A 72089-nucleotide genomic window follows, 5' to 3' on the forward strand; every position below is an offset into this window, starting at 1 on the left:
TTGATCGTTTCCTGATCAGTCAGGACATCAAAGGATATGGCGAGAAGGCAGGTGTATGGGGTTGAGTGGGATCCAGCATCAGCCATGATGGAATGGGGAGCGGACTCGATGGGCTGAATGGCCTAATTCTGCCCCTATGCCTTATGGCCTTATGAAAACTTTCAAAGGGAGTTGAATACTTTTTTTAGGCACTGTACATACTTTTGCAGATTTCCCACTATGCCTTATGTAAACAACAAAGAAAACTTAATCAAATAATATATTTACAATATTACTAAAATATCACTGAAATATTAAATACACAACAGATTTTTCGTGCACAACTGTCACACACGAAGCCATGTTGATTCCTCTTAATCAGGTTCAATCCGAAAGTTGGCAGTTCCTGCCCCTCAGAATTCTGTCCAGTGACCTCCCCAACACTGAAGTCAGGTTGAATGGCCTCTCATTCTCTGGCTTCTCCTTGCTACTGTCTTGTCAAAGGGACAATAGCTTGTGGCCAAGCTTTCAGGGTTGTTGCTCTTTGATTTGGCAAGGACTTTGTAATTGAAATGTGCAGGCAGTATCCATGAGAGCAGTGAGGCAATAAATTTTGGAATATTTCCCTAAATTATGCAAAGTTGTGCAATGTGGTTGCAGTGAAATAGAGCTGCTGAGTTGCACCGAGTCTTACCTCAGTAGAGAAACTGCTTCGTTGATGCCTCAACTCGATGACCATCAGGGACCATCAGTGACCAGGTCAGTGAGTGCACAATCCTCCAAAATTCATCCTGACGGTTTAACTCTTGAAATTGTGGAGTTCGAGAGTGTGCCAAACGGTGCTTTCAAACTGCCGATCAGCGGTCATCTCCAAGTACAATAGGCTTAGAAAAGGTGGTCTTTTCCTCAGGGTTGGGTGTTGAATACTGTAGGACATAGGTTCGGGTGACAGGGGACTTGTGGGGGAGCTTTTTCCAGAGAGAAGGTGCTGAGGATGTGGAACAAGTTGCCTTTGATAGTAACCATAATTCAAGAAAGGTGAACATAGGACTGAAGGTGTTATATTTGAATGTGTGCAGTATATAGAATAAGGTAAATTCTGAAATTTGAGGAGCGGCAACAGTCAGATGTGTCAGTATTACAGCGGAGTAAAGAGAATTACAGAGGCATGCGAGAGGAGTTGGCCAGAATTGATTGGAAAAGAACACTGGCAGGGATGATGGCTGAAATTTCTGGAATCGGTTTGGAATGCACAGGATATATTCTCTCAAAGAGGAAGAAGTATTCTAAAGGAAAGATGACACAACCATGGTTAACAAGAGAAGTCAGAGCCAACATAAAAGCACAGAGATGGCATATAATAGAGGAAAAATTAAATCAGATTATTATTTAAATGGTAAAATAAAAATTGCAGCATGCTGCAGTGCAGAGGGACTTGGGAGTGCTTGTGCATGAACCACAAAAGGTTGGTTTGCAGGTGCAGCAGGCTATCAAGAAGACAAATGGAATATTGTCCTTCATTGCCAGAGGGATTGAATTTAAGAGCAGGGATGTCATGCTGCAACTGTACAGGGTACTGGTGAGGCCGCACCTGGAGTACGGCGTGCAGTTCTGGTCTCCTTACTTGAGGAAGGATATACTGGCTTTGGAGGCAGTGCAGAGGAGGTTCACCAGGTTGATTCCAGGGATGAGGGGGTTAGACTAGGAGGACAGATTGAGTCACCTGGGACTGTACTCGCTGGAATTAAGAAGAATGACAGGAGATCTTACAGAAACATATAAAATTATGAAAGGGGTAGATGCAGGAAAGTTGTTTGCACTGGTAGATGAGACCAGGACATAGCCTCAAGATTCGGGGGAGTAGATTTAGGACAGAGGTGAAGAGGAACTGCTTCTCCCAGAGAGTGGTGAATCTGTGGAATTCTCTGCCCTGTGAAGCAGTGGAGGTTTCCTCAGTAAATATATTGAAGATAAGGTTGGATAGATTTTTGCATAGTAGAGGAATTAAGGGTTATGGGGAAAAGGCAGGTAGGTGGAGATGGGTCCATGGCTAGATTAGCCATGATTTTATTGAATGGCGGGGCAGGCTCAACGGGCCAGATGGCCGACTCCTGCTCCTATTTCTTATATTCTTATGGAAAGTTAGAGGTTTGGGAAGCTTTTAAAAACCAACAGAAAGTGACTAAAGAAGGTAAAGATGGAAGCGGTGGGAGCTGAGCACTTCAACTACGTTACTCACAGGTCGGTGAAGCTTGTATGAAAGGGGAGCTTTGAGAGCGTTCAGAGATTCAGGAAGCCTGGTCAGTGGTGGGAACAGAGCACTTCCAGGAGGCTACTCACAGGTCGCTGAAGCTTGTACGAGAGGAGAGCTTTGCGAGTGTTCGGACATTCCAGAGACCCAATCTGCAGCCAGAACAGAGCACAGCAAAGTAAATAAAAGTACAGAAAGGGCAAGGGGGGGCAGCCATTGTTGGGAGCGGGCCAATAGTGAGAGCGGGAGTGTCAAGCTTTGACTCAAGAGGCTTCGACGAGATGAGGCTGAGGCCAAAGAAACAGGTTAGAAAAATTTGGTCTTGGTAGCCCATTGTACAGTGCAGGCGGTTTGGCAGATATGGCAGTGGAATGCTCCTCCTGTAGGATGTGGGAATTCATGGAACCTGATGGTTTCCCTGATGACTACACCTGCGGGACATGCAGCCGATTCCAGCTCATGAAGGACCACATGAAGGAGCTGGGGCTGAAGTTGGATGAACTTAGGATCATCCGAGAGGCAGAACAATTGACAGGTAACACTTTTGAGCAGGTGGATACACCCAGAGTGCAGAATTCGGGGAGCAGATGGGTGAACACTGTGAGAGGTAATGGGAGAGAGAAGTCAGTGCAGCGGCCCCCTGTGGCCAGTCCCCTCAGTAACAGGTATATCCCTGTGGATACTGATGAGTATCCACAGGGGTAAAAGCTTCCCAATTGCACTGTGGTTGGCGCTGAGCTCAGAAGGCAAGGGTGAAGTCTGGTGGAGCAACAGTCATAGGGGACTTGATAGTTGTGGGGACAGATAGAAGATTCTGCGGCAGCAAAAGAGACACCGGGATAACGTGTTGCCTCCCGGGTGCTAGGGTCCAGGATGTCTGAGTAGTTGCAGAATATTCTTGAAGGGGAGGGTGAGCCGCCAGAGGTCGTGGTACATATTGGTACCAATGACATGGGCAGGAGAGGGGTAGAGGCCCTGCGCAGTAAGTTTAGGGAGTTAGGAAGGAGGCTGAAGAGTAGGACCTCCAAGGTGGTAATCTTCAGATTACTCCCAGTGTCATGAGCTGGGGAAGGTCAGAACAGGAAGTCAGCACAGATGAATGAGTGGCTGAGGAGATGGTGCTTGGACAGGGTTTCAAGTTCTTGGATCATTGGAACCTTTTCTGGGGAAGGAGTGACCTGTACAAGTGGGACGGGTTGCACCTGAACTGGAGGGAACCAATATCCTGGGAGTGACATTTGCTAATACTATTGGGGAGGGTTTAAACAAGATTTACAGGGGAGTAGGAACTGAAGTGAAAAAGCAGAGGATGGGGTGGTTGGTGCACCAGTAGAGACAGATTGTAGGGAGCTTATGAGGAAGGATAAGCAGATGATAGAGCAAAGCCACACTCAGCCATATGGTTTGAGATGTGTCTATTTTAATGCAAGGAGCATCATAAACAAGGCGGATGAACTTAGAGCGTGGATCAATACGTGAAACTATGTCATTGTGGCCATTACAGAGACTTGGATGGCTCAGGAGTAGGAATGGCTGCTGAGTGTGCCAGGCTTTAGATGTTTGAAAAAGGACTGGGAGGGAGGCAAAAGAGGTGGAGGGGAGGCGTTGCTGATCAGAGATAGTGTCACGGCTGCAGAAAAGGAAGAAGCCAGGGAGGGACTGTCTACTGAGTCATTGTGGGTGGAAGTTAGGAACAGGAAGGGGGCAATAACTCTACTGGGTGTTTTGATAGACCCCCAATAGTAACAGTGACATTGAAGAGCAGATAGGGAGGCAGATTCTGGAACAGTGAAATAATAATAGGGTTGTTGTGATGGTTGATTTTAACTTTCCTAATATTGACTGGCACCTCCTTAGAACAAGGGGTTTAGATGGGGTGGGGTTTGTTAGGTGTGTACAGGAAGGTTTCCTGACGCAATATGTAGATCAGCGAACTGGAGGAGAGGCTGTACTTGATCTGGTATTGGGAAATGAACCTGGTTCAGGTGTCAGATCTCTCAGTGGGAGAGCATTTTAGAGGTAGCGATCACAACTCTAACTCCTTCACTATAGCGCTGGAGATGTATAGGAGCAGGAAATCATTTAATTGGGGTAGCGGGAAATATAATGCTATTAGGCAGGAACTTGAGAACATCAACTGGGAGCAGATGTTCTCAGGGAAGTGTATGTTTAGGGAACATTTGCATGGACTTCTGCATAGGTATGTTCCATTGACGTAGGGAAAGGCCAGTAGGGTAAAGGAACCATGTGTACAAAGGATGTAGAAAATCTAGTTAAGAATAAGAGAAAAGCTTCTGAAAGGTTCAAGAAACTAGGTACCATTAGAGCTTTAGAAAATTACAAGGGTGCCAGGAAGGATGAAATTAGGAGAGCTAGAAGGGGCCATGAGAAGTTCCTTGGTGAGCAGGATTAAGGAAAACCCCAAGGCATTCTGCAAGTATGTGAAGAGCAAGAGGATAAGCTGTAACACTAGGTTCCCAAGTGGGCGACACAGTACTACAGAGTTTAACCATTTATACCTTCAGTGCCTTTTGTTCGCATTTAACAACTCACCTCTCATCCTCCTGCACTCCAAAGAGAAGATTCTGAGCTGACTCAGTCCATTCTCTATCGGGTAACAAAAATTAACTTCACTCTTGATGTTGTGAGACATATGGTGGTGATGTTAAACCTGATTTTGATTCTAATTCTTTAATCCACCTCCGGGCCTTCACCTGTGGCTTCGCTACAAAGCCGGTCAGAACCATTTCTTGTGACAGACGAAGAGGCAAAGGCGGGTTTCTGGCACTTTAAAACCAGTCGCTTCGGGCAGATATGGCTCACCAGCCGTTGTTGGCAGCTGATTTAGGAGAAGGACAACTCTGATCGCAAACCTCCTCTGCTTGCAGCTAGACCCACTCATGGGAAAGGCTTCAGGAGTAAACCCCAAGGGAAAAATTTGGAGCTGGAGTCCCTAAGGCATCTACATTGAGTTCAACACTGACTGGAAATTTCTGCAATGCTGCTGGTGCCAAACTGCATGGGTTTCTGCCATTCCTTCAGGTTCATCAGCTGCGTGGAGAGGGGGAGCCTGCTACATTGGCAACAGCCTGCTCTCCGTATCGTACTGCCCTGGCTTCCATTTCATGTAGACGGCTGGGAAGCAACATCCATGGTCGAGGCCTCAGATCCTGATAGTGAAATTCCAATTCCAATTCCCATCAGATCTTGTCTTAACCCCTCTTCCTGTGTAATATCTTTAACACCCCCTCCGCACTCTCAGTCCTGATACAGTGTCTTTACCTCAAACACCGACCGTCCTCCATCTGCCCGGGCCGCTGAGTTCCTGTCTTTAGGCTCATTGCCAGCCCTCCAGTGCCAGATTCTCCACACTCCCAGAGGAATCACTTTGAAGCAAGCTTTGGTAAACTTCATTCAGTCCTACCAGCACACAGAAAGTGCCGGAGGTACCCAGTAGCTCTATGGAAACGAATAAACAGTCAATCTTCCCTCGAGCCCCTTCATCAAGACCGGAAAGGAAGAGGGAAGACTCCAGAATTAGAAGGTGGGGAGAGGGGAAGGAGCACAAACTAGAAGGTGTTCGGTGAAGCCAGATGGGTGGAGGAAGCGGGTATGAAGTGAGAAGCTGGGGGATGGTAGATGGAAAAGTTAAAGGGCTGAAGAAGAAGGAAGCTGATAGGAAAGGAGAGTGGGCCATGGAAGGAAGTGAAGGAGGAGGGTCATCTGAAGGAGGGGAGAAGAGATGAGAGGCCAGAGTGGGGAATAGAAGAAGAGTGAAGGGAGAAGGGAATAAATCACCAGAGGGAGAAAGTGACGTTCACGCCATCACGTTGGAGGCCACCAAGGTGAAATTTGCGGTGCTGCTCTTCCACCCTGAGAACGGTAGAAGAGAAGGCCATTAACTGACATGTTGGAACGGGACTGGGGATAGGAATTAAAATAGTTGGCCACCGGGAAATATTGGATGGAATGAAGGTGCTAGACAAATCTGTCCCCAAACCCATGTCGGTATCGTTCAGTCCTACTAAACTGGTTTCTCTTTTCTTTGTTCCAGAATCTAATTTTGGATCAGAGGGGAAAGGAGGTGTTTGTATACCAGTGGACAGCGCTGTAGTGTAATTACCAACAAGATGAAGACTCTGTTTCTTCTCTCTGCCTTGCTCACAGTCGTAAGTCCTCGAACCTATCGGAAGTGTGAGCTGGCCCGTGAGTTAAGAGGCTATGGCCTGGGTGGATATCACGGCTACTCGCTGGAAGACTGAGAGTCTCATCTTCCCTTACTGACGGGTCCATAACCTGGTCTTTAACCTGGCCACTTATTTGGACTGATTGCTTTACACCTCATTGAGTCTGTAGCACTGTCTTTGTGGTCTCAGTAGGTCCAGTTGCCAAGTTCAAGTTTATTGTCATCGGACTGTAGATGTATCAACCAAGTCAAACACCATTCCTATAGACCGCCGTCCACCAACAAAACATACATCACACATGGCACATAAGACAAAATATTACCACAAATAAGTTAATAAAGTATAATTCAAGATGTATGTGAATTACACAGCACAGGTGACCAGTAAGCAGTGAACAGCTCACTGTCCGAGTGACGAAACCTCGGTGGTGACAGGGTATTCATTAGTCTCTCTGCCTGAGAGAAGCTGTTCCCCAGTCCGTCAGTCCTAGTCCTGATGCTTCTGTACCTCCTCCCTGACGTTAGTGGGTCAAAGAGATTGTGGGATGGGTGGGAAGGATCCTCAACAACGCTTCAGGCCCTTCGTCTGCAACACTCCCGGTAAATGTCATAAATAGCGGGGAGTGATCCTCTCGTAAGATTTGCCTATTGAGTTGGAGATTGTAACTGGGGAGAAATGGAAAGAATGAAATGCTAGGGTAGATAAAAATGAGCATCGTAAGCAGGTCTATGCATGGTTCTAGACACCAGAAGTGCTGATGCTGTCATCCAGAGCAACAATCACTCTGCTGGAAGAACTCAGCAGCATCTGTGGGAAGGGAGGGAATTATCAACGTTTCAGTTCAAATCATGGACACGATCTGTCTCAGAATACTGAGATTCAAGATTCTCAGCTCCTGGTTGGAGCTGTTGATCAGCCTTACTGCTCAGGGAACGAAACAGTTTTTGAATCTGGTGCTCCTGGAGTGGATGCTACAGAGCCTCCCCGCTGGTGGGGGTGGGACAAACAGCCATGAACAGGCTGGGTGGGGTCTTTGATGATGCCTCAGGCCCTTTGCCAGCACCTCTCTGGATAAATGCAGAAACCTGCAGAGAATGGAGGGATACGGAGATGATGTGTGCAGAAATGATTTGTTTAATTGGGTTTTCAATAACTAATTGAATTGTTTTAGCTCATTATTCTGGGTCAAAGGCCTTTTCCTGAGCAGTACTGCACCAAGCATATTCTATGTCTTTATCACTGACAAAGATGTCAAATTGGAGGGCATAGAACAGAGAGGCCATGGGTTAAGGGTGAAAGGTGAATTGTTTAAGGGGAATAGGAGTTGTAACTTCTTTACTCAGGGGCTGGTTAGAGTGTCAAACATGCTGCCAGTGTAGGTGGTGGATGTGGGGTCCATTTCAACATTTAAGAGAAGTTTGACAGGTACAGAGAAGGGAGGGGTACGAAGGGTGGGGGCCTGGGTGCAGGTAAATGGGACGAGGCAGATTAGAAGATTAGCTTCGACTAAACTTCTGCGCTGTTGCATTCAATGACACCATGACTGGTTAACTCTTAACTAAAAATTTAAATGAAATGTCTGTTATCTTTGGAATAAGAAGAACAGTACACATTGGCTCAACTGACGACAGACTCCTCCTACCCGCAGTTTCCAATTCCTTACTACTATCTGTGCTTAAACACATGATCAAATATCTCCACCTTTCAGGCATGGCATCCTCTTGCAGCAGCCACTGGGCAGAAGATACAGCAGACTGAAGTGCCCACCATCAGGTGAAAGAACAGCTACGTCCCTTCAATCATTTGGTTCTTCAACCAACCATTGCAACCCTAATCACTCCCCAATTACAGAAACACCGTGACCACTCTGAACCAACCGTCATAACCCCATCACCGTCTCAGTACAGAAACACCGTGACCACTCTGAACCAACCGTCACACCCCTAATAACCATCTCGGTACAGAAACACCGTGACCACCCTGAACCAACCGTCACAAACCCTAATCACCATCTCAGTACAAACACCATGACCACTCTGAACCAACCATCACAACCCTAATCACCATCTCAGTGCAGAAACACTGTGACCACTCTGAACCAACTGTCACAACCCCAATCACCGTCTCAGTACAGAAAGACCGTGACCACTCTGAACCAACAGTCACAACCCCAATCACCGTCTCAGTACAGAAACACCGTGACCACTCTGAACCAACAGTCACAACCCTAATCACCATCTCAGTACAGAAACACCGTGACAACTCTGAACCAACCGTCACAACCCCAATCACCATCTCAGTCAAGACACACGATGACCACTGTGAACAAACTGTCACAACCCTAATCACCATCTCAGTACAGAAACACCGTGACCACTCTGAACCAACCGTCATAACCCCATCACCATCTCAGTACAGAAACACCGTGACCACTGTGAACCATCCATCACAACCCTAATCACCATCTCAGTACAGAAACACCGTGACCACTCTGAACCAACCGTCCCTACCCTAATCACCATCTCAGTACAGAAACACCGTGACCACTCTGAACCAACCATCACAACCCTAATCACCGTCTCAGTAGAGAAACACCGTGACCACTCTGAACCAACCGTCACAACCCTAATCACCATCTCAGTACAGAAACATCGTGACCACTCTGACCAACCATCACAACCCTAATCACCATCTCAGTACAGAAACACCGTGACCACTCTGAACCAACCGTCACAACCCCAGTCACCATCTCAGTAAAGAAACACCGTGACCACTCTGAACCAACCATCACAACCGAAATCACCATCTCAGTACAGAAACACCGTCACCACTCTGAACCCACCGTCACAACCCTAATCATCGTCTCAGTACAGAAGCACCGTGACCACTCTGAACCAAAATTAACAACCCTAATCATCTCAGTACAGAAACACCGTGACCACTCTGAACCAACCGTCACAACCCTAATCACCATCTCAGTACAGAAACACCGTGACCACTCTGAACCAACCGTCACAACCCTAATCACCATCTCAGTACAGAAACATCGTGACCACTCTGAACCAACCATCACAACCCTAATCACCATCTCAGTACAGAAACACCGTGACCACTCTGAACCAACCGTCACAACCCCAGTCACCATCTCAGTAAAGAAACACCGTGACCACTCTGAACCAACCATCACAACCGAAATCACCATCTCAGTACAGAAACACCGTCACCACTCTGAACCCACCGTCACAACCCTAATCATCGTCTCAGTACAGAAGCACCGTGACCACTCTGAACCAAAATTAACAACCCTAATCATCTCAGTACAGAAACACCGTGACCACTCTGAACCAACCGTCACAACCCTAATCACCATCTCAGTACAGAAACACCGTGACCACTCTGAACCAACCATCACAAACCTAATCACCATCTCAGTACAGAAACACCGTGACCACTCTGAACCAACCCTCAAAACCCTGATCACCAACTCAGTACAGAAACACCGTGACCACTCTGAACCAACCGACAAAACCCGAATCACCGTCTCAGTACAGAAACACCGTGACCACTCAGAACCAAAAGTCACAACCCTAATCACTGTCTCAGTACCCTAATCACCATCTCAGTGTAGAAACACAGTGACCAGTCTGAACCAACCGTCACAACACTAATGTCTATCTCAGTACAGACACAGCGTGACCAATCTGAACCAAAGCTAGCAACCCTAATCACCATATCATTATAGAAACACTGACAACTCTGAACGAACCGTCACAACCTTAATCACCATCTCAGTACAGAAACATCGTGACCACTCTGAACCAACCATCACAACCCTAATGACCATCTCAGTACAGACACAGGGTGACCCATCTGAACCAACCATCACAACCCCAATCACCATCTCAGTACAGAAACACCATGACCACTCTGAACCAACCGTCACAACCCCAATCACCATCTCATACAGAAACACCGTGACCACTCTGAACCAACCGTCACAACCCTAATCACCATCTCAGTACAGAAACACCGTGACCACTCTGAACCAACCGTCACAACGCTAATCACAATCTCAGTACAGAAACACCGTGACCACTCTGAACCAAATGTCACAACCAAAATCACCATCTCAGTACAGAAACTCAGTGACCACTCTGAACCAACCGTCACAACGCTAATCACCATCTCAGTACAGAAATACCATGACCACTCTGAACCAACCATCACAACCCTAATGACCATCTCAGTACAGACACAGGGTTACCCATCTGAACCAACCATCACAACCCCAATCACCATCACAGTACAGAAACACCATTACCACTCTGAAACAACCGTCACAACCCCAATCACCATCTCAGTACAGAAACACTGTGACCTCTTTGAACCAACCGTCACAACCCTAATCACCATCTCAGTACTGAAATACCGTGACCACTCTGAACCAACCGTCACAACCCTAATCACCATCTCAGTACAGAAACACCGTGACCACTCTGAACCAACCGTCACAACCCTAATCACCATCTCAGTACAGAAACACCGTCACTACTCTGAACCAACCATCACAACCCTAATCACCATCTCAGTACAGAAACACCGTGACCACTCTGCACCAACCGTCACAACCCTAATCACCATCTCAGTACAGAAACACTCTGGCCTCTTTGAACCAACCGTCACAATCCTAATCACCATCTCAGTACAGAAACACTGTGACCTCTCTGAACCAACCGTCACAACCCCAATCACCATCTCAGTACAGAGACACCGTGACCACTGTGAACCAAACGTCACAACCCTAATCACCCTCTCAGTACAGAAACACGGTGACAACTCTGAACCAATCGTCACAACCCTAATGACCATCTCAGTACAGAAACACGGTGACAACTCTGAACCAATCGTCACAACCCTAATGACCATCTCAGTACAGAAACATCGTGACCACTCTGAACCAACCATCACAACGCCAATCACTATTTCAGTACAGAAACACCGTGACCACTCTGAACCAACCGTCACAACCCTAATCACCATCTCAGTACAGAAACACCGTCACCACTCTGAACCAACCGTCACAATCCTAATCACCATCTCAGTACTGAAACACCGTGACAACTCAGAACCAACCGTCACAACCCTAATCACCATCTCAGTACAGAAACACCGTGACCACTCTGAACCAACTGTCACAACCCTAATGACCATCTCAGTACAGACACAGGGTGACCCATCTGAACCAAAGCTAACAACCCTAATCACCATATCATTACAGAAACACTGTGACAACTCTGAACGAACCATCACAACCCTAATCATCATCTCACTACAGAAACACTGTGACCAATGTGAACCAACCGTCACAACCCTAATCACCCTCTCAGTACAGAAACACCGTGACCACTCTGAACCAACCCTCACAACCCTAATCACCATATTACAGGAACACTGTGATCACTCTGAACGAACCATCAGAACCCCAATCACCATCTCAGTACAGAAACACCGTGACCAATCTGAACCAAATGTCACAACCCTAATCACCATCTCAGTACTGAAATACCGTGACCACTGTGAACCGTCAGAACGCTAATCACAATCTCAGTACTGAAATACCGTGACCACTCTGAACCAACCGTCACAACCCTAATCACCATCTCAGTACAGAAACACCGTGACCACTCTGAACCAACCGTCACAACCCTAATCACCATCTCAGCACAGAAACACCGTCACCACTCTGAACCAACCATCACAACCCTAATCACCATCTCAGTACAGAAACACCTTGACAACTCTGAACCAACCATCACAACCCTAATCACCATCTCAGTACAGAAACACCTTGACAACTCTGAACCAACCGTCACAACCCTAATCACCGTATCAGTACAGAAAAACCGTGACCACTCTGAACCAACCATAACGCTAATGACCGTCTCAGTACAGAAACACCGTGACCACTCTGAACCAACATTCACAACCCTAATCACCATCTCAGTACAGAAACACCATGACCACTGTGAACAAACTGTCACAACCCCAGTCACCATCTCAGTACAGAAACACCGTGACCACTCTGAACCAACCGTCACAACCCTAATCACCATCTCAGTACAGAAAGACCGTGACCACTCTGAACCAACCGTCACAACCCTAATCACCATCTCAGTACAGAAACACCGTGACCACTCTGAACCAACCGTCACAACCCTAATCACCATCTCAGTACAGAAAGACCGTGACCACTCTGAACCAACCGTCACAACCCTAATCACCATCTCAGTACAGAAACACCGTGACCACTCTGAACCAACCGTCACAACCCTAATCACCATCTCAGCACAGAAACACCGTCACCACTCTGAACCAACCATCACAACCCTAATCACCATCTCAGTACAGAAACACCTTGACAACTCTGAACCAACCGTCACAACCCTAATCACCGTATCAGTACAGAAAAACCGTGACCACTCTGAACCAACCATAACGCTAATGACCGTCTCAGTACAGAAACACCGTGACCACTCTGAACCAACATTCACAACCCTAATCACCATCTCAGTACAGAAACACCATGACCACTGTGAACAAACTGTCACAACCCCAGTCACCATCTCAGTACAGAAACACCGTGACCACTCTGAACCAACCGTCACAACCCTAATCACCATCTCAGTACAGAAAGACTGTGACCACTCTGAACCAACCGTCACAACCCTAATCACCATCTCAGTACAGAAACACCGTGACCACTCTGAACCAACCGTCACAACCCTAATCACCATCTCAGTACAGAAAGACCGTGACCACTCTGAACCAACCGTCACAACCCTAATCACCATCTCAGTACAGAAACACCGTGACCACTCTGAACCAACCGTCACAACCCTAATCACCATCTCAGCACAGAAACACCGTCACCACTCTGAACCAACCATCACAACCCTAATCACCATTTCAGTACAGAAACACCTTGACAACTCTGAACCAACCGTCACAACCCTAATCACCGTATCAGTACAGAAAAACCGTGACCACTCTGAACCAACCATAACGCTAATGACCGTCTCAGTACAGAAACACCGTGACCACTCTGAACCAACATTCACAACCCTAATCACCATCTCAGTACAGAAACACCATGACCACTGTGAACAAACTGTCACAACCCCAGTCACCATCTCAGTACAGAAACACCGTGACCACTCTGAACCAACCGTCACAACCCTAATCACCATCTCAGTACAGAAAGACCGTGACCACTCTGAACCAACCGTCACAACCCTAATCACCATCTCAGTACAGAAACACCGTGACCACTCTGAACCAACCGTCACAACCCTAATCACCTTCTCAGTACAGAAAGACCGTGACCACTCTGAACCAACCGTCACAACCCTAATCACCATCTCAGTACAGAAACACCGTGACCACTCTGAATCAACAGTCATAACCCTAATCACTATCTCAGTACAGAAACACCATGGCCACGGTGAACCAACCATCACAACCCCAATCACCATCCCAGTTCAGAAACACCATGAGCACTGTGAACCAACTGTCACAACCCTAATCACCATCTCAGTACAGAAACACCGTCACCACTCTGAACCAACCGTCATAACCCCAATCACCATCTCAGTACAGAAAGACCGTGACCACTCTGAACCAACCGTCACAACCCTAATCACCATCTCAGTACAGAAACACCGTGACCACTCTGAACCAACCGTCACAACCCTAATCACCATCTCAGCACAGAAACACCGTCACCACTCTGAACCAACCATCACAACCCTAATCACCATCTCAGTACAGAAACACCTTGACAACTCTGAACCAACCGTCACAACCCTAATCACCGTATCAGTACAGAAAAACCGTGACCACTCTGAACCAACCATAACGCTAATGACCGTCTCAGTACAGAAACACCGTGACCACTCTGAACCAACATTCACAACCCTAATCACCATCTCAGTACAGAAACACCATGACCACTGTGAACAAACTGTCACAACCCCAGTCACCATCTCAGTACAGAAACACCGTGACCACTCTGAACCAACCGTCACAACCCTAATCACCATCTCAGTACAGAAAGACCGTGACCACTCTGAACCAACCGTCACAACCCTAATCACCATCTCAGTACAGAAACACCGTGACCACTCTGAACCAACCGTCACAACCCTAATCACCATCTCAGTACAGAAAGACCGTGACCACTCTGAACCAACCGTCACAACCCTAATCACCATCTCAGTACAGAAACACCGTGACCACTCTGAATCAACAGTCATAACCCTAATCACTATCTCAGTACAGAAACACCATGGCCACGGTGAACCAACCATCACAACCCCAATCACCATCCCAGTTCAGAAACACCATGAGCACTGTGAACCAACTGTCACAACCCTAATCACCATCTCAGTACAGAAACACCGTCACCACTCTGAACCAACCGTCATAACCCCAATCACCATCTCAGTACAGAAACACCGTGACCACTCTGAACCAACCGTAACAACCCTAATCACCATCTCAGTACAGAAACACCGTCACCACTCTGAACCAACCATCACAACCCTAATCACCATCTCAGTACAGAAACACCATGACAACTCTGAACCAATCGTCACAACCCTAATCACCGTCTCAGTACAGAAACACCGTGACCACTCTGAACCAACCGTCACAACCCTAATCACCATCTCAGTACAGAAACACCGTGACCACTCTGAACCAACCGTAACAACCCTAATCACCATCTCAGTACAGAAACACCGTGACCACTCTGAACCAACCGTCACAACCCTAATCACCATCTCAGTACAGAAACACCGTGACCACTCTGAACCAACCGTCACAACCCTAATCACCATCTCAGTACAGAAACACCGTGACCACTCGGCACTGCGATATACTTTTTTTTCTTTGTTTGAATTGTGTTCTTTCTGATAAAATTTTGGTGCAATTTACTTTCTCTATGTGAGTACTGCTGAGATGAGTGTGTGTTCCTGTCATCCTGCTGCAAAGAGGTTTTCTTTGCATACAGGTACTTCTGTACTGGTGAGACTGGTACAGTGCCCGAGTGGTGAACTTAACACTTTCAGTGCCGGTGACCTGGGTTCAATTCCTGACAGGAATTTTCATGCTTTTCCTGTGACTGCGTGGGTTCTCTGCAGTTGTTCTGGTTTCCTCCCACATTCCAGGGCTGAATGGGTTCGTTGGCTTGTCGTTCACATTGGTGTAGTTGGGCTGCACAGTCTGAAAGGGTTTGTTACCATACCTCCAAATGAAATAACCTACTCTGTATAACAATAAACTCAATGTTATCTCTGAGTATTAACGGATGTTTGCCAGACTTGTAGACTTCTTAAATGCCACTGATCTCTTATTCTCCGCCTTTATTTTAGGGGTGTGCCTGGTTGAAAATGAAAGCAGTTATAGAACCTTCATAGTTAACGCCAATGAGGACAGTGGGACGATTGCTTCCAGGGACTACGGACTTTTCCAGATCAACAGCAAATGGTGGTGTGAGGATGGACAGACTTCAAATTCACACAATGTCTGTAGGATACAGTGTTCTGGTGAGTGATCTAATGGGTCATTTAATCAAGTTTCAGTTGGTCTCCGTTCCTAGGATGCCAGTTATTGCTTGCTCTTAGGTTGCAACCTGGAATATTCTCCCTTCTGCCCAATGGGAGTGCGAAGAATATAGAAAGGACTGAAAGCATGGGGAGGAATGGAGTGGTTACTGGAAGTTAGCAAAATGGATTTTGATGCTGTCAGGAATAGATTGGTCTGGACAGGGCAGGACATCACAGACTAGTGAGATTGGGCATCAATCTGGCTCAATAGAGAAGTGACTATATAAGTGACCTATCTTTGACCAAGTTAGAAGTGACCCTTCTTTGGCCAACGATAGAAGTGACCCACCATTGGTCAACATAGAAGTGACCTATCACTGGCCAACATAGAAGCGATCCCATCTTTCGCCGATATAAAAGTGACCCATCCTTAGCCAACTATAGGAGTGGCCCATCATTGGTCAACATAGAAGCGATCCCATCTTTCGCTGATATTGAAGTGACCCATCCTTGGCCACCTATAGGAGTGGCCCATTGTTTTGGTGAGAACAGAGCCCAGCGAGCTGGAGCTGTCAACATTACAATAGTCATTTCAATCCTGCTCTTTCTCATCGTAGATCTACTTGATGATGACATCAGGGATGATGCTGTGTGTGCAAAACGAGTGGTCAGAAATCCCCGACGAATGAAAGCCTGGTAGGTTTATCTGCTCACTGTTTCAGCTCCAGTTCTGTGCTTGAACGTAAGAAGTATAGAAGATTTTGATAATAAACACAAGAGATTTTACAGGTGCTGGAAATTCATACAGCACACACAAAATGCTGAAGGAACTCATCAGGTCAGGTAGCATCTACGGAAATGATCGACAGTTAAGGTGACAAGCCACGACCCTTCATCAGGGCTGGAAAGGAAGCGGGGAGGAGACAGAATAAGGTGGTGGTGGAGGGGAAGGAGGACAAGTGAAAGGTGATCAGAGAAACCAGGTAGGGGGAGGAGCGTGGATGAAGTAAGAAGCTGGGAGGTGATAGGTGGAAAAGGCAAAAGGCTGGAGAACAAGAAATCAGGTAGGAGAGGAGAGTAGACGGTTGAGAAAGGGAAGGAGGACGGGCACCAGGGGGAAGAGGAAGGCAGGAGAGGAGAGGAGGTAAAGCCCACAGTGGGGAATAGAGAAGGGGGAGGGGGAAACAATTACCAGAACAACGTTCATGCCATCAGACTAAAGCAATCTAAAAGAAATATGAGGTATTGCTCCTCCATCATGAGAGTTTTTGATAATCTACCTTTCCCATCCTTGAACATATTGTAAAGAAACGCCTAGATTGTGTGGACATGGAGAGGATGTTCCACACATTCACAGGAAGGAATGTACAAACTTCTTATAGAGGACATTGCAATGGAACTCCAAACTCTGATGGCCCAAGCTGTCACAATGTTGTGCTAGCCACTATGCTACCATAGCACGCAGAACATCACAGACACACAGAACAGAGGAGCAGCAAGTTCCATTTACTTAGATCTTTGGAGGACAGAAAGTCCACTAAGTCACATTCTGGAACATAAATCACAGAACACAGCACAGTGCAGGCCCTTTAGCCCACGATTTTGTGCCGACCTTTTAACCTAGTCCAAGATCAATCTCACCCTTCCCTCCTACATTTTCCTATCATCCATGTGCCTATCTAAATGTCCCTGAAGTGTCTGCCTCTACCACCACCCCTGACAGCACATTCCACACACCCACACTCACCTCTGAAATCTCCCCCAACACTTTCCTCCAATCACTGTAAAGTTATGCCCTCTCATGATAGCCATTTCACGCTGCAAGAAAAGCAATTACACAATTCATACTCTAGGTGAGACCACACTTGGAGTGGAGTGTACTGTTTTGGTCAGCCTGCTGCAGGAAAGCTGTTGTCAAACTGGAGAGGGAGCAGAAGAGATTTACAAGGATCCTGCTTGGGAGAAGCTAAAATCAGATCTATTAGTATTAGAGTGGAGTAAAGGGAATTACAGAGGCACGAGAGAGGAGCTGACCAAAGATGATTGGAAGGGGACAGTATCAGGGATGATTGCAGGAGTTTCTGGGGGGAATTTGGAAGGCGCAGGATAAGTACATCCCAAAGCAGAAAGGTAATTTATAGGTAAGACAACCATGGCTGACAAGGGAAAGAGAGGTCATATAATATCAAAAATTAGTGGGAAGTTAGAGGATTGAGAAGCTTTTAAAAACTAACAGAAAACAATTAAAAGCCAGAAGTTGAGAAAAGATGAAATATGAAGGTAAGCTAGCCAATAATATCAAAGAGGATACCAAAGGTTTGTCAGATATATAAAGAGTAAAAGAGAGGTGAGAGTGGATATCAGACTGCTGAAAAATAACCCTGGAGAGGTTGTAATGGGAGACAAAGGAATGGCAGAAGAACTTAAATTTTTGCGTCACTCTTCCCTGTGGAAGGCACAAGCAGTATGCCAGGAATCTCAGACTGTCAGAAGTCAGTGTTGCTGCTATTACTAAGGAGAAGGTGCTCAGGAAACTGAAAGATCTGAAGGTAGATAAGTCACCTGGACCAGATGGACTACAGCCCAGGGTTCTGAAAGAGGTGGCTGAAGAGATTGTGGAGGCATTAGTACTGATCTTTCAAGAATCACTAGAGTGCATATGTCACTCCACTCTTTAAGAAGGGAGGGAGGCAGCAGAAAGGAAATTATAGGCCAGTGAGCCTCTCCTCAGTGTTGGGAAGATGATGGAGTCGATTATTAAGGATGAGGTTTCAGGATATTTCAAAGTTCGAAGTAAATTTATTATCAAAGTACATATGTGTCACCATATACAACCCTGAGCTTAATTTTCCTGTGGACATACTCAGTAAATCTAATAATAACCATAATAGAATCAATGAAAGACCGCACCGATTTGGACATTCAACCAGTGTGCAAAAGACAATAAACGGAGCAAATACATAAATAAAAGCAATGATAATAATTAATAAATGAGCAATACATATTGAGATGATGAGATGAAGAGTCTTTGAAGGTGAGTGAATAGGTTGTAAAAACAATTCAGTGATGGGGTGAGTGAAGTTATTCCCTCTGGTTCACGAGCCTTATGAGTGAAGGGTAGTAACTGTGGTGCCTGGTGGTGCGCACCCTGGGGCTCCTGTACCTTCCCCCTGAGGGCAGCAGTGAGAAGAGAGCACATGGTAAAGTAGGCCAAAGTCAGGATGGTTTCCCCAAGGGGAAATCCTGTCTGACAAATCTGTTGGAATTCTTTGAGGAAATAACAGACAGGATAGAAAAAGGTGAGTCAGTGGATATTGTTTACTTGGATTTTCAAAAGGCCTTTGACAAGGCTTTGCACATGAGCTTGCCTAATAAGATAAGAGCCCCTGCTATTCTAGGAAAGATACTAAAATGGATGAATGATTGGCTGACGGGCAGAAGGCAGATTCGGAATAAAGGGAGCTTATTCTTTTGGCTGCCGGTGGCTAGTGGTGCCCTACGGGAGTCAGTGTTGAGACCGCTTCCTTTCATGTTATATGTCATTGATTTGGAGGATAGAATTGATGGCTTTGTGTCACGTTTCAGACGTACAAAGATAGGTGGAAGGGCAGGTGTCGTTGGACAATAAGGCCACGGCAGGAACCGAACCCGGATTACAGGCACTGTAAAGCGTTTCGCTAACCACTACGCTGTGTGTCGCCCCTTTTTGCTGCAGCCCTCCTCTCGCCTCTGACACTCTTGCTCTGTTTCAGGAGGGGCTGGGTGCGTGGTTGCCAGAGAGATCTTCGCAACTTCCTGTCAGAGTGCGATCTGTAACAAGACATGAAGCCCAATCACTGGAGCTGCGTTCTGCAATCAACCCGAGATTCTGCTAATGACCTCGTATTACTGCAAGCCCAGCGAACGGGCGAAGCATTCGCCATTTCCAGCAGCGTTGTTGACATGTTATTTAGTACTTTTCTGAGCATGTGATTGAGATGTGATTGGAGCTTATTGTTGTATGTTTAAAGTTCAAACCAAATTTGTTATTAAAGTGCCTATATGTTATCATACACAGCCCTGAGATTCATTTCCTTGTGGGCCCTCACATCAAATACAAAGAAACACAATAGAATCATTGAAAGATGTGCATAACAATATGGAGAACCATTCTGTAAAAGACAGCAAACTGCCCAAATAAATAAATAAATAAGCAATAGATATTGAGAACATGAGATGAAGAGTCCTTGAAAGTGAGTCCATAGGTTGTGGGAACATTTCAGGGATGGGGTGAGTGAAGTTGAGTAAAGTTATCTTCTTAGGTTCAAGAGCCTGATGGTTGAGGGGTGACAACCATTCCTGAACCTGGTGGTGTGAGTCCTGAGGCTCCTGTGCCTTCTTCCTGAGAACAGAACATGGCCTGGGTGGTGGGGGTGTCTGATAATGGATGCTGCTTTGCTGTGACAGCGCACTGTGTAGATGTAGTCAATGGTGGGGAGGACTTTACCCACGATGGACTGGGTGATATGCACTACTTTTTGTAAGATTTCTCATCCAAGGGCATTGGTGTTTCTATCCCAGGCACTTACTCTCCACCACACGCATCTGTAGAAGGTTGTCAAAGTTTTAGATGCCATGCTTTTTTCATAATCCCAATATCATGCATAGGAGACCATGACTAGGCCACTCGGCCCTTCAAGTTTGCCCTAGTATTTCATCTGATTGTGGCTGATCTATCTTCAGTTTCATCTCCTCCCCTCAATCACCTCCCCATTGTGCACAATAGCATATTGGTCAGCATAATACTTCACATAATACACAGTGGTCAGCATAACACTTCACATAATACAAAGTGGTCAGCATAACACTTTACATAATACACAGTGGTCAGCATAATACTTTACAGGACCAGTGATTGGAATCAGGGTTCCACTCCCCCCACTGACTGTAAGGCACTGGCCCCGCCACAGATGATGCTGAGGGATGTACTGTATAGTAATATGTATTCACAGGGCCAGACATGTGGTGTTCAAAGGTCAGTTTCAAGCATTATGTGCCGACTATAAACGCCTCTGTTGATTCACAAGCAACAGCAATTGATAGATCTAATATAGAAGTGAACTGTGACAGTGTCAACAGCATCGGAGACAACCCGGGCTACACAGAGCATAAACAAACAAACCAACAGAGCATCCGACCCACAGCACACAACGTGAATCACGCACAAATCCCGCAATCAGCGTCAAATGTGTGCTTTTCAACTGAAAAACACAACACTAACCCACAATGTCCACTGCTATTTACATTACATAGACAGAAAATGCCAAAAGATACACCGTTATTAAAGTCAAATAAGGCAAACAACAGATGCAAGGCTTTACCAGGAGTTGGACAAATCATACTCTGACCATGCAATACCTCAATTAATTCGGCTACTGAACTTAAAACAAAAATCAACAGAATCACCGCTTGGAAGTCTAAGCAAACCCAGCAGGCTAATAGCAGTAAATGTAATATTTTAGGATTTGCAGGAGACATAAGGACGATGGGGTATCTACCACAAAATAATAATAATCAGCATTAGTCTTGGCCCAAATTTTAAAAAAATTAACTGCACTCACCATTGATGTTTTCAGAGAAGCACAATCCGTCTGTTGTTGTGATTGGTGGCGAAAGCATCGATGATTTTCTGGATGTCAAGTGCTTTGGTCCTCCGGCTGTTTATGGCCAACAAGGCCAAGTTGCTGTTCCGAGCATCGCCACTGCTATTTCTTAAGTAGTTTTTGAGGCGTCTGAGGCAGGAGAAACTCCGTTCACATGAGGCAGATGTCACAGGCAGAGTCAGTGATATGCAGATTAGTTTGTATAAATCTATAAATGCATCGCGGTAGGGTCTCATTAGAGCAAGAAATTCCACTGTGTCATTCACTGTCTGTCCTTGCTTTTGTTTTGTTTCCAGCAGACGCTGACCTGATGTAGCTCTGCAGCCAGGTTCACTTCAGTCACTCCATGGTACTGGGCCATTGGCCAAAGACAATTCTTGTCTAGGAAGAACTTGTGTTTGGGACTCAGTGCTGAGACTCCAGTCAGAACAACTCCAGTCTCAATTGAGAACAGTCTTTTCATTTCAGTCAGAAGTCTGTCTATAACCGGATAGAAACAGTGCTTGCGAAGGTCATCAGAGGATGTGTCAGGCGTGCGTTTGGTTTGGGCCTCAACAGCAAAATCATGTATGCAGCGGGGTGGCTGGGCCTGTCTCCTTTCATGTGGTCTGCTCTGTATACTGGCCTTGACGCACAGGTCCCTAGCTCTGACAACACGCTGGAGGAACTCAGCGGGTCGGGCGGCATCCGTGGAAACGATCAGTCAATGTTTTGGGCCGGAACCCAAGCTCTTGCCTGAATTTCACTCCATGATTCCTCCCCCGTTTTGTGAGAGTGCATCGATAACAGACTGAGCCAAGTCCACAGCAGATGAAAGCTCCAAACTGGGAGTTGTATCTGGTCTGACATGAACTTGGTGTCTCGGAATAAATCCTCAAACAGAGTGAGAAGTTGTCACAAAGGGGGGTGTTGGGAATGGACCCAAATGCAAGACACAGACACTGAAGTACTAGGAACAGGAACGGACAAAACTAAATGACGGGACTGGACAGGACGCAGACTAGGAGTAGGGACAGGAACACAGACTAGGCTAGGGAAGCAGGACCAGGATGAGGGACTGGGAACAAGGAGCTTGGGCGTGGACTCTGAGCCAGAGACTGGACATGGACCCAGAACCTGGGTGTTGACTTGGGCTCGGACCCCAAAACCAGGCGAAGACGTGGCGAGGCTCGGGTTCCTGGAGGCCCGCGTTCTTCGAGACTAGACGAGGGCATGACGGGGCAAGGGTACTTCGAGGCAACTCCAGGGCAGAACACAGGACTCCTGGGCAGAACACAGGACTCCACCCCACGAAGGCAAGGACAGGGAGGGACAGACCCAACTGCAGGGTAACGGCAATCGGCCTGGCTTACCCGACGGAGGCAAGGGACAGGAAGGGAGCTAGATCCAGGGTGGCTCCAAGACTCGAGGCAGCCGGTAACCTTGGCAAGCTACAGAACAGCCAAATCCATATCACTAGCCTTCCACCAGTGGGTTGCTCCAAGGGGGGGACTGACGAGACAATCCAGCAACCACACTCAATTCCAGGGCCACTTATATTCCCTGCCCCAAGATGAGCATCAGGTGCTTTTGGTTAAGTCTGACCGAAACTAGGGACAGCCGGAAGACCCAGAGTCCGCGGACCGGATTGTGAACCGAAATGCGGACTTCGGGCCAGACCATGACAGAGGTAAAGCAAACTGCTCGTCAATCAGCCCATTTACAGCTCTGGTCTCCATTTTCCTCTGTGGATTTGGTTGACTCATAATATCCTGTAGTCTAGCTAGAATGACAGGGAGTGATTTCCTTCTAGTCCACAAAGCTGTATACTGCCAGGCCCAGTGTGTATCTGACAATTTCTTCAACTCCACGGGCTGTGCAGTGATTCCAGTTCTCTCTGTTTCTTCATGAAAAGATCATGGGCAACAGAATTTGAAAAGAAGTTGTAAAGCAGCTGCACAGTTGCAAAAAAACTCCCCCGCTTGTGGTACATTGCTCACAACATCCACTAAAACAAGGTTCAGTCTGTGAGCATGGAGTGTATATATAATGCCTGCGGGACCTCTTTCCTGAACCTCTCTTGTACCCCGTTATTGCACCCGGACATCACTGTCATAACACTGACCTATGTAGGCGTTCTTATCAATAACACACTGGGCGAGTGTCTCTTCAATGCCTTTAAGAAGCGACTCTGCGTCCAACCTTTCTGCTGGAGTGAAGTGCAAGAATTCTTCAAGCTCTGTTTCGTTATTCAGATACCGCACCACCACTGATATTTGCTCCTTTTTACTCAAGTCTTTACTTTCATCCACCACGATGGCAAAATGTCCTGCCTTCTTGATCTCTGCACTTATTTGACGTCTGACCATATCTGCCATAATACCCATAATTTCATTTTGAATATCGTGATGGGTGTTTTTTGCATTTCCAGGACTGTCCTCTATTTTTTTAGCTACAGTCTTATCAAACTGTCCAATTACACTGAGCAACTCAACATGTTTCCCCTGTTGCCAGATCCATCATCCTCCCGGTGTCCTCACTGGGCAATGCCTTGGCATGCGGTATAGCGTAGAGACACAACCACTGCTCTCATATACCCATGATTTTCTTGGACAATCTTTGCATGTCCTTTGTCAAGCATATTTTCCAATCTTGAATCGTCTTGTTTTCTCGATCTGAATTCGGCCCATGCCTCCATAGCAAACTTATGAGCTGCACTTACACGATGGGTTTTGAAAGCTGTTGTAGCTTTCCACCAGTTGCGGTAACCAGTGACAGTGAAGGTAGACTCAGAATGGAAAACATGTCCTCCACACAGGAAATGCCTGCATGCGAAGCAGAACGTAACCTTTCGTGATTGAATATTCCAGTCAGTCAAAACAGCCACAAATAAAACTCCTTTGCTGATTGCCAAACTGTTGCGAGCAGTGAAGGGTACTTTTTCAATGCTGGCCGACGGGGTCCTTCCTCAGGCTGCTGGCTAACATCGCTAACAGTATTCCCACTAGCACTAAGAGCAGCTTCATCCACGTTCTCTTCTGAATCCCGCTCCATTTCTTCTTCCTCTACTTCGCCCTCACACTCCTTCGATGAACTGCTGTTGTCCTCATCCCCACTTACTTCTTTCTGCATGTCACTTTCAATTAAGACAGGCTCAGGCTGGGACACCACTGATTCCTCTGGATGAGGTCGTTTTCTCACTAAAAATCGATCCATTTTTCACGCCAGCCAAAATAACGCACGTGCCAGGCCCACGCTCGCTTGTAAAAGCACAATGTGTGTGTGTGGCATCTGTTAGTCTCGCGAGACCATGGATCTGCGCCTGGATGTATACTATCAATCCCTCGCGTGAGTGAGAGTGAGTGACATCACCACCTTAAGTGATCTTAGATCAGCTTAGCTGATCTGAGGACGGCAACGGCAAGACATTGACAACAAACGAATAAGCAGAAGTGTAGAGTGGATCTGACCTTAGACCAGCACAGGGTTTATAACTTTATTGCTGCGTGGGTGCTATGGTAATTGGGGGCGCTGTTTCACTCGATCAACTGGAGAAACAAGCTGTATTCAAAACTATACAGAGAAAGCAGCCGCAATTTGTGCATCAAATTTCAACTAATTTCTTGGTGGTGCTATTGTAATTTCTGCTGGTGATATAGCACCAGCAAGCACCACCTCATCACCACTGTTGTCTGTAAGGAGTTTGTATATTTTTCCTGTGACCACGTTGTCTCCTCTGGGTGCTCTGGTTTCCTCCCACAGTCCAGAGGCATATAGCTTAGGGTTAGTGAGTTCTGGCATGCTATGTTGGCGACACGACCCAGTACATCCTCGGACTGTGTGACAAATGAAACAAATCTTTGAAGGCTTTTCAAAAGCCCATCTATTTCTGCCTCAGCTGTCTGTGGAAGCCAGATCACTGAGTATATTTAAAGTGGGGGTTGATGGGCGCTTGCTGAGTCAGTGCATCAAAGGCAGGAAGATAGTGTTGAGAGGGATAGTAAATCAGCCATGATTGAATGGTGGAGCAGACTCGATGGGCCAAATGGCCTAATTTGGCTCCTATATCTTTCAGTCTGAACTACATTCGATGATCCAGGCCCCTGCACCCTTGGGGCAGAGAATTCCAGAGAAACAATATTCTCATCAAAACAGAAAGGGATTTCCTCCCAGTGCTCTGTGAAGAGCAACCTCTTCTGATGTTCCAGGGTCACTGGTTTGGACAGCCTAGCCACTGATCACATTCTCCAGCCCTGATCAGTGTCCAGCCATTACAGTAATTGCTCCTGGCCGGGTCATGACCATCACTTCCGCGTCCTGTCACGTACAACCCTGATGCTCCGAACGGTTTTCCCGCTTGACGTCTGTTCATTGGTGCATAAATCCTACCTCTCCTTGTATTGAGTTGCTCGTTCATTCTCCGTGGAAAGGTAGCGGGGAAGCAGTTGGAGAGAAGGTGGTCCTGATCTTGGATGGAGATGAATTCCCCTGGACAGTGTCCATGGTTCAGACACCTTCAGCTGCTTGGCAAATGATCCATCTTCCATCATGACGTCAGGAGTGGGAACATTCCCTAATGTGTTTATTGCTTTCATTTCGAGATACAGTGTGGAACAAGCTCTTCCCGCCCAATGAGCCTCAGCACCCAGCAGCCCAGCTATTTAACCCTAGCATAATCACAGGACAATTTACAATGACCAACTAACCTACTGCCTGGTACAACATTTTTACTGGGAGTGTTTTATACCAAGGGCCCAAAGCATTGTTGAGGGTCCCTAGTACCCATCACACAAATCTCTTTGACCCAATCCAGTCAGGAAGGAGGTACAGGACTAGGATTGCCAGAATGGGGAACAGCTTCTTCCCTCAGCCTATGAGACTAATGAATACCCTGCCACCACCGAGGTCTCGTCACCGGGACAGCGAGCTGTTTACTGTTTACCTGTGCCGCACACCACATGCCGTGTTGTCAGATTTTTCTTCACTTATTTGTGGTAATATTTCGCTTTACGTGCTGTGTGTGATATAATTTTTGTGGGTGCATGGTGGTCTGGAGTGACGTTGTTTTGTTTGGTTGTACTGTATACATGTACAGTCAGATGACCATACGCCTGAACTTGAACCTGGACTGAGGGAGGGAATCCATATGTCCATGGTGAGGAACACAAAAACTATGACTTAACACTTAACACAAAAACACTTAAAGACTATGAAGAAGAAGGAAGCCCTTAACTCTGAGTGGAATCATCGGGATGCTGTCATGACGGCATGTTTTTAGCAGGCTTTCTTATTTTTACGAAACCAAATTGCTAGCTCGATGCTCAACCCAGCACGGATGGAAAGCGTGCAAGGGAGCCGGCTGGATTTGAACTTGAGAGCCTTCGCTCCGAAGTCCGGCGCTGATGCTACTACGCCACCAGCTGGCCGATACATACTATGTTGGGATTGAACTCTGAACCCCAACGCTCTGGGCTGTAATAGTGCCGTGCTAACCGTTATACTACCATGGTGCCCAAAGTTCAATCCCATTCACCAATCCTCTGCAGATGAAACAGTCCAGACGTGACTGCAGCCGGCTCCATCAGATAATCAGGAAGCATTCGCACTACAAGATATCCAGACGGTGACTGTTCCCAGCAAGAGAAAAACTGACCATTGATCCTTGATGTCCTGTGACATGGTGCGTACCATCTATAAAATCACAGAGTCATAGAGCTTTACTGCAGAGAAACTGGCCCTTCAGCCCATCTAATCTATGTTGAGCTGTTACTCTGCCCAGTTCCATCGACCTGCACCTGGACCACAGCCCTCCAAACCCCTTCCATCCTTGTATCTATCCAAACTTCTCTTAAATGCCACAATCAAACCCGTATCCTCCACTTCCACTGGCAGCTCAGGTGACATTAAACAATCTTGAATTACGAATTCTGTTCCTTCATCACTGAGACTAAATCACAGAACGCCCACCCTAACACAACCATGGGAACATCTTCACCAGAGGACTGTAGTGAGTCAAGAAGGCAGTTTACACCTCCCCTCCCCAACCTTCTCAAGAATAGCCAGGGATCAATTTCTCCTTCGGGCTTCCCACTTTCTCCAAAGGCAGGGGGCAGCCATGGGCACCCACATAGGCCCCAGCTATGCCTGCCTTCTCGCTGGCTACCTAGAACAGTCCATGTTCCAAGCCTTCCCCGGTAATGCTCCCCAACTCTTCCTCCGCCACACTGACGACTGCATTGGTGCTGCCTCAGGTACCCATGCTGAGCTCGTCAATTTCATCATCTTTGCCTCCAATTTCCACACTGTCCTTAAATTCTCTTAGTCCATTTCTGACATGTCCTTCCTATTTCTCAATCTCTCTATCTCCATCTCTGGAAATATACTGTTGGCCAACATATTTTATAAACCTACCAATTCCCGTGGTTATCCTGACTGTACCTCTTCCCATCCTATCTCCAGTAAAAATGCTATTCCTTTTTCTCAGTTCCTTTGTCTCTGTCGCATCTGTACCCAGGACGTAGCTTTCCTTTCCTGGACATCAGGGATGCCCTCCTCCTTCAAAGAAAAGGGTATCCCTTCCTCCACCTCACCTGCGTCTCCTCCACTTCCCAAACATCAGCACTCACCCCATCTTCCTGCTGCCTTAACAGGGATAGAGTTCATCTAGTCTTTAAATACCACCCATGAACTTCCACATCCAACACATCATCTTCCGCAGCTTCCACCATCTTCACCGGGAGTCCCACCAAAAACATCTCTACCTCCCCCTAACCCCACTCTTCGATTTCAGCAAGGATTGCTCCTTCTGTGATCCCCTTGTCCATTTGTCCTTCCCTATTAATCTACCTCATATTCCGTCCAGGTAGGCTCCAACCTGATAGCATGAATATCGATTTCACCTTCCAGTAATATACTTCCCTCCCCCCCATCGCCTCTTCTATTCCCCCCTCTGGACTCTTACCTCTTCTCCTTACCTGCCTGTCATCTCCCCTGGTTCCCTCCTCCTACTCTTTCTCCATGGTCTACACTCCTCTCCTGTTAGATTCCATTTTCCCCAACCATTCACCTATGACATTCTAGCTCAATCCTCTTTGACCTACCCCCCCCCCCCCGCCACCTTTCTACTCTGGCATCTTCCTCCTTCCTTTCCGGTTCTGATAAAGGTCTCAATCTGAAACGTCGATTGTTTATTCACTTCCATAGATGCTGCCTGACCTGCTGAGTTTCTGCAGCAGTGTGTGTGTGTTGCTCTGGATTTCCAGCGTTTGCAGAATCTCTTGTGTTTCTGGGTAATAAATTCTGGTCTTGGTAAAGGGGGAAATAGGTGTTGTGTGAACATTTGGTGTGAGTCTGACTCAGGTACACCAACATGGAGTTTAGAAGATGAGCTCATTGAAACCTAATGAATATCAAAAGGGCTTACACGACGTTTCCAATGGTGCGGGAGTCTACAACCAGAGTTCCATGGTGCGGGAGTCTACAACCAGAGTTCCAATGGTGCGGGAGTCGACAACCAGAGTTCCAATGGTGCGGGAGTCTACAACCAGAGTTCCAATGGTGTGGGAGTCTACAACCAGAGTTCCAATGGTGCGGGAGTCTACAACCAGAGTTCCAATGGTGCGGGAGTCTACAACCAGAGTTCATATACCTTGAATAGAGGGGTGTACATTTAGAAGAGAGATCAAGAGGAATTTCTTTAGCCAGAGGGTGGTGAGTCTGTGAAATTCATGTGGCTGTGGAGGCCATGAAATGCAAATGGATCTCGAAGGACTGTGAGACCTTGTTTCTGAGGGCAAGATCTGGGCGTTGCTGATACTGGGAGAGTCAGTGACTGTGAGAAGAGAATGGTTCCAAATAAGCTATCAAGGACACATTCGAAAGGCAATGCCTCGAAAAGGCAGCATCCTTTATCCCTACGCGACTCCCTTGTCCATTCGTCCCCCCCCATCCCTCCCCACTGATCTCCCTCCTGGCACTTATCCTTGTAAGCGGAACAAGTGCTACACATGTCCTTACACTTCCTCCCTTACCACCATTCAGGGCCCCAGACAGTCCTTCAGGTGAGGCGACACTTCACCTGTGAGTCGGCTGGGGTGATATACTGCGTCCGGTGCTCCCGATGTGGCCTTCTATATATTGTTGAGACCCGAGACTGGGAGATCGTTTCACTGAACACCTACGCTCTGTCCGCCAGAGAAAACAGGATCACCCTGTGGTCACTCATTTTAATTCCATGTCCCATTCCCATTCTGATATGTCTATCCACGGCCTCCTCTACTGTAAAGATGAAGCCACATTCAGGTTGGAGAAACAACACCTTATATTCCGTCTGGGTAGCCTCCAACCTGATGGCATGAACATTGACTTCTCTAACTTCCGCTAATGCCCCACCTCCCCCTCGTACCCCATCCGTTATTTATTTTAATTTCCCGCCCTTTTGTTTCTTCTCTCTCTGTCCCTCTCACTATAACTCCTTGCCTGCTCTTCATCTTCCTCTAGGCTCCCCTCCCCCTTTCTTTCTCCCTAGGCGTCCCGTCGCTTGATCCTGTCCCTCCTCCAGCCTTGTATTCCTTTTACCAATCAACTTTCCAGCTCTTAGCTTCATTCCTCCCCCTCCTGTCTCCTCCTATCATTTCGGATCTCCCCCTCCCCCTCCCACTTCCCCCTCTTACTATCTTTTCTTTCAGTTAATCCTGACGAAGGGTCTCGGCCTGAAACGTCGACTGTACTTCTTCCTAGAGATGCTGCCTGGCCTGCTGCACTCACCAGCATTTTGTGTGTGTTGCTTGAGTTTCCAGCATCTGCAGATTTCCTCGTGTTTGCTTCCTTTATCCAGTACTGTACTCCCATCAGCCAGGACATGCCCTCTTCTCATTGCTACCATCAAGGAGGAGAACAGGAGCCTGAAGATACACACTCAATGCTTTAGGGACAAGTTGTTTTCCTCTGCCATCAGATTTCTGAACGGACAATGAACCCATGAACATCGCCTCAGTATTTTGCTCTCTTTTTGAACAACTCAAAAATATGTAGTGTATTTTACAGTAATGTTTATGTTTTGCACTGTACTGATGCCACAAATCCCAGGGAATGTATAGGATCACAGGAGGCTGTAGAAGGTTGTAAACTCAGCCAGTTCTGTCACAATCAGAATCAGGTTTAATATCACTGGCAGATGCCGTGAGATTTGTTAACTTTACGGCAGCAGTATATTGCAATAGATGATAATGTAGGGAAAAAAGGAAATCAATTAAAGTAAGTATATAGATATATATTAAACAGTTAAATTAAAATTAGTGCAAAAACAGAAATTATTAAAAGTAAGGTAGTGTTCATTAGTCAATGTCAGAATCAGAATCAGGTTTATTGTCACTGGCATGTGACGTGAAATTTGTTAACTTAGCAGCAGCAGTTCAATGCAATACATAATCTAGCAGAGAGAAAAAAATAAAATAAAACATAATAAATAAAGTAAACCAATTATGTATATTGAATAGATGGTTAAAAAATGTGCAAAAACAGAAATACTGTATATTAAAAAAGTGAGGTAGTGTCCAAAGCTTCAAAGTCCATTTAGGAATCGAATGGCAGAGGGGAAGAAGCTGTTCCTGAATCACTGAGTGTGTGCCTTCGGGCTTCTGTACCTCCTACCTGATGGTAACAGTGAGAAAAGGGCATGCCCTGGGTGCTGGAGGTCCTTAATAATGGATGCTGCCTTTCTGAGACACCACTCCCTGAATATGTCTGGATACTTTGTAGGCTTGTGCCCAAGATGGAGCTGACTAGATTTACAACCTTCTGCAGCTTCTTTCGGTCCTGTGCAGTAGCCCCTCCATACCAGACAGTGATGCAGCCTGTCAGAATGCTCTCCACAGTACAACTATAGAAGTTTTTGAGTGTATTTGTTGACATGCCAAATTGCTTCAAACTCCTAATAAAGTATAGCCGCTGTCTTGCCTTCTTTATGACTACATCAATATGTTGGGACCAAGTTTAATCCTCAGAGATCTTAACACCCAGGAACTTGAAGCTGCTCACTCTCTCCACTTTTTTTTGTGTGTGCGTGCGTGCATCCGTGCGTGTGCAATGCTGGCGGGATGATGTGTTTTTCATGCTTACAAGGTGCCAAGAGAGAGGAGTGCCAAGGTGCCACTCCTCACACAGACATTTTGCAGTATTTTTCCCTTTATTTTACGAGGTCGAGTTGCGATCTCGACACTCAACCTGGCACGGATGGAAAGCGTACTCGGGAGCGGACCCGGCTGGGTTTGAACCCGGGAACCTCCGTTCCAGAGTCCGGCGCTGATGTCATTGCACCACCAGCCGGCCCCACTCTCTCCACTTCTGATCCCTCTGTGAGGATTGGTACCTATTCTTTCGTCTTACCCTTCCTGAAGTCCACAATCAGCTCTTTCGTCTTACTGACGTTGAGTGCCAGGTTGTTGCTGCGGCACCATTCCACTAGTTGGCATATCTCACTCCTGTACGCCCTCTTGTCACCACCTGAGATTCTACCAGCAATAGAATACCATTTAGGAATCCGATGGAAGAGGGGAAAACACTGTTCCTGAATCACTGCATGTGCGCTTTCAGGCTTTTGCACTTCCGTGCTGATGGTAACGATGAGAAGAGGGCATGTTCTGGGTGATGGGGGACCTTAACAGACATCCCACCCTGCAAAAACTCATTTCAGGGAGGTAGCACCATCAATTTGCGGGAGACTTCCGGGAGAGGTGGGATGTCTGCAATCGAGTAGCTCCTTAGCAGCTAGCCAGCTAGTTTAAATAACGTTAGCTATGCTAATAAACGAATGACACCTGTTTAAACTCACCTCAACATGTCTTTTACAGTCTTAACCCACCATGGGCAATAGAAAAGTCACTGTTGCAAACAGTGCAGCGAGCAACACTGTCATTATTTTGACCCCTATTAGGCAGGGGTACACTTTAGTGTAGTCTGGGGTGACGTACATTTTATATTTTTTTGGAACACTCTGCCATGGCGCGCTCTCGCTCGCGCGCGCTCTCTCTCTCGTGGTTGCTCTCCTCGTGGTCACTCTTGCGCTCTCTCTTGCTTTTCTCTCTTGCTCGCTCTCATAAAAATTGATTTCCGTGATATTGCGTATAATTTGCGGGCATCAGGGAGCCACTATTAATATGCAGGAGACTCCCGGAACTTCCGGGAGAGGTGGGATGTCTGCCTTAATGATGGACGCCACCTTTCTGAGGCTCTACTCCTTGAAGATATCTTGGATGCTATGAAGGCTGGTACCCATGATGGAGCCGACTAATTTTACAACTTTCTGTAGCTTCCTTCAATCCTGTGCTGTAGCTCCTCCATACCACAATGATGCAGCCTGCCAGAATACTCTCTATAGTACATCTGTATAAGTCTTTGAGTGTCTTGGCTGACAAACCAAATCTCCTCAAACTCCTAATGAAATTCGAAGAAGGAGTCTGAGAGTCTGAGTGGGAGTGCCGAGAAAGACATTTTTGAAATTTTCGTTATTTTTTTTCTCCAACGGCGTTCTGAGAGGCGGGACTGCGCAGGCGTATGACGTCGGGCTGTGCAGTGCGGCAGATTTAAAAGGAACGGAGCCTCATAGAGCGGGCAGCGTAGTTTGCGGGCTGCGGAGTGAGCCGGGAGCAGAGTGAAGACTTAAGGGCTTCGGTTCAACGGGCTTAGGCGGAAGCAGGCGAGGAAGGTTTGGCATTCATTTTCTGTTGTTATTTGAGGAGGGGGCAGTATGAGTATGAGGGCAGTTTGCTGTTCTCGGTGTCGGATGTGGGAGGCCCTGGAGTCTCCAAGCCTCCCGGACGTCTACATCTGCGCCAAGTTCATCGAGATGCAGCTCCTAAGGGACCGCATTACGGAACTGGAGCTGCAGCTCGATGACCTTCGTCTGGTCAGGGAGAGTGAGGAGGTGATAGAGAGGAGTTGCAGGCAGGTGGTCACGCCGGGGCCACGGGAGGCAGACAAGTGGGTCACGGGTTAGGAGGGGGAAGGGGAAAAGTCAGGTAATAGGGAGTACCCCGGTGGCTGTGCCCCTTAACAACAGGTACTCCTGTTTGAGTACTGTTGGGGGGGGGACAGCTTACCCGGGGGAAGCGACAGTGGCCGTGCCTCCGGCACAGAGTCTGGCCCTGTAGCTCAGAAGGGTAGGGCAAGGAAGAGGAAGGCAGTTGTGATAGGGGACTCGATAGTAAGGGGGTCAGATAGGCGATTCTGTGGACGCAGTCCAGAGACCCGGATGGTAGTTTGCCTCCCTGGTGCCAGGGTCCAGGATATTTCTGATCGTGTCCAAGATATCCTGAAGTGGGAGGGTGAGGAGCCAGAGGTCGTGGTACATATAGGTACCAATGACATAGGTAGGAAAAGGGATGAGGTCCTGAAAGGAGAATATAGGGAGCTAGGAAGGGAGTTGAGAAAAAGGACCGCAAAGGTAGTAATCTTGGGATTACTCCCTGTGCCACGCGACAGTGAGAGTAGGAATGAGATGAGGTGGAGGATAAATGCGTGGCTGAGGGATTGGAGCAGGGGCAGGGATTCAAGTTTTTGAATCATTGGGACCTCTCTTGGCGGAGGCGTGACCTGTACAAAAAAGGACAGGTTGCACTTGAATCCTAGGGGGACCAATATCCTGGCAGGGAGATTAGCGGGGGCTACTGAGGTGAATTTAAACTAGAATGGTTGGGGGGTGGGAATCAAATTAAAGAGGCTAGGCGTGAGGAGGTTAGTTCACTACAGGGGGATGGGAACCAGTGCAGAGAGACAGAGGGGTGTAAAGTGAGGGTAGAAACTAAAAGTACTATGGAGAAAAGTAAAAGTGGCAGGCCGACAAATCCAGGGCAAGCATTAACAAGGGCCACTTTTCAGCATAATTGTATAAGGGCTAAGAGAGTTGTAAAAGAGCGCCTGAAGGCTTTGTGTGTCAATGCAAGGAGCATTCGTAATAAGGTGGATGAATTGAAAGTGCAGATTGTTATTAATGATTATGATATAGTTGGGATCACAGAGACATGGCTCCAGGATGACCAGGGATGGGAGCTCAACGTTCAGGGATATTCAATATTCAGGAGGGATAGACATGAAGGAAGGGGAGGTGGGGTGGCGTTGCTGGTTAAAGAAGAGATTAACGCAATAGAAAGGAAGGACATAAGCGGGAAGATGTGGGATCGATATGGGTAGAGCTGCGTAACACTAAGGGGCAGAAAATGCTGGTGGGAGTTGTGTACAGGCCACCTAACAGTAGTAGTGAGGTCGGAGATGGTATTAAACAGGAAATTAGAAATGTGTGCAATAAAGGAACAGCAGTTATAATGGGTGACTTCAATCTACATGTAGATTGGGTGAACCAAATTGGTAAAGGTTCTGAGGAAGAGGATTTCTTGGAATGTATGCGGGATGGTTTTTTGAACCAACATGTCGAGGAACCAACTAGAGAGCAGGCTATTCTGGACTGGGTTTTGAGCAATGAGGAAGGGTTAATTAGCAATCTTGTCGTGAGAGGCCCCTGGTAAGAGTGACCATAATATGGTGGAATTCTTCATTAAGATGGAGAGTGACATAGTTAATTCAGAAACAAAGGTTCTGAACTTAAAGAGGGGTAACTTTGAAGGTATGAGACGTGAATTAGCTAAGATAGACTGGCAAATGACACTTAAAGGATTGACGTTGGATATGCAATGGCAAGCATTTAAAGGTTGCATGGATGAACTGCAACAATTGTTCATCCCAGTTTGGCAAAAGAATAAATCAAGGAAGGTAGTGCACCCGTGGCTGACAAGAGAAATTAGGGATAGTATCAATTCCAAAGAAGAAGCATACAAATTAGCCAGAGAAAGTGGCTCACCTGAGGACTGGGAGAAATTCAGAGTTCAGCAGAGGAGGACAAAGGGCTTAATTAGGAAGGGGAAAAAAGATTATGAGAGAAAACTGGCAGGAAACATAAAAACAGACTGTAAAAGCTTTTATAGATATGTAAAAAGGAAAAGACTGGTAAAGACAAATGTAGGTCCCCCTGCAGACAGAAACAGGAGAATTGATTATGGGGAGCAAGGACATGGCAGACCAATTGAATAATTACTTTGGTTCTGTCTTCACTAAGGAGAACATAAATAATCTTCCAGAAATAGTAGGGGACAGAGGGTCCAGTGAGATGGAGGAACTGAGTGAAATACATGTTAGTAGGGAAGTGGTGTTAGGTAAATTGAAGGGATTGAAGGCAGATAAATCCCTAGGGCCAGATGGTCTGCATCCCAGGGTGCTTAAGGAAGTAGCCCAAGAAATAGTGGATGCATTAGTGATAATTTTTCAAAACTCGTTAGATTCTGGACTAGTTCCTGAGGATTGGAGGGTGGCTAATGTAACTCCACTTTTTAAAAAAGGAGGGAGAGAGAAACCGGGGAATTATAGACCGGTTAGCCTAACGTCAATGGTGGGGAAACTGCTGGAGTCAGTTATCAAGGATGTGATAACAGCACATTTGGAAAGCGGTGAAATGATCGGACAAAGTCAGCATGGATTTGTGAAAGGAAAATCATGTCTGACGAATCTCATAGAATTTTTTGAGGATGTAACTAGTAGAGTGGATAGGGGAGAACCAGTGGATGTGGTATATTTGGATTTTCAGAAGGCTTTTGACAAGGTCCCACACAGGAGATTAGTGTGCAAACTTAAAGCACACGGTATTGGGGGTAAGGTATTGGTGTGGGTGGAGAGTTGGTTAGCAGACAGGAAGCAAAGAGTGGGAATAAATGGGACCTTTTCAGAATGGCAGGCGGTGACTAGTGGGGTACCGCAAGGCTCAGTGCTGGGACCCCAGTTGTTTACAATATATATTAATGACTTGGATGAGGGAATTAAATGCAGCATCTCCAAGTTTGCGGATGACACGAAGCTGAGTGGCAGTGTTAGCTGTGAGGAGGATGCTAAGAGGATGCAGGGTGACTTGAATAGGTTGGGTGAGTGGGCAAATTCATGGCAGATGCAATTTAATGTGGATAAATGTGAAGTTATTCACTTTGGTGGCAAAAATAGGAAAACAGATTATTATCTGAATGGTGGCCGATTAGGAAAAGGGGAGGTACAACGAGACCTGGGTGTCATTATACACCAGTCATTGAAAGTGGGCATGCAGGTACAGCAGGCGGTGAAAAAGGCGAATGGTATGCTGGCATTTATAGCGAGAGGATTCGAGTACAGGAGCAGGGAGGTACTACTGCAGTTGTACAAGGCCTTGGTGAGACCACACCTGGAGTATTGTGCGCAGTTTTGGTCCCCTAATCTGAGGAAAGACATCCTTGACATAGAGGGAGTACAAAGAAGGTTCACCAGATTGATTCCTGGGATGGCAGGACTTTCATATGAAGAAAGACTGGATGAACTGGGCTTGTACTCGTTGGAATTTAGAAGATTGAGGGGGGATCTGATTGAAATGTATAAGATCCTAAAGGGATTGGACAGGCTAGATGTGGAAAGATTGTTCCCAATGTTGGGGAAGTCCAGAACGAGGGGTCACAGTTTGAGGATAGAGGGGAAGCCTTTTAGGACCGAGATTAGGAAAAACTTCTTCACACAGAGGGTGGTGAATCTGTGGAATTCTCTGCCACAGGAAACAGTTGAGGCCAGTTCATTGGCTATATTTAAAGAGGGAGTTAGATATGGCCCTTGTGGCTACGGGGATCAGGGGGTATGGAGGGAAGGCTGGTGCAGGGTTCTGAGTTGGATGATCAGCCATGATCATAATAAATGGCGGTGCAGGCTCGAAGGGCCGAATGGCCTACTCCTGCACCTATTTTCTATGTTTCTATGAAATATAGCTGCTGTCTTGCCTTCTTTATAGCTGCATTAATATTTTGGGACCAGGTTAGATCCCCAGAGATCTTGACATCCAGGAACTTGGAATTTTTCACTCTCTGCACTTCTGATCCCTCTATGAGGATTGGTTTGTCTTCCCTCGTGTTACCCTTCCTGAGGTCCACGATCAGCTCTTTGGTGCTACTGATGTTGAGTGCCAGGTTGTTTCTGCCACACCACTCAGCTAGCTGCATATCTCGCCCCGGTACGAACCTCTCATCTCCATCTGAGGTTCCGCCAGCAATGGTTGTATCATCAGCAAATCATGGGTATCACGGGCACAGCTCTTCCCATCATTGAAAACATCTTCATAGGGTGATGCAGCATCCATCAGGAAGGACCCTCGCCATCTGGGACATGCCCTCTTCTCATTGCTACCATCAGGGAGGGGTACAGGAGGCTGGAGACACACATTCAGTGTTTTAGGAACAGCTTCTTCCCCAGCACCATCAGATTTCTGAATGGTCCATGAACTCATGAAAACTACCTTACTATTTTGTCTCTTTTTGCACCAATTATTTATTTTTACATATTTTATTGTCTGTTGTAATATTTTTGTGTATTGCACCAATCTGCTGCCATAAAACAATAAATATGCTGGACAACTAATTTTTTCAAAGATTGCTGCCTCAGAATATTTTTGTTTATGATAGACTGCTTGTAGCCGAACACAAATATAATTTCAGACTACTTTTATCATGGAGGAATTTGGAGAAACAAGAAGTTTTAACTTTTATTGAATATAATGTGTTTAATTGCATAACAGTGCTGATGCTTTGCAATAGTTCAACTAAGCTAAAATTTTTTTGTTGATGATTTTCATTTGTACTCAGTGTCCGAGGCATCTCGTAAGTGTCCAACAATAATCAGCCAGCATAGATGGATTCCAGTTGCCCTGATACCATCTCTCCATGACTACAATGTCCTGGTGAAACCTTTCACCTGCTCATCACTGACAGTGCCAGGATTTGCAGGAAAGAAGTCTAAATGGAAATGCAGAGAATGAAACTTTAGTGACTTGTTGCACTTCATGGTTTTGTATGCTTGATACATGTTGTCAACCAACTGCACGTAGTTTGGTGCTCTGTAGTTTCCCTAGAAAATTTTCACCAACATCCTTGAATGCCTTCCATGCAATTTTCTCTGATCACATTAGAAGTTCTTTGAATTACCTGTCGTCGATGACCGGCTTGATTTGTGGACCAACAGAAGTGCCTTCCTTAATCTTGGCATCAGCTATACTGAATTGAATTATGAACTGGAATAACAAACATAGGCAGCTTCATAAACTTCTGAGTCTTAGGGAAATTTCACAGTGATTTTCATGATCAGCAGCTCAAAATTCGTAAGATGCACCCAAAAGTATTCAGGAAGCAAAATCTTTGTTGTCCAGTGATATCATGACATGCTGTATGTTGGTAATAATAAATCTGATTCTGATTCTAAGAGCGTTCGGTTGCTAGTTACCTTGTGGTTCGCGGCTGAATATTAGTCGCCAAAAGTGAGCAGTGCCTCAGATGAACTCTCATGTCAAATGGTTAGTGAGTAGAGTTTATTGAATTTTCCATGAAGATCACAACAGAAGCAGAGAGACCATGGTAGCAGTTGTTGATCAGGAGATGATATAGTGAATGACATAGTAGCCTAGCAGTTAGTGCGATCGATATGCAGTGCCAGTGATCACCAGTCAGAGTTTGATTCCTGCCGCTGTCTGTTAGTAATTTGTATGTTCTCCCCGTGGGTTTCCTCCGGGTGCTCCAGTTACCTCCCACATTCCAAAGACGTACGAGTTATGCTTAGTGAGTCTTGTGTATGCCACGTTGCGGCCACTTGTGGGCTGCCCCCGGCACATGCTCGGCCGGTGTTAGTCCTTGATGCAATTGTTTTCTCTTCACTGTGTTTTTCAATGTTTTGAGGTATGTGTGACAAATAACACTAATCTAATCTTGATCTTTGCAGAGAGGTGTACTAGATGATAAGAGGCAGAGAAAGAATTTTTCCCCAGAGCAGAAATGGCAAATACAAGGGGGCATAATTTGAAGATGACTGAAGGAAAGTATAGCAGGTGATGTCAGAGGTAGGTTTCTCACACAGAGAGTAGTGGGTGTGTAGAACGCTGTGCCAGGGTGGTGGTAGAGGAAGATAGATTAGGGACATTTAAGGCATGATGATAGAAAAATGGAGGGCTATGTTGGGGGGAAAGGCTAGATTGATCTTTGAGCAGGTTAAAAGGTTGGAAAAACATCACGAACCTTGTCGAAGTCCCATGTAGTCATTATCCACTGCAGCAGGGGATCGGATTAGAAAGTTTACAGATGACACCATAAATTGGCAGAGATGTAGACAGTGAATAAGGTTATCCAAGGATACAATGAGACGTAGATCCAGTCTTGTTGAAGAGTCTTGGCCTGAAATGTTGACTGTTTATTCCCCTCCAGAACCTGAATCAGAATCTGAATAGACAAGATAGTATAACCGTGGTTGACAAGGGAAGTCAAAACTATTGTAAAAGCAAATGAAAGGCATACAATAAAGCAAAAATTAGTGGAAAGGTAGAGGGCTGGAAAGTTCTTAAAAACTTAGAGAGCAACTAAATTATTAGAAGGGAAAAGATGAAATATGAAAGCAAGCTAGCAAATAATATCAAAGTTTTTTCAAGTATGTTAAAAATAAAAGATAAATGAGAGTGGATAGAGGACCGCTAGAAAATGAGGCAGGAAAAATAATAACGGGGGACAAGGAGATGGCTGATGAACTGAATGAGTATTTTGCATCAATCTTCACTGTGGAAGACACTAGCTGTATGCCTGATGTAGTGTGTGAAGAAAGAGAAGTGGGTGCAGTTACTGTTAGAAGAGTGAAGGTGCTCGAAAAGCTGAAAGACCTAAAGGTACATAAGTCACCCAGATCAGATGAATGCACCCTTGTGTTCTGAAAGAGATGGTGGTTGAAATTGTGGTGCACGAGAAATGATCTTTCAAAAACCATTGGATTTTGGCATGGTGCCAGAGGACTGGAAAATTGCAAATGTCACTCCACTTGTTAAGAAAGGAGGAAGGCAGCAGAAAGGGATTTATAGATCAGTTAGCCTGACCTCAGTGGTTGGGAAGATCTTGGAGTCAATTGTTAAGGATGAGGTGATGGAGTACTTGGAGACACAGGACAAGAAAGGACAAAGTCAGTATAGTTTCCTGAAGAGGAAATCTTGCCTGACAAATCTGTTGGAATTCTTTGAGGAGATTACATGCAGGATAGATAAAGAGGATGCAGTGGATGTTGTATATCTGGACTTTCAAAAGACCCTTGACAAAGTGCCACACGAGGCTGCTTACCAAATCAAGAACCCATGGTATTACAGGAAAGTTACTAACATAGTTAGAACATTGGCTGATTGGTAGGAGGCAGCGAGTGGGAATAAAATAATCCTTTTCTGGTTGGCTACCAGTGACTAGTGGTGTTCTGCAGGGGTTGGTGTCGGGACCACTTCTTTTTATGCTGTATATAAATGATTCAGATGATGGAATAGATGGCTTTGTTTTTCAAGTTTGCAGATGATATGAAGATTGGTGGAGGTGCAGGTTGTGTTCAGGAAACAGGTAGGATGCAGAAGGACTTAGATTAGGAGAATGGGCAAGAAAGTGACAAATGAAATACAATATTGGAAAATGCATGGTCATGCACTTTGGTAATAGAAATAAATTTGCAAACTATTTTCTAAATGGGGAGAAAATCTAGGAATCTGAGATGAAGAGGGAGTTGGGAGTCCTTGTACAGAACACGCAGAAGGTGAACTTGTAGGCCGAGTTGGTGGTGAGGAAGGCAAATGCTATGTTAGCATTCATTTCAAGAGGTCTAGAATACAAGAGCAGGGATGTGAGGCTGAGACTTTATAAGGCACTGGTGAGGCCTCACCTTGAGTATTGTGAACAGTTTTGGGCTGCTCATCTAAGAAAAGATGTGCTGGCATTGGAGAAGGTTCAGAGGAGGTTCACAAGGATGATTCCAGGAATGAAAGTGTTATCATACGAGGAACGTTTGATGGCTCTGGGTCTGTGCTCGCAGGAACTTAGAAGGATTAGGGGGGATCTCATTGAAACCTTTCAAATGTTGAAAGGCCGAGACACAGTAGATGTGGAAAGGATGTTTCCCAGGGTGCAGAGTAATTTCTTTAGCCAAAGTGCGGTGAATTTGTGGAATATGTTGCTTCATACAGCTATGGAGGCCAGGTCATTGGGTGTGTTTAGATTATGAAGACACGCAGTCCTCTTTTATTCTCATTTAGTAATGCATGCATTAAGAAATGATACATTATTTCCTCCGATGTGATATCACAAAACACAGGACAGACCAAGATTGAAAAAAACTGACAAAACCACATAATTATAACATATAGTTACAACAGTGCAATACCATAACTTGATGAAGTCCATGAGCACAGTAAAAGTTCAAAGTCTCTCAAATGTCCCACATCTCATGCAGACGGGAGAAGGAAGAAAAACTCTCCCTGCCATGCTGACCACAATCCGACTCTGAGTCATCCGAAAACTTCAAGCTCTGATCAGCTGTCCGACATCGAGTACTAAGTGCCATCTCTAGCCGAATGATTTGACCTCCATCTCAGTCGCCAACAGCAGGCAAAGCCGGGGATTTTGAGGCCTACCCTCTAAAAGATTCCCGACCACGCAGTAACGACAGCAGCAAACAGGCGTTTCAGAAATTTCTCCAGATGTTCCTCTGTGCTTTCACATCCATCTCCATCAAATCAGAATTTAAGGATTGATAGGTTCTTGATTTAACATGGCCTCTGGTGTTACAGGGAGAAGGCCGGGAACTGGGGTTGAGGAGGAGTTAGGAAAAAAGGATCAGCTATGATTGAATGGCAGAGCAGACTCGATGGGCCAGATGGCCTAATTCTGCTCCTATTTCTTATGGTCTAAGATAGATAGACCTTACCCAGGGCAGGAGAGTCCATAACTAGAGGTACAAGGTGGGAGGAATGAAACTGATTGAGATCTGAGGGGCAGATTTTTCCACACAGGGTTGATGCAAATCTGTAATGAGCTACTGGGGGTGGGGAGGCACGATTAAAACAGTTAAAAGGCATTTGGACCAGCATGTGGATAGAAGAGATTCAAAAGGCAACTGGCATTAGTGTAAATAGGCATCACGGTGAGCATGTACACGATGGGCCGAAGGGCCTGTTTCTGTGCTGTACCGTGCTATGATGCTGTGAGTCTAGAATCTGCTCATTGGCTTGGCTTTTAGTGATGTAAGCTAATTAGTAAATGTTACGGGTTGATTGCTGGAGGGGTTCCAGTGTGTTGGGTTCATCTGTCATTACAAGTTACAGTCCTTCAGAAAGTTGGTGAGGTTCCTTCGCTGACATTTCTTCTTCCACCCATACCTGCAAAAAGTCAGAGGTGTGGATCAGAAATATAACATGCTATTGAGTTAGAATATAGAACAGTTACAGCACAGTACAGACCTCTCCACCCACGATGGTGTCCTGACACTTGAACCTACTCTGAGATCAAACTTCACACTCAGATTTCTGAATGGACAATGAATCCACATACACCATCTCACTATTTTTCTGTTTGCTATCTTTTTGCACCAGTTATTTACTTTAATATATATATCTATCTTATGCAGATTTGTTTTAAAAATTATTATGTATTAAAATTGTGATGTACCACTGTGCAAAACAGATTTCACACCGTATCAGGGCAGAGACCACATAGCATCCACACCAGGTAGGTCCTCCAGACTCCAAAACGGTGACTTTCCCCCAAGCAGTAAGATTGATCAACACCTCTACCCACTAACCCACCCCTCCACACCCCCAAACACCACTGCTTTCAGTTCCTGTCAAAAGGTCAATTTTATTGTCAATGTACAATACAACTGATATTTGTCTTCTCCAGATGGCCATGAAATACAAATAGACCATGGGGGTTGATGAAAGAAAAGACATCAACTCCCCCCTCCCCCAGCATGAAAAAGTAAAGAAACAAAACTCAGACTCCAAAATCCCCCCTCGTTCGCAGCAAAAAACAGCCACAAAAATAATCAATGATCCTCTACACATAAGGATCCCGGACCCCCTCACTCGCAGACAAGACCAGCAACAATAGCGCCAACCACCAACCTCCCTCTTACACACAAAAATTAATACATCACCCGCCTCCCATCAACCACAGAAAGAACACACTGAGAAACTGAAGGAAACTAATATAAAGTACAGTCCAAGTTGGCAGCCATCGATCCCGGGGATCATGGGTTTGCGTCTCTGGCAGACTGTGCCCTCTCCAGGGAGCAGGCCTGGGCGGGAAGATTTGAAGAACCGGCTGTTGCCTGTGCAGTAGGTTCTCCCTCTCTACATCCGAGGGAAGGGCAAGTGCCGATACAGATTGGCACCAGTGTCACTGCAGAGGGTGCCAGAGTGAAGTTGTAAACAACATCAAACTGCCTTAGGGACCCTGGCTCTGGATTTCTTCCTTGGGGTTTACTCCCGAAGCCTCTCCCACGGGTGGGTATGGCTGCAAGGCAGCGGAGGCTTAAAATCAGAGTTTTCCTTCTCCTCGGCGGGCTGACAGCCAAGGCTGATGAGCCCCACCTGCCCGAAGCAGCTGGTTTTGAGGTGCCAGTGGTTCACCTTTGCCCCTTCTCCTGTCAGTAGAAACAGTTCCACCAGGCCAGTAGCTAAGCCTCACGTGAAGGCCGAGAGTTGGACTTGGTTGTCAGAGGCTGTTAATGACGCGTGCCACTTTATAGGTAGTGGGAAGTTCGAGGATTGGGAAGCTTTTTAAAAAAAAAAAAAAAAAAAAAAAACAACAGAAGGTAACTAAAAAAGTCAATAAGATAAAGATGGAATGTGAAAGTAAGCTAGCCAATAGTGTTAAAGAGGATACCAAAACTTTCTTCAGATACATAAAGTATGAAAGAGAGGAGAGAGTAGCTATTGATGGAAAACAATGCTGCAGAGGTAATGCTAGGGGATAATAAACTGGTGGATGAACTGAATAAGTATTGTGCATCAGTCTTCACTGTGGAAGACACGAGCAGTATGGTGGAAGTTCCAACTGTCAGGGGCATGAAGGTTGTGAAGCTACCATTACTGGAGAGAAGGTACTTGGGAAACGCAAAGGTCTGAAGGGAGATAAATCACCTAGATCAGATGGTGTATGCTCCAGGGTTCTGAAAGAGGTGGTTGAAGAGATTGTGGAGGCATTAGTACCAATCTTTCAAGAATCACTAGATTCTGGAATGGTTCTGGAAGACTGGAGATTTGTAAATGTCACTCCACTCTTCAAGAAGGGAGAGAGGTAGGACAAAGGGAACTATAGGCCAGTCTGACCTCAGGTTGGGAAGATGTTGGAGTCGGTTATTAAGGATGAGGTCCCTGGGTACTTGGAGGCACATGATAAAATAGGCTGTAGTCAGCATGGTTTCCTCAAGGGAAAATCTTGCCTGACAAAACTGTTGGAAATCTGAAGAAAAAACAAGCAGGATAGACAAAGGAGAATTGGTTGATGTTCTGTATTTAGAATCTCCAAAGGCCTTTGAAATGGTGCTGCATATGAGGCTGCTTAACAAACTACAAGCCCATGGTATGACAGGAAAGTGTCTAGCATGGATAAACCAGTGGCTGATTGGCAGGAGGCAAAGAGTGGGAATAAAGGGAGCCTCTTCAGACTGGCTGCTGGTGACTAGTGGTGTTCCACAGAGACCTGTATTGGGTCCGATTCTTTTTACACTATAATGTAACAGTGAGGTCATCTACAATTCCTAGTACAGGGATGTGTCGTTCCCCGAGTTTGATTCCCAAGATCTACTGATTGTCCATTCACATCCTGTTCAAACACAGCTCCAGGCAAAAGGCCAACGAGGTCTGACTTACCAAACATTCATTCCTTGGGGCAGAACCACTTTCTTTACACATTCAATGTCATCAGCAATACTATCGTTGATAAAATCTGTACAAGAAATACAAAATAGTGCTGATGTTGGTATGTTAAAGTTGCTGTGTGAAGTCTGTGATGATTTCTGTAGATATGGTAGATACTTGGTTTGTGGTTTGGCTTCAGGAATCCTGAAGAACATGGAATATCCATTCATCTGTCCATCTGCCTATGTATGTATGCATGTATGTATCTATCTATCTTGGACAAACTTAGGTTGTTTTCTCTGGAGCGGTGGAGGCTGAGGAGAGATCTGATAGAGGTTTATAAGAGGCATAGATAGAGTAGACAGACAGTATCTTTTACCCAGGGTTGAATTGTGTAATACCAGATATGCATTGAAGGCGAGAGGGGTTAATTTCAAAGGAGATGTGAGGGGCAAGCTTTTGTTTTAAAAACACAAGAGCGGTGAGTGCCTGGGATGTGCTGCCTGGGGAGGTGATAGAGGAAGATACATCAGAGATTTTTTAAGAATTGCTTAAATAGGCACATGAATGTGAGAAAATGGACGGATCTGGACATGGTGTAGGCGGAGAGGATTAGTTAGGTTTCTTGTTAGATAACTATTTTAATTATATCAACACAACATTGTGGGCCAAGGGGTCTGTTCCTGTACTGTTCTATGTTCTCTCTCTCTATCCATTGATACAGCCCTCTGGCCCAATGAGTTCATGCCACCCAATTACACCCATATGATCAATTATCTTCAAACCCATACCTCTTTGGAATGTGGGAGGAAACCAGAGCTCCGGGAGGAAATGCATGCGGGGCAGAGGGAGAAAGCACAAACTCCATTTTGACAGTGGCAGGAATTGAACCCAGGTCACTGGCACTCAAAGTGTTGCAATAACCACTAGGCTACCGTGGGTGGCACTGGTTTATTCTAACCTTTCACATCAGAGCATTCTTAAGATCGTTGATAAATAATGCACATTATTTAGAGGAGAAGATGGCGGCGTGACAGCAGCACGCGCGGCCTCTCCGGTGAATGATATCCGTAATTTGTCAAGTAGGGGACTGTGCACAATTCTGATTTGATGGAGACAGACGTGAGAGTACGGAGGAACATCTGGAAAACTTCTGAAATGCCCGCTTCGCTGCCGCTGCTACTGTGTGGTAACCGGAATCTCCGGAGCAGAAGGCTCCAAATCCTCGGCTTTGTGTGTTTCAGCAGCCAGGGCAAGGTCGAAGGCGCTCGGCAGTGGATGGCTCCTGGGAGGCTGTATCGGAGAGGCTGGTCGGAAGCTTGAAGTTTTCGGAAGGATGGACTCAGTGTCGGCTGGGGTCGGCTGCTTCCAAGGTATCAGCAAGTTGACGGTGCCTGGAGGTTTACGGCAGGGAGTTTCTCCCTTTTGCTGCCTGCTATCGGGGACTCGGGAGTCGATCGACTCGGGGACTTTGACACCTTTTTACCATGCCCATGGTTTGTTCTTCATCAAATTATAATATTGTTATGCACTGCTGTAACTATATGTTATAATTATGTGGTTTTGTCAGCGTTAGTCTTTGGTCTGTCTTGTTTTCTGTGATATCACTCTGGAGAAACATTGTATCATTTCTTAATGCATGTATGCATTTCTAAATGACAATAAAAGAGGACTGAGCGTTCTCATAATCTAAATCTAAACATTAGAGTTGTAATCCAAGATCCCCGCCAAGTCCTCTCCTCGCATTCTCAATCGGGCAGGAGGTACAAAATTTGAAGACCCTCATCACCAGGTTCAGGAACTGTTACTCTCCTTCTACCATTAGGTTCTTGAAGCAACCTGCACAGCCCTAAAGCTACGGTACCTCAGAAGTGGAACACCATCAACCACTCCTTGGACTAACAAGTGTCACAATGGGGTGCTGGGAACGGACTCAAATGCAAGACACAGACACTGAAGTACAAGGAACAGGACTTGACTGGAGTAGGGACGTGACAGGACACAGACAAGGAGCAGGGACAAGAAAACAGACTTGGGCTATGGAAAGAGGGACCAGGACTAGGAACCAAGGCTTGGACTCTGAGCCCAAGACTGGACAAGGACCCAGAACCTGGGTCTTGCCTCGGGCTCAGACCCCAGAACCAGGCAAGGACATGACATGGCTTCAGGACAGGACGTGGCTGGGGTCTTGAGGCTGGAGCTTGTCCGTGGGATCCTTGAGGCTTGGGCTCTTGGAGCTTGTCCGCGGGATCTTCATCTTGAAATACAAGGCTGATAACTCGGAGGCTGGAGCTGAGAGACAGCCTGGGAACTGAACATCAACATAGAGCCAGGACTTGTCCTTCAAAAAGCCAAGACTCATCATTAATACGACACCAACATGAGACAGGACAGTACGTAGACAGAGCCGGGACTTATATTTAGACAAGCCAGGACTCAACCTCTCCACACCAAAGTGGGACAGGTCCATCTGTTGGGTAACAGCAGAACAGCCAGACTTACCCAACAGAGGCAGAGACAAGACAGATCCCCCCACAGGGCAACAGCAAAACAGCCTGACTTACCCCACAGAGGCAAGGGCAAGAGACAAACACCAAAGAACAACAGACAGTTCCATCTCTGCTCCGGGGTAGCTCCAAGTCTCAGTTCAGCCAACATCCTCCACTGGCTACAGAAACAGCCAGATCCTTACCTAGCTCAGAGTGGCTGGCAGCCACTCAGCTGGCCCAGGAAACAGCCAAATCCATACCACAAAGACCTCTCTAACAAGTGGCAATGAGGCTCCATGAAGCAGTGGCCCTCCAACCAGGCCTAGAGATCACAAATGGTTTCACTAACCTTCCATCAGCAGGTTGCTCCAAGGGGAACTGACAAGACAAACCAACAGCCCACACTCAATCCCAAGGCTACTTATATTCCAAGCCCCAAGATGGGAATCAGGTGCCTATGATTAACTCAACCAAACAAGGGACAGCTGGAAGACCCGGAGTCCTGAGTCCAGGGACCGGACCATGAACCGGAATGCGGACTTCACAGACCGGACCATGACACCAAAAGCTACTGTGTGCTTTTACTAATAACTTGTTTACACAGTCTTTTTCTTTGCTGCCTTGTATTGTTGTTGTTGAGTGACATTGAGTTGTTGACTCATGGCGACCCTATGTATAGTGTAATTGTCCAATGAGTTTTCATGGCAAGGTCTGGAAGTAGACTGCCAGGCCTTTCTTCAGTGGAGATACTGTTGCTGCCCAGGTTGGGACCCGGCTGGGTTAAAATTCAGGACCATCCACCTCCACGTCCAGTGCTGATGTCACTGCACCACCAGCCGGCTGCTGTCTTTCATAACTATGCATAACTTAAGTTCTGTATGTTGTCCGAAAGAGTCCAGGAAGGGGTAGCTAGCACCTCTGGTGAAGGGGCTTGTCTGGGACAGCTCTCTCGCCTTTGGTCCCCACCAGACACACAGCTCTCACCTGTGGCTCCGAGTAGCTGTTTACGTACGACAGCGGCCACACCCCGGTACTCCGCTTTGACAGGCAGTCTAGGTATGCCCAGGGGAGGGCAGCTGGCTGCCTCGTACCTCGGTGAGATAGGGTCATACCTGCCCCAGAATGTGGAATCAGTACTGGCAGGATGAGATTCGCCATAAGATCCAATGATCAGGAAGGTGGCTCTGCATCGCTCTGTGGAGAGCGAAGGGCAAGGCAAGGCACGGCACAGAAGATGTCATGGTCATCCACTGCAACCGAGGATGACCCCAGTTTGTGACACTTGCTCATACCACTGGGCCCAAACATCTGAGGTCGAGAGAGTGGAACTGTCCCAAGGCAATCACTTTTCCACTTTAAAAAACACTTTTCCACACGGGTTTCCTGTCATTGTCAGATACCAACATGATGTCTGAATCATTTTCACTGTACTTGTATGCATGTCGTCATGGTTTCCATGCCATTGGAATCCGTTGGTTGATTTGTGAAGTATCGTGTGCTTCTTGGAATGGAACATCAAGTACACGTTAAACAAATACACGCACAGGCGAATTCGCTCTGTGGGCCACTTCTTCAGAACGAAGACCATCAACCTCGACCTCGAGGGATAGCCAGGACGACTTGTATGCATGACAATAAATTTCATTTGACTTGATTTGAGCAATTGTACCCACCTCTACAACTACCTCTGACAGCTTGTTCCATATAACCAACACTTCCTGTGTAATGAAGTTGCCCCTCAGGTCCCCTTTCACTCTAAACCTATGCAATTAGTTATGGAATCAAGCGGGAGGTACGGGAGCCTTAGTCCTACACCACAGATTTAGAAATAGTTATTACTCCTCAACCATCAGGCTCCTAAACTAGTGTGGATAACTCACCTCAACACTGAACTGCTTCCACAACTTATATACTCACTTTCAAGGAACCTACAACTCATGTTCTCAGATTTTTAACACCATAAGATATAGGAGCAGAATTAGGCCATTTGGCCCATCGAGTCTGCTCCCCCATTTCATCATGGCTGATCCATTTTCCCTCTCAGCCCCAGTCTCCTGCCTTCGCCTCGTATCCCTTCATGCCCTGACTATTCAAGAATCTATTAGCATCTGCCTCAAATATACCCAGTGACTTGGTCTCCTCAGTTGTCCGTGGCAATGAATACTTATTTAATTGTTATTTGAGCAGCTTGTCACATGGGTTGTTTGTCAGTCTTTTCGTGTGGCTTTCATTGATGCTGTTGTGTTTCTTTGTTTTCCTGTGAAAGCCTTCAAGGAAATGAATCTCAGGGTTGTGTTTGCTGACGTATCTGTACCTTGGTAGTAAATTTACTTTGACTTTGAATCGACACAGGGAAAATTCAGGCAATCGCCACAGTGAACAGTTTCTACAAGAATCGTCTCTCTTACCCAGGCAGATCTTCCCACATTTATTCTTTGAATTCCTGGAGCTGCCTCTGCCCTGCGTGCGCCCATTGTCGCACCAGTCCTGGCTGCTGATCTGGAAGAGCCCGTAGTCCGAGGATGTGGTCTTCCCATCTCTCCGGTTGTGTCCGACCATTCTGGTGTTGTAGCTGCTCTCGTGCTCGACCAGGCAAACCCCTGAACAGAGGCAAAAACCCGAGACCTTGTCTCATTATTCCTGGACCTCTCTCCCCAGGAACCCCTGCATATATAGCCCCATCATTACTCTGTGTTCAGTCTGGCTCTGCCCTCTATACACAGAACATACACCAAATAGCCACTTTTATTATGTGCAGGAGTGGAACCCAGTGTGGCTTTAGAATCATTGTCATTGAGAAGTACAGCACAGAAACAGGCCCTTCAGCCCATCTAGTCCATAGTCCTATCGACCTGCACCAGGACCATAGCCCTCCATACCCCTATCATCCATGTACCCATCCAATCTTCATTTAAATGTTGAAATTGAGCTCACAAGCACCACTTGTGCTGACAGCTCATTCCACACTCTCACAATCATAGTCATAGTCATAGTCATAGTCATTGTCATACTTTATTGATCCTGGGGGAAATTGGTTTTCGTTACAGTTGCACCATAAATAATTAAATAGTAATAAAAACATACATAATTAAATAGTAATATGTAAATTATGCCAGAAAATGTCCAGGACCAGCCTATTGGCTCAGGGTGTCTGACCCTCCAAGAGAGGAGTTGTAAAGTTTGATGGCCACAGGCAGGAATGACTTCCTATGACGCTCTGTGTTGCATCTCGGTGGAATGAGTCTCTGGCTGAATGTACTCCTGTGCCCACCCAGTACATTATGTAGTGGATGGGAGACATTGTCCAAGATGGCATGCAACTTGGACAGCATCCTCTTTTCAGACACCGCCGTGAGAGAGTCCAGTTCCATCCCCACAACATCAGTGGCCTTGCGAATGAGTTTGTTGATTCTGTTGGTGTCTGCTACCCTCAGCTTGCTGCCCCAGCACACAACAGCAAACATGATAGCACTGGCCACCACAGACTCATAGAACATCCTCAGCATCATCCGACAGATGTTAAAGGACCTCAGTCTCCTCAGGAAATAGAACTATTTATGGTTCTATTACTATTTATTATTTATGGTGCAACTGTAATGAAAACCAGTTTCCCCCAGGATCAATAAAGTATGACCATGACTATGACTACACAGAACGAATGAGACTCACAGTTTGCCAAGCTATAGCCACGATATCCCTCCAGTCCACTCCTGCGCAGAAGGCGAGCCAGTTCACATTTTTCAAAGATGTACGGTGCTGCTCCTGTGATCAAGGCACCGAGGAGAATCAAGACCTTCGTCATATTGGCTGCTGCCCCCGGATCCCAACTTCAGAATGGAAACCGAGTTTCTGCTCTGAGCTGCAGAGCCGGGAAACCAGGACACTCCCGTCAGTCCCTGTTAAACAGCGGCTGACCTTCAAACCTTCTCTGGACTCTGTTCCTCGCTCATTAGGAACAGGAGATTTCCAGCGATGTTTGATCTTGTTTTTTTTATTTGCCTCCTCGTCCTGCTGTTTCTGGAATCAATGTTTCATTGTCAGGAACTGCGGAAGACCTTGGGCTGATAGAAACTCAGATCTCCAACTCCTCCGGCCAAGTCGCTGAATCACTGCTTGGCACAGAAACTGCACTGTGACAGACAGGAAGGCTCTACAGCGGGTAGTCAAAACTGCCCAGAACATCACGGGCACCGGCCTACCTGCCATCAAGGCCATATATACAGAAAGGTGCTGGGAAAGGGTCAGCAACATCGTGACAGGTCCCACCCACCCGGTTCACGGACTGTTTATCCTACTCCCATAAGACCATAAGAGCAGAATTAGGCCATTCAGCCCATCGTGTCAGCTCCGCCATTCCATCATGGCTGATCCTGGATCCCACTCAACCCCATACACCTGCCTTCTCGCCATATCCTTTGATGTCCGGACCTGTGGTATTCAGCAACCATCCACCACCTGCTCCCACAGCTTCACCTGGCCCTGATCTGGGGTTAGCAGGTCCTTGCCCGAGGGTGACCTGCAGGCTAGTGGAGGGAAGGAGTGCCTTACTCCTCCTTTGGTTGAAATGTGTCTCCACCTCACTACCAAGCACCAAGATCCAAATTCTTTTTTTAATGGGTTCTATTGGGCTTCTTCAATTTGTGGCTGCCTGTAAGGAGACGAATCTCAAGGTTGTATAAAGTATGCATACTTTGATAATAAATGTACTTTGTACTTTGAATACCAAGTAAAATTGGAATGAAAATGCAAGACCTGATATTTCAGAGTGTATTTATTTATTAACTTTCACAACATTGTTATAAAGCAATGAGATAATGCTGAAATTTAATTGCAGTGGGTTATATATCAGATTTGTTCCATAGTACAACAATTACAATGTTACAAGCAATGAAAAGGCTCCACTGCCTCAGTAGAGCAGGAACATCATCACCGCGGAAATCCTCTGTTCTCCCCTCTCCCTTCAGGCCTGAAAGCACATACCACCTGGCTGAAGGAGAGCTTCTACCCCGCGTTTCTCAGACTCTAGAAAGGACCAGGCTGTGGTGAGGCAACCAGCTGTGCCGATCGGCAGCACTGTCAGAAGCTGCAGCCTTCCACAAAATGATCACTGTTTTTCCCATTGCATCTGCTGCTCCAGGCGACTCTGACAATAGCAGAGGGAGCTGTCGATGCGGGCAGGTTCGAATTCAGATTACACCATCAAACCACCAGACATCCGAGAACGATCAGGCCATTTAGACCACTGCTCCACCATTCCATCACGGCTGATTTATTATCCCTTTCAACCCCAGCTGTTGCATATTTCACTCTCGGTAAAGTTCTAAACTTTGGTTTACACTTGAAAATAATTTATCATTATGTCAACAATGGACACCGAGTTAGTGACAAAAGTTGTGTTTACTGTACCAAGCTTTCATCCTGGGGTGCAATGTAACTATGGACTTCACACATTGGATGTCATTTGTGAGATCATCATCCAAAAATTCTGGAAAAAACAAGTTAAGTATTATGTTAAAAGAATTGGGAATAAAACAGAAGGATTTTCTTCTGCAGTTGCTCTGTTACATAGCAGGGTAAAGGTCTCTCACTTCATAGCACTACCTGACCTAGTCCCATTTGCCTGTGTTCTTCTAAACCAGGGGTCTGTTGATAGATTCCAGGGGGTCCATGAACTTGGATGGGAATAAGTTTATAGCTTTATTTTCACTAACCTCTAACTGAAAGTTAGCATTTCCATCAATTATCAATGTACGTAACAAACCACAGTAGTACCTGTGACTTTGTGACCAATAAAAATCATGGATATTTTCATATCACATTACAATTGTTACAAGTATCTCAAAATATCATTAGCAGCAGCTCATCACTACTTCAAAATTACAGTAGTCATTAGAGTCGCTGCTAGATCCAATGTGATCAGTCTCCCTGTCTGCAGAAACACAAAATACACTGCAGATGCTGGGGTCAAAGGTAAAACTTTTTTTTTATCGTGTCGCACCAGACAGTCAGCCATTCTTGTCTGACGCGTGGTCTCAGGATTGGTCTCCATTCAGATTAACTGGGTCATGATACGAACGTTCCTGACTCGACCTTTTTTTTTAACGAGGCTGAGTGGTTAGCTTGACGCTCAACCCGGCACGGATGGAAAGCATGCCCGGGGGGACTTGGGGGCCCGACTTGGATTCGAACTCGGGAACATTCGCTCCGGAGTCCGGCACTGATACCACTGCGCCACCAGTCGGCAGACACTTGAGAGATTGCACTGAGAACCAGCATGGACTCGGTTAGCCTAATGTCGGTGGTGGGGAAACTGCTGGAGTCAGTTATCAAAGATGTGATAACAGCACATTTGGAAAGCGGTGAAATGATCAGACAAAGTCAGCATGGATTTGTGAAAGGAAAATCATGTCTGAAGAATCTCATAGAAATTTTTGAGGATGTAACTAGTAGAGTGGATAGGGGAGAACCAGTGGATGTGGTATATTTGGATTTTCAAAAGGCTTTTGACAAGGTCACACACAGGAGATTAGTGTGCAAACTTAAAGCACACGGTATTGGGGGTAAGGTATTGATGTGGATAGAGAATTGGTTAGCAGACAGGAAGCAAAGAGTGGGAATAAACAGGACCTTTTCAGAATGGCAGGCGGTGACTAGTGGGGTACCGCAAGGCTCAGTGCTGGGACCCCAGTTGTTTACAATATATATTAATGACTTGGATGAGGGAATTAAATGCAGCATCTCCAAGTTTGCGGATGACACGAAGCTGGGTGGCAGTGTTAGCTGTGAGGAGGATGCTAAGAGGATGCAGGGTGACTTAGATAGGTTAGGTGAGTGGGCAAATTCATGGCAGATGCAATTTAATGTGGATAAATGTGAGGTTATCCACTTTGCTGGTAAAAATAGGAAAACAGGTTATTATCTGAATGGTGGTCGATTAGGAAAAGGGGAGGTGCAACGAGACCTGGGTGTCATTTTACACCAGTCATTGAAAGTGGGCATGCAGGTACAGCAGGCGGTGAAAAAGGCGAATGGTATGCTGGCATTTATAGCGAGTAGATTTGAGTACAGGAGCAGGGAGGTACTACTGCAGTTGTACAAGGCCTTGGTGAGACCACACCTGGAGTATTGTGTGCAGTTTTGGTCCCCTAATCTGAGGAAAGACATCCTTGACATAGAGGGAGTACAAAGAAGGTTCACCAGATTGATTCCTGGGATGGCAGGACTTTCATATGAAGAAAGACTGGATGAACTGGGCTTGTACTCGTTGGAATTTAGAAGATTGAGGGGGGATCTGATTGAAACGTATAAGATCCTAAAGGGATTGGACAGGCTAGATGCAGGAAGCTTGTTCCCGATGTTGGGGAAGTCCAGAACGAGGGGCCACAGTTTGAGGATAGAGGGGAAGCCTTTTAGGACCGAGATTAGGAAAAACTTCTTCACACAGAGAGTGGTGAATCTGTGGAATTCTCTGCCACAGGAAACAGTTGAGGCCAGTTCATTGGCTATATTTAAGAGGGAGTTAGATATGGCCCTTGTGGCTACGGGGATCAGGGGGTATGGAGGGAAGGCTGGTGCAGGGTTCTGAGTTGGATGATCAGCCATGATCATAATAAATGGCGGTGCAGGCTCGAAGGGCCGAATGGCCTACTCCTGCACCTATTTTCTATGTTTCTATGTTTCTATGACACAATCCCTCTTTATATACTGTGTGCAAACAGTGAAATCAGACCCATACAGTCTAATCATTATCCCCACCAAAGGTGGCAGGGCACACACGAAATGCTGGAGGAACTCAGCAAACCAGGCCGCATCTATGGAGGGAAGTGATGGGTCGATGCTTCAGGCCGAGACCCTTCATCATCCTGTGCGTTTCTCCAGATCTCCAGCATCTCTCCAAAGTTCAAAGTAAATTTGCTAATAAAGAACGTGCTCTTTGTCACCATATACTACCTTGTGATTCATTTTCTTGCAGGCATTTCAGAAAAAGAAAGAAATATAATAGAATTTATGAAAACTATAAAAACAAAGACTGACAAACAACAACCAATGTGCAACAGAAAGTAAATTGCACAAATAAAAAAATAATAAAAAATAAATAATAAATAAATAACAATAATCACGGAGGAGATACAGGAGAACCATAGGGCTTTGTGCTCACTTTACACTCATGACTGTGTGGCTAAGCTCAGCTCCAACGCTATATTTAAGTTTGCCGTTGACATCGCTGTCGTAAGCCGAATCAAAGGAGGAGATGAATCAGCATAATGGAGGGAGATTGAAAATCTGGCTGAATCGTGCCACAGCAACAGCCTCTCAGTCAACACACATCAAAGTTGCTGGTGAACGCAGCAGGCCAGGCAGCATCTCTAGGAAGAGGTACAGTCGACGTTTCAGGCCGAGACCCTTCGTCAGGACTAACTGAAGGAAGAGTTAGTAAGAGATTTGAAAGTGGGAGAGGGAGGGGGAGATCCAAAATGATAGGAGAAGACAGGAGGTGGAGGGATGGAGCCAAGAGCTGGACACATGATTGGCAAAAGGGATATGAGAGGATCATGGGACAGGAGGCCCAGGGAGAAGGAAAAGGGGGAGGGGGGGAAACCCAGAGGATGGGCAAGGGGTATAGTGAGAGGGACAGAGGGAGAAAAAGGAGAGAGAGAGAGAAGGAATGTGTGTATAAAAATAAATCACGGATGGGGTACGAGGGGGAGGTGGGGCATTAGCGGAAGTTAGAGAAGTCAGTGTTCATGCCATCAGGTTGGAGGCTACCCAGACAGAATATAAGATGTTGTTCCTCCAACCTGAGTGTGGCTTCATCTTTACAGTAGAGGAGGCCGTGGATAGACATATCAGAATGGGAATGGGACGTGGAATTAAAATGTGTGGCCACTGGGAGATCCTGCTTTCTCTGGCGGACAGAGAGTAGGTGTTCAGCAAAGTGGTCTCCCAGTCTGCGTCGGGTCTCACCAATATATAGAAGGCCACATTGGGAGCACCGGACGCAGTATATCACCCCAGCCGACTCACAGGTGAAGTGTCGCCTCACCTGGAAGGACTGTCTGGGGCCCTATAGATGGGTGGTTGAGCGTATACTGACTGACTGTATCACAGCCTAGTATGGAAACACAAATACACTGTCGCAGGAAAGGAGCATCCATCATCAGGGACTCCCACCACCCAGGCCGTGCTCTTTTCTCACTGATGCCTTCATGAGCCTCAGGACCCACATCACCAGGTTCAGGAATAGTTATTACCCCTCAACCATCAAGCTCCTGAACTAGAGGGGATAACTTCACTCAGCTTCAATCACCCCAACGCTGAACTGTTCCCACAACCTATACTCACTTTCAAGGACTTTTCATCTAACTTTCTAGATATTTATTATGATTATTTTATTTTGTACTTGCACAGTCTCTTCCACACTGGTTGTCTGTCCTGTTGTGTGCGGCCGTTCACTAATTCCGTTATGGTTATTGAATTTGCTGAGTATGCCTGCAACAAAACGAATCTTAGGGTTGTATATGGTGACATATATGTTCTCCGATAATAAATTTACATTGAACTTTTGAAATTTGAGGATACACACCCAAAACTTTAGGAACAGTTTCTTCCCCTCTGCCATCAGATTTCTGAACGGACAATGAACGCATTTACACTACCTCAGTTTTGTTTTTCTTTGTTTTGCTCTCTTTTTCATGGCAAGATGGCGGCGCTCGCAGACACAGCAGTGGCTCGGCTCACTCGCGGCCTTGTATTTTTCTTAGTTCTGCTAAGTACCCTAAGTATAGTAGCAGCTCTCACCAGTTACCATCAATCCCAGCTACTGTTCATTGGAGAACATGACACAGATCCCAGAGTTAACACAACTCTCTTCCCGCCGGAGATTCTACGCACCCCAAAGCCCTTCGGAATTACCATCCCGCTGGCGAGGTGGCGAGGTGGCGGAGGGAGAGGAAACAGAAACGGGGAAAGCGGGCTCCGGGCTCCAGGCTAGGCTAATGGCTAAACCCGTACAGACCAGCACTACCAAGCCTGTTTCTCGCTAATGCCAGATCCCTCACCAACAAGATGGATGAGATCAGAGTGAGAACCATTCCTCACTGTGCAACTGTCATCACGGAGACCCGGATGAACCCAAACGTACCTGACGCTGTTATCGAGCTGGCCGGCTGCTCTGTTCAAAGGGCCGACCGGAAAGAGCAGGGGTGAGGACTGTGTGTCTATGTAAACGATAATTGCTGCACAGCCGTGAACATTGTGGAGGAACACTGCTGCACGGACTTGGAGCTCCTCGCGGTACGGCGTAGACCGTTCTTTCTCCCGAGGGAGTTCACAACGATAATAATTATGGCTGTATATGTTCCCCCGCAAGCTCGAGCTAAGTCAGCATTGGAAAAGCTACATGATAGCGCCAACAAACAGCTCATGGCTCACCCGGATGAAGTGATCTTTGTAGCAGGGGACTTCAGTCACAGAGATCTTAAACTGGTCATGCCCAAATTTTACAAAAATGTGAATTTCCCGATGCGAGAATATAACATACTAGACCAAGGCTACGTCCACACTATGCCAGATAATTTTGAAAACGAAGCCTTTTCTCTTTGCTTTGGCCTTCTGTCCACACTGAAAAGGCGTTATCATCCCCCAAAAACAGAGATTTTCGAAAACACTCTCCGGAGTGTGTAAATTTGAAAACGATTGTTTCGCGTTGTAGTGTGGACGGGGTAAACGGAGATATTTCAAAACATTGTCATAACAACACCACAATAACAATGCTTTTTCTGCTTTTGCTTGGGACTGCGCAAGCACTGCCGGACGGCTGTTCTTGGTTCTTGATCTTTCCAAAATATTCCGCATGGCATTTAAACTGGAGGTGGCTTTCAAGCTGGTCCCCTCGGTTCTCTGTTTGCATCCTCCGTTCTTCTGCCCGTACCCTCCGGTCTCCCAGTCTGCGGTGGTCGTACCCTCCATCTCCTGTACCCCTGGTCTCCAAGCCGGCACTGTCGCTGTTATAACGCGCAGTCAGTGTGAACGGCGTGAGAGGTAAATTGTAAAGTGAGCTTTTTTGACTAGATCCCCAAATTGATTTGATTGAGTCTATCTTTAAAAATATTAATGTCAGAAATACTGCGCAGGTCTTGCAGCAGAATATTCCACTCTCTTGGTTCTTGATGCTCCAAAATATTTCACATGGAATTTAAACTGGAGGTGGCAGAGGGTGGGCTTAAGAAGGAGATTTTTGAAGAAGAAAAGCTGCCTTAAATTTAATTGGGTTTGGTTGTGTGACTGTGTTAGGATTAAGATTATTCCATGCTTTAATTGTGCGGGGGAAAATGAATTGCTGTACACATCTGACTTGGTAGTTAGTATTTCAAATTGAGTTGAGTGCCCTCTTCTGCTCCTAATAGGTTTGTGTTTGATGTGGTCTATGTCGAGTTGACCATTTAACATTTTGTAATTGTTGATAATGTTGATCTTGGGTAGAGGACGGCTTCATGCGTGTGTTGTTTACTTTATTGTCTACGTTAATAGTTTGTTTGGAATTAAACATCTCCATTGCTTTGCTGACTTTGTAGTCGTTTGTAACTCGCAGGAACAGCTCGACTTCATTGTCTAAACAAAGAAGTCCAGTCTGATTTTCCCAGCGGAGGTTTTCTTTGTATTCCTTGAAGACATTGTTGAAAACTTTCTTTCGCTGTTGTTGTTGGTACTCTAGTTTTTGACCAATGGAAATAGCACAACGCCGCTGCGGAAACGTAAATATTATACCGTTTTCTCTTCACTTGTTTTCTGTAGATGTGTCTGCGAATGCACAGTAGGAGTAGATTTGCCCAAATATCCGTTTTAGTGTGGACAGAGATATTTTGAAAAACGCCTAGCGCGGACGGCTTTCGTTTTTACTCGAAACTGGTGTTTTCAAAATTATCCGGTCTAGTGTGGACGTAGCCCAAGTCTACACAAATATTCCAGGGGCATTCAAAGCGACCCCATCTGCACACCTCGGACAATCAGACCATACCTCCCTCACATTGACCCCAGCTTACAGACCACAGATCTGCAGAGTAAAACCAACTATCAAGACAGTACATGTGTGGTCAGAGGAAGTCACCTCAATGCTACAGGACTGTTTTGACAACACAGATTGGGGCTTGTTTGCAAAGGGAGCAGACCTGGAGGAATATGCTGGTTCAGTCTGAGATTATATTAAGTTTTGCACAGAAAATGTAATAACACAAAAGACAATTAAGGTGTTTCCCAATTAACAGCCCTGGATTAACAGCAATGTGAGGGACTACTCAGGGAGCGTGATGCAGCCTTCAGGTCAGGAGACAAACAAGCCCACAGTGAAACACGGGAGAATCTCCACAGGGGCATCAGGGATGGAAAGCCCAAATACAAATTGCGCATTGAAAGTCAGTTTGATAGCAACAACCCCCGCAGTATGTGGAAAGGCATCAAGGCGCTGACAGACTACAAAACCAATAATCTGCCGCCAGATGATAACGCCACACTGCCTGATGTCCTGAACGAGTTCTTTGCCCAGAGGGAGGAGGCTGCTCCACTCATCCACCCACCTGACGATGAGTCCACACAGGTCCTTAAGCAACATCAGGTGAGATCCACCCTGAGGAAAGTGAATGCGAGTCAGGCAGCTGGCCCAGACAGAGTGCCCGGCCGGGTACTGAAAGCGTGTGCCGACCAGCTTGCTGAGGTGTTTACAAGTATATTTAACCTCTCACTGCAACAAGCTAACAACAGGAAATCTGCAGATGCTGGAAATTCAAGCAACACACATCAAAGTTGCTGGTGAACGCAGCAGGCCAGGCAGCATCTCTAGGAAGAGGTGCAGTCGACGTTTCAGGCCGAGACCCTTCGTCAGGACTAACTGAAGGAAGAGATTAATCCCTTACTCACTCTTCCTTCAGTTAGTCCTGACGAAGGGTCTCGACCTGAAACGTCGACTGCACCTCTTCCTAGAGATGCTGCCTGGCCTGCTGCGTTCACCAGCAACTTTGATGTGTGTTACTGCGACAAGCTGTTGTCCCAACATGCCTGAAAACCTCCACCATCATCCCAGTGCCCAAAACATCAGCTGTGAAGTGGCTGAATGACTATCGCCCTGTAGCGCTGACACCCATAGCCATGAAGAGCTTTGAGAGACTTGTGCTCTCACATATTAAGACTATAATCCCACCTGATCTGGACAGACACCAGTTTACCTACCAGGCAAACCGCTCCACGGAGGATGCAATCACAACAGCCCTCCATATTGCTCTGACTCACTTCGAGGAACTGAACACTTACGTGAGGATATTATTTGTGGACTTCAGTTCTGTATTTAACACAGTCATCCCCCATAAACTGGTCAGCAAACTGAACACTCTTGGCCTTGGTTCCTCCCTGTGATCATGGGTCATAGACTTTCTCACAGACCGACCACAGCAAGTCAGAATTGGTAAGCGCACCTCCACCACCCTCATCTTAAAAATAGGCTGTCTGCTGAGCCCTATGCTCTACACACTCTTCACACATGACTGCACCTCCAACTCCATCATTAAATTTGCAGACGATACCACCGTGGTTGGCCTGATCTCGGACGAGGATGAAACAGCTTACAGGCTTGAGGTGGATCATCTGACAGTGGTGTAAGGACAACGACCTGGTCCTTGACACTTCTAAAACAAAAGAGATGATCGTTGACCTCAGGAGATCAAAGGACAGAGTACACACCCCCCTCCATGTACATGGAGAGGTAGTGGAAAGTGTGGAGAACCTAAAGTTCCTTAGAGTTATGTTGTCAAAACAGCTGACCTGGACCACCAACAACTCGCTGCTTGTAAAAGAGGCACAGCAAAGACTCTCCTTCCTCAGAAAGCTGAAACAGGCCAAACCTCTACAAAAGCTGTTGCTTAACTTCTACAGAAGCACAATTGAAACCATCCTGACTGATAACGCCACAGTGTGGTGTGCCAGCTGCACAGCCGCTGAGCGACAAGACCTGCATCGCGTGGTGAAGGCGGCCCAGCAAATTGTTAAGAAAGAACTCCCAGGACTGGACACCATCTATTCCAGCAGACTCAGGAGGAAAGCAATCAGCATAACCAGAGACACCACACACTCCGGCTGCTCCCTGTCTGACCCGCTGCCGTCCAGCAAAAGGTTCAGGACACTAACAGTCAGAACAAATAGACTGAGGAACAGCTTCTATCCCAGAGCTGCGGCCTCCATCACATCACTCCCACAGAACAATGACTGAAACTGTGAGCACACACAAGGACTCAAATACTTGCACTAACAGCACTTTGTGCATTACTGTGATACTCTGGTGCTGCTGCAGCTTATTTTCTGTTACTTATCTATTTAATACTGTTTTTCCATTACTGTCTTGTTTTTATCTACCGCTTTATTTAATTGCCTGAGAGGAAGCTAAACAGAGTTTCATTGTACCTATGTATAATGACAATAAAGATCATTCAATTCAACTCAAATTTGACCACCCTACGGTTAAAGAAATTCCTTCTCATCTTGGATAAATGTATCCAAATCTGACTCTGAATCGAATTTGACCTTGGGTGTTGTCTGTGTGGAGCTTGCACATTCTCTCTCTGACCATGTAGGTATCCTTCTGGTAATCCAGCTTTATACACTCACATCCATCATCGTGAAGTGTTTCGAGAGGCTTGTCATGAGGCACATCAAGACCCTGCTGCCCCCCTCACTGGACCCCTGTAGTTTGCGTACCATCCCAACCGTTCAACAGACGACGCCATTGCCATCACCCACCACCTGGCCCTAACCCACCTGGACAAAAAAGACACGTACATTCAAATGCTGTTCATAGACTTCAGTTCAGCATTCAACACAATCATTCCTCAGAAACTGATTGGAAAGCTGAGCCTACTGGGCCTGAACACCTCCCTCTGCAACTGGATCCTAGACTTCCTGACTGGGAGACCTCAGTCAGTCCGGATTGGAAGCAGCATCTCCAACACCATCACACTGGGCACGGGGGGGCCCCCCAGGGCTGTGTGCTCAGTCCACTGCTGTTCACTCTGCTGACCCACGATTGTGCTGCGACACACAGCTCGAACCACATCATCAAGTTCGCCAATGACACGACCGTGATGAGTCTCATCAACAAGAACAATGAGTCAGCATACAGAGAGGAGGTGCAGTGGCTAATGGACTGGTGCAGAGCCAACAACCTGTCTCTGAATGTGAACAAAACAAAAGAGATGGTTGTTGACTTCAGGAAGACACGGAATGACCACTCTCTGCTGAGCATCGATGATTCCTCCGTAGAGATCGTTAAGAGCACCAAATTTCTTGGTGTCCATCTGGCGGAGAATCTCACCTGGTCCCTCAACACCAGCTCCGTAGCGACGAAAGCCCAGCAGCGTATCTACTTTCTGTGAAGGCTGAGAAAAGTCCATCTCCCACCCCCATCCTCACCACATTCTACAGAGGATGTATTGAGAGCATCCTGAGCAGCTGCATCACTGCCTGGTTCGGGAATTGCACCGTCTCGGATCGCAAGATCCTGCAGCGGATAGTGAGTTCAGCTGAGAAGATCATCAGGGCCTCTCTTCCCGCCATCACAGACATTTACACCACACGCTGCATCTGCAAAGCTAATAGCATTGTGAAGGACCCCACGTACCCGTCATATAAACTCTTCTCCCTCCTGCCATCTGGAGAAAGGCACCGAAGCATTCGGGCTCTCACGACCAGACTGTGCAACAGCTTCTTCCCCCAAGCCATCAGACTCCTCCATACCCAGAGCCTAGACTGACACCAACCTACTGCCCTCTACTGTGCCTATTGTCTTGTTTATTATTTATTGTAGTGCCTGCACTGTTTTGTGCACTTTATGCAGTCCTGGATAGGTCTGTAGTCTAGTGTAGTTTTGGTGTTTTTTCTTACGTAGTTCAGTGTAGTTTTTGTGTTGTTTCATGTAGCACCATGGTCCTGGAAACCATTGTCTCATTTTCACTATGTTCTGTACCAGCAGTTCTGGTTGAAATGACAATAAAAAGTGACTTGACTTGACTTGACTTGACTAAGGGCACTTTGTGCATTACTGTGATATTCTGGTGCTGCTATAACTTATTTTCTGCTACTTATGTATTTAATACCGTTTTTTATTACTGACTTGTCTTTATCTACTGTTTTATTTAATTGCCTGAGAGGAAGCCAAACAGAGTTTCATTGCACCAAGCAAGCATAATGACAATAAAGATAATACAATTCAATTCAATTTTTGTACTACTTATTTGAGTTAAAAGTATATATTTCTTTTTGTAATTTATAGTATTTTATTATGTATTGCATTGTACTGCTGCCACAAAAAGCACCAAATTTCACAACCTATGCCATTTATATTAAACCTGTTTCTGATTCTGGAGACTGAGTACATGAGTTGTAGTTTCCTTGAAGGTGAGTCCGTAGGCTGATGGGTCAGTTCAGTGTTGAGGTGAGTGAACAGGAGGCTTCTCTCTCAGAAGCTCCAGGTAAACTTTAGAGTCACGGTGCCACAAAGAGACAGGGGCAGAAACAAGCCCTTTGGTCCAAGTGGCCCGTGCCGACTGAGATGTCCATCTAAGCTGAATAAATATACTGTATATATTTTTAAATTAAACAATTAGTACAAAAAGAGAGCAAAACAAAGAAAAACAACACTGAGGTATTGTACATGGGATCGTCTGTTCAGAAATCTGATAACGGAGGGGAAGAAGCTGTTCCTAAATCGTTGAGTGTGTGTCTTCAAAGTTCAAAAGTCCCATTTGCCCACGTTTGGCCCAAATGCTAATAAATACTTTTCTCTCCGTGAACCTGTCCAAATGTCTTTTAAGTGTTGCTATTGACAAGGACTTTCAGACTGGATAACAACTTCTTCCCTCAGGCAGTGAGACTAATGAATACCCTAGTGAATAACCATAGGCCTAGCCTAATTACAGGACAATTTACAATGACCAATTAACCTACCAACCGGTACGACTTGGACGATGTGAGAAAACTGGAGCACCCGGAGGAATCCCTTGTGACCACGGGGAGAACGATTCCTTACAGACAGTGGTGAGAATTGAAGTCGGGCTGCTGGTACTGTAAAATGTTCTGCTAACTACTATGCTACAGTGCCACCACTGTTTGGTTTGGTTGTATATATGTACAATCAGGTGAACATAAAATCGAGCTTGAACTTGCCTCAACCACTTTCTTTGGCAGCTCTTTCCAGAGATCGTCCACCCTCTGTGTGAAGAAGTTACCCCTTGGGTCCCTTTTCAATCTCTCCATTCTCATCTCCAACCCATGCCTTATTGCTCTTAGTTCCCTGACTCTGCCTGGGAAAAAGACTGTGTGTATTCATCCTACCTACACCCCTCCTGATTTTATACAGATCCACCACCATCCAGGCCATGCTCTCTTCTCACGGGTGCCATCAGGAAGGAGGTTCCGGACTCACACCCAGCTTCAGGAACAGTTATTAACCATCAGGCTCTTGAACCAGAGGGGATAATTTCACTCACCTCGACTCTGAACTGATTCCACAGCCTATGGACTCACTTTCAAGGACTGGACAACTCATGGTTTTGATATTATTTATTTACTTATTTTTTATTTGCACAAGTTTGTCTTTTGCACATTAGTTATTTTCAGTCTGTGTGTGTGTGTAATTTTTCATTGATTCTGTTGTATTTCTCTGCTGTACTGTGAATGCCTGCAAGAAAACGAATCTCAGTATAGTACATGGTGACGTACAGGTACATCGAAAATGAAGTTACTTTGGACTTTGAACCTCCATGACAACACTCCTTAGTCTCCTACACTACCCTTGTTTGACCAGGCAATGCTTTGGACAAATATCAAATTGATTCAGAAATCAGAGGTGCAAAGGGGCTTCGGAGTCCTTGTGCAGGATTCCCTAAAGATTAACCTGCAAATTGAATCAGTAGTAAGGAAGGCAAGTGCAATGTTAACATTCATTTTGAGAGGAGTAGAGTATAAAAGCAAGGATGTAATGCTGGGGCTTTATAAGGCATTGGTCAGACCAGACGGAGTATTGTGAAAGGTTGTGCTGACATCAGAGAGGGTCCAGAGGAGATTCACGAGAATGATTCCAGAATAAAAGGGTTAATGTAGGAGCGTTTCATAGCCTTGGGCCTGTTCTCACTGCGTTTAGAAGAATGGGGGGGGGGGTCTCATTGAAAACTATCGAATATTGTAATGCCTAGTAGAGTGGATGTGGAGAGGATGTTTTCTATAGTGGGGAGCCTAGGACCAGAGGACACAGATAGAGTGGATGTGGAGAGAATGTTTTCTATAGTGGGGAGTCTAGGACCAGAGGACACAGATAGAGTGGATGTGGAGAGGATGTTTCCTATAGTGGGGGAGTCTAGGACTAGAGGACACAGATAGAGTGGATGTGGAGAGGATGTTTCCTATAGTGGGGGAGTCTAGGGCCAGAGGGAACAGATAGCGTGGATGTAGAGAGGATGTTTCCTGTGGTGGGTGAGTCTAGGACCAGAGGGCACAGATAGAGTGGATGTAGAGAGGATGCTTCCTATGTTGGGTGAGTCTAGGACCGGAGGGTAGCCAAATTCTGCTCCTATGTCTTATGGACCTAGCAATGGCTTGGACAACTTTCAAAGGGACCAGGCAACACACATCAAAGTTGCTGGTGAACGCAGCAGGCCAGGCAGCATCTGTAGGAAGAGGTGCAGTCGACGTTTCAGGCCGAGACCCTTCGTCAGGAATAGTTTGGACAACTATCAAAGCAACTGGGCAATGGTTTGGACTACTTTGAAAAGGACCTACCCCCACAACTCATGCTGCAGTTTCTCTTAGTAACGGGCGTCTCATCGTCCAAACACCACCAGAAGCTGTTGATCTGAAAGAGGCCGCACTCCACCAACACAGCCTTGTTCCGGTTCCAGTTGATGTTAATGGCTTCGGTGTTGTACGTGCTTTCATAGGATGCTGTGGAAACCCCTTGTTCAAGGTGAGAAAGAAACAGTCCTCAATTAAACTGAGACAGGAAAGGCCATTCAGTGTTTCCACCATGTGGACAAGAGCGAGGTAAAGCATTCTGTGAGGGCACAGCAAATGACGGGGCTCGGGGGGGTGTGGAAGACAAAGGGATCCTGGTGTCCCTGAAACAGGCAGCCCTGATCAGGTGGGACATCAGCTTTAGGAGAAGGGACAGTATGTTGCAATTAAATAATCATTGGTGAGACCGTATGTGGAGTACTGTGTGCGGTTATGGCCACTCTTTTACAGAAAGATGTTGCCAGGGGAAGATGAGGGGGAATTTCTTCACTCAGGGGGAGATGAGAGTGTGGAATGATCTGCAGGATAAGTGGGGGATTTCAACATTTATGATCAATTTGGATAGGTACACGGATGGGAGGGGTATGGAAAGCCAGGTTGATGGGACCAGGCAGATTACTACTTCAGCCTGGACTAGATGGGCCAAAGGGCCTGTTGCTGTGCAGCAGTGGTCTGTGATTCTCATCTGGAGAGGAGGCAGAGGAGATGTATGTGTGCTACAGCGTACTTGATACAGTTGGCAGAAGACAAGCTGTATTATGTTCATAGAAACATAGAAAATAGGTGCAGGAGTAGGCCATTCGGCCCTTTGAACCTGCCCCGCCATTCAGTATGATCATGGCTGATCATCCAACTCAGAACCCTGTACCTGCCTTCTCTCCATACCCCCTGATCCCTTTAGCCACAAGGGCCATATCTAACTCCCTCTTAAATATAGCCAATGAACTGGCCTCAACTGTTTCCTGTGGCAGAGAATTCCACAGATTCACCACTCTCTGAAGTTTTTCCTCATCTCGGTCCTAAAAGGCTTCCCCTATATCCTTAAACTGGGATCCCTCATTCTGGACTTCCCCAACATCGGGAACAATCTTCTTGCATCTAGCCTGTCCAATCCCTTTAGAATTTTATATGTTTCAATAAGATCTCCCCCTCAATCTTCTAAATTCCAGCAAGTATAAGCCTAGTCGATCCAGTCTTTCCTCATAGGGAAGTCCTGCCATCCCAGGAATCAATCTGGTGAACCTTCTTTGTACTCCCTCTATGGCAAGAATGTCTTTCCTCAGATTAGGGGACTAAAACTGCACACAATACTCCAGGTGTGGTCTCACCCAGGCCTTGTACAACTGCAGTAGAACCTCTCTGCTCCTGTACTCGAATATTCTTGCTATGAATGCCAGTATACCATTCACCTTTTTCACCGCCTGCTGTACCTGCATGCCCACTTTCAATGACTGGTGTACAATGACACCCAGGTCTCGTTGCACCTCCCCTTTTCCTAATCGGCCACCATTCAGATAATAATCTGTTTTCCTGTTCTTGCCACCAAAGTGGATAACCTCACATTTATCCACATTAAATTGCATCTGCCATGAATTTGCCCACTCACCTAACCTATCCAAGTCACCCTGCATCCTCTTAGCATCCTCCTCACAGCTAACACTGCCGCCCAGCTTCGTGTCATCCGCAAACTTGGAGATGCTGCATTTAATTCCCTCATCCAAGTCATTAATATATATTGTAAACAACTGGGGTCCCAGCACTGAGCCTTGCGGTACCCCACTAGTCACTGCCTGCCATTCTGAAAAGGTCCCATTTATTCCCACTCTTTGCTTCCTGTCTGCCAACCAATTCTCTATCCACATCAATACCATACCTCCAATACCGTGTGCTTTAAGTTTGCACACTAATCTCCTGTGTGGGACCTTGTCAAAAGCCTTTTGAAAATCCAAATATACCATCCACTGGTTCTCCCTTATCCACTCTACTAGTTACATCCTCAAAAAATTCTATGAGATTCGTCAGACATGATTTTCCTTTCACAAATCCATGCTGACTTTGTCCGATGATTTCACTGCTTTCCAAGTGTGCTGTTATCACATCTTTGATAACTGACTCTAGCATTTTCCCCACCACCGATGTTAGGCTAACCGGTCTATAATTCCCCGGTTTCTCTCTCCCTCCTTTTTTAAAAAGCGGGATTACATTAGCCACCCTCCAATCCTCAGGAACTAATCCAGAATCTAAAGAGTTTTGAAAAATTATCACTAATGCATTCACTATTTCTTGGGCTACTTCCTTAAGCACTCTGGGATGCAGACCATCTGGCCCTGGGGATTTACCTGCCTTTAATCCCTTCGATTTACCTAACACCACTTCCCTACTAACATGTATTTCCCTCAGTTCCTCCATCTCACTAGACCCTTGGTCCCCTACTATTTCCGGAAGATTATTTATGTCCTCCAGAACCAAAGTAGTTATTCAATTGGTCTGCCATGTCCTTGTTCCCCATGATCAATTCATCTGTTTCTGACTGTAAGGGACCTACATTTGTCTTAACCAATCTTTTTCTTTTCACGTTATCTATAAAAGCTTTTACAATCAGTTTTTATGTTCCCTGCCAGCTTTCTCTGATAATCTTTTTTCCCTTTCCTAATTAAGCCCTTTGTCCTCCTCTGCTGAACTCTGAATTTCTCCCAGTCCTCAGGTGAGCTGCTTTTTCTGGCTAATTTGTATGTTTCTTCTTTGGAATTGATACCATCCCTAATTTCCCTTGTCAGCCACGGGTGCACTACCTTCCCTCTCTTTTGCCAAACTGGAATGAACAATTGTTGTAGTTCATCCATGCGATCTTTAAATGCTTGCCATTGCATATCCACCGTCAACCCTTTAAGTATCATTTGCCAGTCTATCTTAGCTAATTCACGTCTCATACCTCCAAAGTTACCCTTCTTTAAGTTCAGAACCTTTGTTTCTGAATTAACTATGTCACTCTCCATCTTAATGAAGAATTCCACCATATTATGGTCACTCTTACCCAAGGGGCCTCTCACGACAAGATTGCTAACTAACCCTTTCTCATTGCTCAATACCCAGTCTAGAATAGCCTGCTCTCTAGTTGGTTCCTCGACATGTTGGTTCAGAAAACCATCCCACATACATTCCAAGAAATTCTCTTCCTCAGCACCCTTACCAATTTGGTTCACCCAATCTATATGTAGATTGAAGTCACCCATTATATCTGCTGTTCCTTTATTGCACGCATATCTAATTTCCTGTTTAATGCCATCCTCAACCTCACTACTACTGTTACGTGGCCTGTACAGAACTCCCACCAGTGTTTTCCGCCCCTTAGTGTTATGCAGCTCTGCCCATATCGATTCCACATCCTCCAGGCTAATGTCCTTCCTTTCTATTGCGTTAATCTCCTCTATAACCAGCAATGCTACCTCACCTCCTTTTCTTTCATGTCTATCCCTCCTGAATATTGAATATCCCTGAATGTTGAGCTCCCATCCCTGGTCACCCTGGAGCCATGTCTCTGTGATCCCAACTATATCGTAATCATTAATAACAATCCGCACTTTCAATTCATCCACCTTGTTACGAATGCTCCTCGCATTGACACACAAAGCCTTCAGGCTTGTTTTTACAACACTCTTAGCCCTTATACAATTATGTTGAAAAGTGGCCCTTTTTGATTTTTGCCCTGGATTTGCCAGCCTGTCACTTTTATTTTTCACCTTATTACTTTTTGCTTCAACTGCAGACTGCTGCAACATTCATGGACTTAGGAACTTGGACTATATTTTTCTGTGTGACTGTATTTTAACTGCTGTCTTATATGTGCTATATGTGCCTTGTGGTGTACATGACTGTTGGTACTGTGTTCTTCACCTTAGGCCTGGAGCAACGCTGTTTTGTTTGGCTGTATTCACAGATGTGTTGGTGCGTGGCCAAGTGGTTAAGGTGTTTGTCTAGTGATTTGAAGGTCGCTAGTTCGAGCCTTGGCTGAGGCAACGTGTGTGTCCTTGAGCAAGGCACTTAACCACACTTTGAGAGGACTAGAGTAAAAAATGGGTTAGATGGACTGAGTATGTTCAGGAATTGTTTGAAGACGATCGAGGCAAAAAAACAGAAATTAAGAAAAACATTGAAGGTCCAAGTATTTTAAAATTTGAAGTTTGTAATGCAATAAGTAAGATGAAGAAAGGAAAGGCAGCAAGTCCTGATGAATTAGTAATAGAACAAATTATCATCCTTGAAGATTATGGAATTGAAAAACACTGATTTAATCAATGACATTTATGAGACTGGAATAATACCAGAAGAGATGAAAAAATTAGTATTTATCACTCTTCCTAAGAAACCTGGAGCAATAGAATGTGAGTTACATAGGACCATAAGTTTAATGAGTCATATCACCAAGATGCTTCTAAGAATTTTGATGACAAGAGCTAAAAGTAAGATACAAGCTGAAATAGGCAAAGAACAATGTGGTTTCGTGAAAGACAAAGGTGCAAGAAATGCAATATTGATGTTAGGGATACTATCAGAACGTGCTATTCAAGTGCAAAAAGATCTGTTTGTTTGTTTTATCGACTACACAAAAGCATTTGATAAAGTGAAACACAATAAGTTATTTGAAATATTACAGAAAACTGTAGATCTAGATTCGAAAGACCTCTGCCTAATCAGAAATCTGTACTGGGAACAAACTGCCGCTGTAAGAATAGATAGAGAAGTGAGTCAGTTTACAAAAATCAAGAGAGGCGTTAGACAAGGGTGTGTTTTCTCCCCGGTTTTATTCAATGTGTACAGTGAAACAATATTACAAAAAGTAAGAGACATCTTGGGAATCAAAGTTGGCGGTGAAAACATCAATAATTTCAGATACGCGGATGACACTGTGTTAATTGCAAGTACAGAGGAAGAACTACAAAACTTAATTGATATAATTGTTGAAGAAAGTGCAAAAATGGGTCTATTTATCAATTGCAAAAAGATAGAAAGTATGGTGATATCCAAAAAGAAGGAGAATCCTATCTGCAGGCTGAGAATAAACGGGGAAGACATAAAACAAGTACAGAACTTTTGCTACTTAGGAAGCTGGGTGACATCAGATGGCAGATGCGACGTGGACATCAAAAGAAGAATAGGGATGGCAAAAGACACCTTTACGAGAATGAAGAGTATACTGACCAATACTAAACTAAGCATGACAACCCGTCTCAGAGTACTGAAATGTTATGTTTATCCAGTTATGTTATATGGCTCAGAATGTTGGACAATATCTAGTAACATGAGGAAATGAATTGTAGCAGCAGAGATGTGGTTTTTGAGGAGGACGCAAAGAATATCATGGACAAAATGAATATCTAACGAGGAT

General features: G+C 45.9%; 2 protein-coding genes across 2 annotated transcripts; one reads left to right on the plus strand and one right to left on the minus strand.

The window, feature by feature from the left end:
- Nucleotides 1–640: 640 nt before the first annotated feature.
- Nucleotides 641–20074, plus strand: LOC140199716 (lysozyme C, milk isozyme-like). The gene is made up of 5 exons (XM_072262193.1): nucleotides 641–738; nucleotides 6285–6490; nucleotides 15849–16022; nucleotides 16640–16718; nucleotides 19775–20074. The coding sequence occupies exons 2-5, from the start codon at nucleotides 6361–6363 to the stop codon at nucleotides 19836–19838; spliced, it is 447 nt and encodes a 148-aa protein (XP_072118294.1). The 5' UTR covers nucleotides 641–738; nucleotides 6285–6360; the 3' UTR covers nucleotides 19839–20074.
- Nucleotides 20075–41779: 21705 nt separating this feature from the next.
- LOC140199697 (lysozyme C, milk isozyme-like) lies at nucleotides 41780–51680 on the minus strand. Its single transcript, XM_072262176.1, has 4 exons — nucleotides 51548–51680; nucleotides 50287–50478; nucleotides 45402–45477; nucleotides 41780–42905 (listed from the first exon to the last, which is right to left on the minus strand). Exons 1-4 carry the CDS (start codon nucleotides 51678–51680, stop codon nucleotides 42839–42841), a joined length of 468 nt encoding a protein of 155 aa, XP_072118277.1. The 3' UTR covers nucleotides 41780–42838.
- Nucleotides 51681–72089: the final 20409 nt, after the last annotated feature.

This window comes from Mobula birostris, chromosome 6 (genome assembly GCF_030028105.1).
Source record: "Mobula birostris isolate sMobBir1 chromosome 6, sMobBir1.hap1, whole genome shotgun sequence".
Classification (NCBI taxonomy): Eukaryota; Metazoa; Chordata; class Chondrichthyes; order Myliobatiformes; family Myliobatidae; genus Mobula; species Mobula birostris.

Coding starts and splice junctions, on each gene's coding strand:
- LOC140199697 (XM_072262176.1), bottom strand. CDS start 51,680: ATGACGAAGGTCTTGATTCTCCTCGGTGCCTTGATCACAGGAGCAGCA. Junction 50,479..51,547: donor TGGCTATAGCTTGGCAAACT/GTGAGTCTCATT, acceptor GCCTCTGTTCAG/GGGTTTGCCTGGTCGAGCAC. Junction 45,478..50,286: donor ATGTGGGAAGATCTGCCTGG/GTAAGAGAGACG, acceptor TTTCTTGTACAG/ATTTTATCAACGATAGTATT.
- LOC140199716 (XM_072262193.1), top strand. CDS start 6,361: ATGAAGACTCTGTTTCTTCTCTCTGCCTTGCTCACAGTCGTAAGTCCT. Junction 6,491..15,848: donor CGGCTACTCGCTGGAAGACT/GAGAGTCTCATC, acceptor CCTTTATTTTAG/GGGTGTGCCTGGTTGAAAAT. Junction 16,023..16,639: donor CTGTAGGATACAGTGTTCTG/GTGAGTGATCTA, acceptor TTCTCATCGTAG/ATCTACTTGATGATGACATC.